This window comes from Ipomoea nil, unplaced genomic scaffold (genome assembly GCF_001879475.1).
Source record: "Ipomoea nil cultivar Tokyo-kokei standard unplaced genomic scaffold, Asagao_1.1 scaffold2480, whole genome shotgun sequence".
Taxonomy (NCBI): Eukaryota; Viridiplantae; Streptophyta; class Magnoliopsida; order Solanales; family Convolvulaceae; genus Ipomoea; species Ipomoea nil.
Window position 1 is genome coordinate 698,587 of NW_017618908.1, and position 68,611 is coordinate 767,197.

The following is a 68,611-nucleotide window of genomic DNA, read 5'->3' on the forward strand; positions in this document are numbered from 1 at the left end:
TTTTTCTTAAACTGTTTGGAAGAAGGTTTCTTTAGTTTTCTTCCCTTAGATATCTGGGATGACCGACATGTTAGCTTCGAACTCACAACCTTCCATGTGAAAATGCAATCGGGTGCCATTAGATTGTAAGGTTCTTGGTTTGTATATATATTTTATGATGTATTTAATTAACCCGGGGTGATCCGAATTATTAAACCCGGATACGAACATAAATAGTAAATGAATAAATAGACGAAACGATGTCGTAAAGGTCGTGAAGACCGTATATTGTATTAGATACCGTAAATAGGCTATTATAGTGATTCGCTAGGACAAAATGTGTAAGAAAGATAGAATGTGTCTTAACCGGACAGAGGGAGGGCCTTTTATACAAGTCGTGGGCCTCCCAACTGCCCCCCTGAATTGGGGGTGGCGGTTATCCCCGCTTTGACGGTGCCCAGCCTGGAGACCAGGCAACGCGGTCGAGGTCGGTTGCCGGGGTCGGCTGCCGACCTCGTACCGAGACGGCTAGTTCGGGCACGTAGCACCGCCCCAGAGCCCTGTTCTTGCTCCGTGCTCTTGGATCAGTTTGAGTCAACTTAGAATATATCCATCATTTTAATTTATAGAAAGTTCCAGTCATTACCTAGAGGCGTGTTTTAAATAATGTGTCTGGTGATTTTAGTCAACAAAAAACTATAATGAACAAAATAAACTAGCTAAGTTATCTATAATTTACCAAATCAAACCCAAAAAAAGCTAATAAACATATACTAATATCAGTATTCAAGTGTAAGTTTTTCTCACGTTATTATTTGAAACTCTGAATAGTATGGATTTTTAACTTACATCAGTTACATGCAATCCCAGTTTAGAAGCCCATAGGCCCACCTTCTACTTGACCTGTAAAAGGCCTAAAATCCAATAAACGCCCTACGAGGCCCAACAACTATATTCATAAACTTTTTTTGGATTTAAAAATGATAATAAAATTTGCAAGTTAAACCGTAAGGGGGTGTTTGGTTCAAGTTATATAAGATAACCAAGATTATATTTGCTTGGTAATATAAGATTCCTATGTTTGGTTCAAATTATGTAACTTTTCCAGCGAATGTCAGATAACCTCCGCCCTAAGTTTTTAGCTATTGGAAGAGAATGTGAGATACCCTCCAATTTCTTAGGTAATATCACATTCCCTTGTCTTATTACTAATATTGGACTTTGTATTTTTTTAATCAATTTATCTTATTACTGTTGTCTTATTTACATATCTTAGTTTTAAACCAAACACAGAAATCTAACATTCTCAGTAATCTAACATTCCCAGCAATCTAACATTGCCTAAGGTAATCTAACATTCCGGAAACCAAACGCCCCTAAGAGTTTAAACAGTTGATTACTTAGTAAATATTAATTCTACACTAATAGCTATCAATTATCCACAAAGTCACAAACACAATCAACTCTATTAATATACATTTTGTAAAGAATATACATTTTGTAACGAAAGGCAATAATGATAAACATAAATCTATGACCATTATGACCGTTACATAATCTATGTCCATAATGTCAGAAAAATTCAATGGAAAAAAACTTATATAAGGGAAAAAGAATACAACCATAAGTGATAAGCCTTAGGGCATAATCTTTAAGATTTTAGAGTTTGCCTATTTAAATATTTATTTGTTACTTTCTCCTTTTGACATTACTATATCATACTCAAGCCTCGTTAAAACCTACACTAGAAAAATTCAATATGACACATGTTTTGAAATATATCATGTACTATTTTCTCTCTACTCAAGCCTCGTTAAAAACTCCATTAGAAAAATTCAATATAACACATGTTTTGAAATATATCATGTACTATTTTCTCTCTACTCAAGCCTCGTTAAAAACCCCATTAGAAAAATTCAATATAACACATGTTTTGAAATATATCATGTACTCTTTTCTCTCGACTGGGTTTTTGTGCACGGAGTAGGGTTTCTCCTAACAAGATTTTAATGAGGCATGAATATAATATAGTAAGATAATGTCCAAGAGAAGTGTTATAAAGATAAATTTATTGTAGACATTATGAACATTAATTATGTAACGGTAATAGATTTATGTTTATTATTATTGCTTTCCGTTACAAATGTATATTATATTTATTGTTATCATATGTACATTTGAGATGATGAATATATAAGAATCTCTCCCCTCTCTCCATCTTCTCTTATTATTGTCTCTCTTATTTTATAACACTAAACACCCCAATATGGTCATTTTTAAGTAAAGTTTCATTGTTTCTAGTAGTCATCTCATTCAAATCCAAAAGACAATACAGTCTACGCTTTATTGTCGCATGCAGAAACTAAGCATTGTGCTTTACTTTTTTTATTCAACCTTTTGAAATATATGAGGATTTTTGGATAATGGCAAGATTTAAATTATATTTAAATTTTTTAAAGCAATTATATTTAATTTTCATTTAATTAGTTATATCTAATTTTTTATATTTAGCTGCATTTTTTTTGTAGAAATAGCTGGTCAATAACTATTATGTTCATATATTACTTAAAAAAAAAAAAAAGATATATAAAAATTGTTGTTTTAACGAAATTATTATAATTAAGCTGAACAATTGAATGTCTTTTGTATTATACACATGACATGTTACTAACTAATTTGTTTAGTTTAATTTTTTAAGTGATAAAGGAAATTCATAATTACTATCTGAGGGTCCGTATTTACTAGGTAAATTCTTTAATGTAATTAGTCACAAATCACACAAATCAGAAATAAATCATGCTAAAAAAACTACATTACAACGGGTTCAACTAGAACCTAGACCAAATGTCTTGTCCCAAATCTCTCTCTCTTCCTTTCTCTCTCTTTCTTGCCATGAGATATTTGCTATGGTTGGTCTACCTTGAATATAGCTTCCCCACATATGATGATGAGTTGTGGTTTGGATAGGCATCACATGGGACTAAGGATAAAACTAAGCCATCCTCGATGACATGTCCAATTCATGGGTTTCACCAAACAAACTCATACAGTAATTATACACCCCCCACCCCCCTTTCCATTTTTCTTTTTTCCCCACTCAAGTTCCCAAATTTTGGACTGCCCCCATTGTATATGGACAAAGGGCACACCTCTTTTTGGCCATTGTTTCCCCCTTCTAGGCCCACCCACAATGTTCCCCATCACACTTGTTCACATCACTACACCTTAATGCTTGTAGTACATACATACAAAAAGAGTGAAACATGGAAAGAAATGAAATAGCAATGTTGTCATTGGCATGCATGCAGTCAAATGTTGTTTTTAATGTGGTCTTTCACTCTTTTGTATAGTTGAGAAAAGAAAGATTGTGATCCATGCGTGGATTAGTAAACCTATTTATATATGTATGTTTAGCCCTTAAAACATGTAAGAGGGCCATTTCTATTGTGGTGTTTGTTTTTTTATTTGACTTCAATTCCATGCCTTCTAGAAAGGGTTATGATTAATATCCCTTTTTTATCTTTAATTTAAGCGTAAAGTGTTTACTATTCCGTAATTTAATATTGAATAAGGCCATTATTCAGGTGAGTCTATTCCTTCTCATGAGTCCGTGTGGACAGATCTTGATCATTGAATGGTTGAAATCAATGACTTAGATTTCGCCAACTGTGCAACTGTGCACTTCACTTGCACAGTTCGCGATACACAATTGGTGAGATAAGGTTATGATGAAGATTAATGGAGGATGGTTGGTTCATTATATAGAGTTGATTTTTAATGTAAGAGTTATATTGATTGCTTAGGTTAAGTCTGTGAATTTTAAAGATTAAAGCTTTTTTTCATGAATCAAATATAGTATGAAGGTTTTATTTCCTTCAAGGTGAGATTTGCATTAACTGCGTCTGAACACCGGACTAACACCACGACACATTTCCTTGCATGGGAGATTTGCATTAATTGTGTTTGAACTCTTTACAATAACCCCCCGACTAACACCACAAGCTATGTCCAAACTCTTTACAATAATGAAGCGAGACAACAAGAAGTTTCTTGTCGGACTAACACCACGAGCTATGTCCAAACTCTTTAAAATAATGAAGCAGACAACAAGAAGTTGCCTGGTCACCACCAATATCCACCGTACATGCTCTAATACCACCGATCTACCGTAAATGCTCTGATACCACCGAACATGCACTGAACATGCTCTGATACCATGTTACAATCCGCAAATATTGTTGTGCAACCGTGTGCACCATGTATGGTGCACACGGTTGCAAAAACAACGTCGATATGACTAAAAATGCGTGTCCCACTTTTAAAAAAAAAATAGGTTCGATTCCCAACAATAGCAATTTTTTTTTTTTTTGCATAATTTGAATTATATATCCACAAATTCATAACTATATATCCACAAGTTCATAACTATATATCCACAAATTCATAACTATATATCCACAGTGAATGAATAACACAAAATCCAGAATGAATGAACTAAATATCCATAATGAATGAACTAAATATCCATAAATTCATAATTATATATCCACAAATTCATAACTATATATCCACAAATTCATAACTATATATCCACAATAATTCATAACTATATATCCACAATAATGTTGTTGAGGAGAATCGAAACTGATTTTTTTTTTTAAATGGGAAGCGCGTTTTTAGTCAAAACGACGTCGTTTTGCAATCGTGTGCACCATGCATGGTGCACACGGTTGCACAACATAACTATTGGTTACAATCTTAGATGGGCTATAATGCACATTGGTCAAACCACACTAAAAAGATTAAATCCAACCAATTAACTAGTCTGACCCATGCATACCCTCAAATAGTGGTTGCGTGTTCTTCATCATCCCAAAAAAAAAAACAAAAAAAAAAAAAAAAAAAAAAAAAACAAATTTTTAGATTTGATGAAATATATACCTGGTTTAATCACGTTTTATGTCTGTGATTCTTTTGCACCTAACTTTTCGATTGATGCAGGCCTATATGGTGGAATTGTATCAAGATACACTTATTGTCCTCCTACCAAAGTTGAGAAAGGGGCCAAAATTGGATATAAAAAAGGATTCAATGGTGATTGGTCATTGACAATAGATACTTGTGATTATAAATGTGTGTAATGTATATGTTGATAATGTATGTTGGTGCAATAGGGCATGGTTGTCGTTGAGAACGCAACAATTGTTTCTATTTCTATCTATGAAGAAGTAAGAACAATCATTGAGAAAGGATCAGAGCAACGACATACAACTGGAACTCTTATGAACGAGCAGAGCTTGTGGTCCCATTTGATACTTTATGTTATTATCGATAGTACAAATCCTCAAACGCATGTTGATTTGAGGGGAAAGGTATTAAGATCAATCTTATTGGCACTTGCAACATTCTTAGCTTCACTTGCTAAACATTATTGATTCATCATCCCTACTGTGCATCTAAGTTTAATTTTGTGCATCTTGTTAGTTCTGAGAGAGTGAAAAAAGTTTGGCGTTTCAGGCAATCAGTTCAAAGAAGCTCAAGGTATCAACAAGTCTCTTTCTACACTCACGTGATCAGTGCACTGTCCACGGGGAACCAACATGTGCCTTATAGAAACCACAAGCTAACGATGTTAATGAGTGATTCATTGGGTGGAAACGCCAAAACAATGTTCATAAAATCTTTTGAACATTCATTTTTCAATCACTAAACTGTGTAACAAAATGTGGACAAAAATATATAATGTGGAAAGGATGGGAGACTATGTATGAACGAAGTGAAAAAATGGGACAAAATGTATATTTTTTATTATTAATTTATCACGTTTGTTTATTAGTATTTATCGAAATTAATAATAAGAATATTTTTTTTGGTGTACGTAGAATTTTTATTGTCGGACACAGTGACTAATTTTCTCGTTGAATTGTAAATATTTCATTTGAATAGGACAGATAACTAATAAGATTATGAACATAAACAATTGGACCATTTAAATAATTGAGACGTTATATACTAAGGGAAAATTTGTCAAATTGACCCTAAGTCTAGTAGATAGTGCAATTGGGTCCCCTAAGTGAAAAAAACTTCATTCAGATCCCCTAACCTGTAAAATTGTTCAATTAAGTCCAAGTTGACTTATTTATCAGGTTAAATGCATACGGTGTTGACACGTGTCCTTATTTTATTAAAAATATTATTTATTATAAATTAATTAAAATAATAATAATAATAATAATAATAATAATTAAAAATAAAAAAACAACCACCGGCTATCCACGCCGAACAGCCGGTGGCTGTCTTCCTTCTTCAAGAACAGCGGCCATGGCGGTTTAAGGAAGACGGCCATGGAAGTCTTCTAGATCTGGACGAGGGATACGGACTTCGCCGCTGCCCTCATTCCAGACGGAGGGGACTGAACGTTCCAGTCCCCTTCGTCTGGAACGAGGGCGGCGGCGAAGTCCGTATCCCTCGTCCAGATCTAGAAGACTTCCATGGCCGTCTTCCTTCGTTGGCCATGGTCGTCTTCCTTAGATGGCCACGGCTGTTTTTTTTTTTAATTCTTTTTAATAATATTATTATTATTTTAATTAATTTATAATAAATAATATTTTTAATAAAATAAGGACACGTGTCAACACCATATGCATTTAACCTGATAAACAAGTCAATTTGGACTTTATTAAACAATTTTATAGGTTTAGGAACCTGGAGCTTTTTTCACTTAGGGAATCCAATTGCACTATCCACTCGAATTAGGGGACCAATTTGACACTTTTTCCTATACTAAGTATTTGTGTAAATTAACTTGGAGAGCCTAGCATAAACTTACATAGTATAATCAATAACTTAAGCAAATGAATAAGAACTAGAGCTCTTAGTTACTCGGGATGACTTGAACGTAATTACATAAATATTGGTTGAGTTACAGTGAGCCTGGTAATAACGATCTTTCTATGGTAATAAAGTCAATCAAGATAGCAGATCTAAATTTCGATATATGCTATCGGACGCAAAGTCGCCAATTTATATCCTACACCACGGCGCGTGTTGCACTATGCGTCCAGATGCAAAACAACGTCGTTTTAATTATTTTTTAAAAAAAAATTTCCCGCCCCAGTGAATGACAGTAGTTTTTTCTTTAAAAAAAACCCGCTGTTCAAGAATGTACATAATGTTATACTAGAATACACATAATGTTATACATGAATGTACATAATTATATAACAAAATATACATACTCTTTTTAAAAGATAATACACATAATCTAACATAATACATAATAAACATAAACTTTTAACATAATACACATCAACTCTTAACATAATACACACAAATTTTCTAATTCGGATGTACATAATTGTATAAAAAGAATGTACATAATTGTATAAAAAATACACATAACTGTATGAACCAATACACATAACGTTGTGAACAAATACACATAACGTTGTGAACAAATACACATAATCTCAGCAACTTCCTACCGCGCCTCCCAACACTACCCCAAAACGACGTCGTTTTGGGAGGCGCGCGGCGCACAGTGCTATGTGCGCCGTGGTGTAGGATATAACGATTGCGCAAAGTCGATCAGGGCCTAAGCGACCAATTCTCCGCAATACTAATGGCCTTGCTTTTCTTTCATTGACAAATTAATACCATGAACCAAGGTACACATAACATTATAGATCCTGGATCAAAATGACGAGATACAAAATCTATATCTGTAAACTACAGAATTTCATAACACAAAGACACTAAAAATCACAATACATAACACAAACACATACACATGTTATTTATATATATATATATATATATATATATATATATATATATATATATATATATATATATATATATATATATATATATATATATATATATACTTAACTTATTTTTTAAATCTGATTTAAGTACATAATTTGTGTTTATAGGCACAGAATTTCAAAACACAAAACACAAAAATTCATAACATAAACACAATTATTAATTTGTTTCATATAGAAAATTCATAACCACAATATAAGACATATACACATGTACTAGGGTTCACAGTGTACTATAAACCATGGTCAATGGTATAAGAGCATCCTCATCGTACTAGATCGAGGATCAGTGATGTAACCCAAGGTAATAATCCTATCCCAACACGTAATTAGATAATTAAAAAATCAAAATCAAACAAATTAATGGCCAAAAGGGGGCAAAAAACTCAAAACAACACCCTAATCATGTGACTTGTTAAATGTAGTTATCACAAATTAATTCAAGAAGCAGTTTGATATTGGCGTGCTGCATGGCTTGATTGATGATGACTTTCTTTCCATTTCTATGTCACATTTTTTTACTTGTAATATTACGTGTCATCAATTGCGTGTCCATTACTTCTAAAATGATGGATTAGTTGAAAGGTAGGGCATGAGGAATTATAATTTCAAACCTCTTATCATTCTTTTAAATCAATACAAAATTTGTCACAAAAATAGTTGGATAGTTAAAATATTATTCTTAATTATATAAGAATATCACGAACTTAATTTTTGTCAATATTCTCAGATTATTACATAAGAGTAAGAGCGAAATTTACTTAGTAAAAATATTCTCAAACATTTTTTGTTTAAACCAAAAATGTGTTTAACAAACATGGATCGTTGATGGAATATATGGGCAATCTAATTGGCTCAATAACTTAAACAAAAAGGTCTAATAGAGCACGCCCATATAATCAATATTTCGAAGTGTTTGATTGATTAAGAGTTATCGCAAAGTCTAAATACCATGTCCACTTGTATTGATCAAGTAGCCCATGACACCACAAGCTATTGTGCTAGCACGTCATAGGCTTGCAACGTCGTTTGGTTAGTTTGTTTTACCGACTGACCAACCATCCATTTCTATCAACTAGAGTGTGTTACTATAGACTTATTTGTCATGGATTATTACTACACTAGTATATTTTTACGAATTCAATATTATATAAGTATTACCAATCAACAACTAATTAATCAAAATATCACTAATAAATAAAATCAGGTAATATTATGAAAAATTTTAAGATATTAGTTAGTACACACCAATTTGTATCAAGTACAATCAAATTAGAAAAATAGTTTAGATTACATCAGAAACCGTAAGAATTTCAAACATATCTTTATAGTAACTAATATAAGTAAAAGTATATTTTAAATGTTAATCGATACAATTTGACACGGTGTTAATCTGAATTTTCATAGGTTTTTTTTTTTTTTTGAAAGGGAATTTTCATAGGTTATTATTATTATTATTATTATTTCTTGTGGCGGAGGATTCAACCTTTTGGGAAGAAATATTTACTTTTTAAAATTTATTTCTGAATGTAGTAGGCTCTAAGTTATTCTTTTTATGTGAGTTTCAGTACAAGTATTTATATCAAAATTTTATGTGAGAAGATATAAAAATTAGGAATACATATAGTATTTTCTGTGGTGTATTTATCCATCGTGGAGTTTGCGGACCTCGATAAAATTGAATCCTAGTAAAAGCAGGAGACAGCGGTCAGACAAAGTAAAATGTTCTTTAACTCAAACGTCTGACGCATTGAAAAGCTGCTCATAATGGTAAATACACAACCCCTGTGGGCATTCTAGTCAATTACTGCCTTATTTTTATTTATTTTTTTTTTTTGAGAAAAAAATTACTGACTTATTTTGTTTGGAAGAACATTTTAGAGTTAATATTGGATTTGGGCTTTCGATTATTAAGATTTCACCATTTTTATTATTCACTTTTAAATGTACTCAATTTCGTCTCTAATTATGTATTTTTTTATCTAAAATAATTCTTTGTTCAAACCAAAGTAGTTCTGATTATGATCATATTGATTAACAATTGCATAGTTGAAATGAAATTAAGCAAGCTTAGAAATCAAAGACTAATGTGGTGAAATCCTAATAGTCAAGGGACCAAATCATGAATTAAGTCAACAATCTATTATTATTTGTTTTTGTGATTATTAACAAAAATTAAACAATTCAAGAAATCTGATCGCCATTGTTCAAAATGTATATTATGCTAATACCAAAACGTCATAAGTTTGATTTTTGTCAATACCATTTTAGTTGAGTGTGTTACACGGGACCTTCATAATGTAATTTACTCTTTTTTTTGTATAATTTACAAATTATTATGGAATATATAAAAGTGAATAATTTTGAATAATAACTGCAGATTTTTTTCGTTATCCGAATAAAAAAAAAAAAAAACACAATACTCTACATATACTTCAACCCAAACAAATTTTGCCCTCAATAGTAGTTATGGTGTGGATTTAATTTGTAAATTATTTGTTGTGGAAATATAGTTTATAAGTTATTAGTAGATTGGAAAATTTACTATTTAGGTTTTAATGAAACCTTAATTTTAGTGACTAGATTTGGATTTTCATTACAAATTTAATGACAAAATTTACACCACAAATAATTTATGGATTAATACCATATTAATACCACAACAACGAGACTAAATGTGTTGTTATTTATAAGTAATCTTTGTCTCGTCAAAATATTTTATGTTATTAATATAGAAATTTTACGTATAATATTAAAATGTGAGGTGTGATGAAAGAAGATGTGTGAACAATCACCCAAATCTTTAAGTGAGTATAGACAACAATATTTCGGTTTGTTGTAGTTGAGTAACTCAGGTTTAATTGTTAAACGGTTAAATGGATGCGACATATCTCAACATCTCATAATAAACTTGATAGAAATGTGTAAACGAGACTTAGACCAGTAATGATATGATTAAAACTGTAGAAACGATTTCGATTTTAGTTTCGATCCATCGGTTCACAGTGCTGGGTTGAACCACTAATTCGAACTTAAATAAATAAATAAATAAATATAAATATATATATATACACACACACACACATATATATATATATATATATATATACATACATACATATATATATATATATATATATATATATATATATATATATATATATATATATATATATATATATATATATATATATATATATATATATATGCGAGTTCAGGTGCGGCAGTGTCTTACGGTACGGCAACACCAATAGTTCAACAAATATGCACCATCAACGTTAGAAAAATACATCACAAAAAACAGAGTAAACAAAGCCCACACCATAAAAAACAGAGTAAACAGAGCCCTGCATCACCAAACACACACCATTAGGTGTGAGTAAAAACACCCTACACTGTCAGAAATACACCATTGGGGGTGGTGAGTTATATGGTGTATTTTTTTAAGTTTGTTGTGTATTTTGTGATGTTTTATTGCATTTCATTAAGGTGTGTTTTTGTTACACTGTTGGTGCATATTGTTAACATTGTTGGTGTATTCTGGAATTCCACCGCACCGCCGCACGGGAAGACCCCGCCGCATTTGAACTTTATTTTATATATATATATATATATATATATATATATATATATATATATATATATATATATATATATATATATATATATATATATTCTTTGTGTCGGAATCTATTCCAACTAAGTCCATCCTTTTCCTTTAAAAAAAAATCATCGATTCAGAATCCGGTACCAGCAATTTTGATTCTTGATTTTAATAAAACATAACCGAAACATTTTGGGTTTCGAATTTGAATCGTAACTTTTTGAGTTTCATTTATGAACCGGAATCGGAACCAAAATTGCCCTTACAGTCCTGATTTTAGTTTACTTACTATAGTGTTTGGTTCGATTCGGACCAAATTATGGTCATCCTAAATGCGTATTTTGTTTTGTTTTCTCCCCTCAAGCGGCTAAATAGTGCAATAAAATGAAGATTAGGGGGTGGAGTTTGAAATTAATTGTAAATGAATTTTATATGTTAGGCCCTTGCACTCTATCATAATTTATACACGTGAGGACCACAAGAATGCAGGATTGCAGCTTTAGCTGGGGGTGTGTGATCTCTTTTGGACAAAAGAGCCCCTGGATAACAAAAACCCAAAGGATAATAATAAAAATTAATAATAAATAATATTGAAAACATTGCAGCTTTTTTTCAAAATGACAAAACAGTCCTACTGTGCTATCACAGTATCACTACAGTACTTTTTACCATCCTCGCCTTTCCAAACGCAGCTTTGAGCCTTTGACAAAAAGTGAAAAACATAAACATGATTTTGTTATTTAAATAATATAATTTCATTTTTATCAACTTTTTAATCGCAAGATTTACATAATCGTCAAATTATGAGTTAGTATACAAGAACGGGATTTATGCAACTGTTGAATAGGGTCTATTGCATTTATCTCTGAAATTTTTTTGTGTGAGACCGTCTCATGTGTTTCAATTCGTGAGACGGGTCTGATCGTTGATTAATAAATTCAAAAATTCGACCCATTAATCAAAGATTTGACTCATTAATCAAAGATCCAACCCGTCTCACGGATAGAGACCCGTGAGACAGTCTACCACAAGTGTTATCATTATCTTTGCTATGTGATTTGTAAGCTATAGAGTATTAACAGAAACATAATTTACGCTGTAACACCATTAAATCATAACTACGAATTTTTTTATTATTAAAAAATATTTTTTAAAAAAAGAAGAAAAATAAAGCGCGGTAATATTTATATTTAATTAACGGTAACCACTAGCCAGGACCCAGCCGCCAATTTTAGCTTTAAGTAGGCAAAATTACATCATTGGCCCTCTTTTTAACGTATCATGTGGTCTTCTCACTTTTTTTTTTTCCTTTTAAAAAAACGATTTCAAAATTCGTGGTGTAACTCAAAATATTTAAATTGACATAAACAATTTTCAAGATAAGAAGTTTACAATTTTGCCCTATTGCATATCAAAAAGTAAAATATCTTTTTTTTTTTTTTTTTTTAATCTCATGATAATATTTGGATATTGGATAAAAATAAAAATTAAAATTAAAATTAAAATTCAAGTATATTGTTACTTAGATTCCTAGGTGCTTGCTGCCCATACCATTTGCAACTAACAAAAAGAGGTATTGGTTTTAGCCATTCTAAACCAAAAGCCAAATGCAACACCATAGGTCATAAACCCACAAACCACACGTTACAAGTTAGACTAAGAGAATATTGACAAAAATTAAACTCATAATTTTTTTTATATGAGAATATCATTCACTTTTGTAACCACCTTTTTGGGGATATTGAAGCATGAATTCTTCACAGTACAAATAAGTATTTTCCTTTTATTTTAACAAGAGAAGAAGTAGGAGTACACAAATAGTTAATTTGATTTACCAAAGTTTTAAATATTTTATCCATTAGCTGAATATGTAATTTACACATTAACTTAACCAAAAGATTGTCAAACACCTTGTGCTCAGATGACATGTAGTGACCTTTGCGTTTTTAAAGATTGTGAGACCATCATTCTTGAAAACGCACCAGAGGACATGAAGGATCTGCTCTGGGCAGACGACCATAGCACCTGCTCTCAGCTCGTTGGAGGGCATACACACATACATAGATCGTTGGGGTATTTATCGTGATCTATATATGATTTGGACCACGAGACATAAAGATGTAGTATTAAAGAGCAATTATCAAGTGGTTATTGAAAAATTGTGCAAAGGAACAAGAAAGACATATTTTACCATCTTCTAGCAATTGTTTGATAACTAATTTACCCTCTAACCAACAAAAATACACGTTTTTACGCACTTTGCCAATTGATATTAAGTCTATTTTAATTATAGATTATCTTAGGGTGATTGCTTCCGCGTTATTTAAAAAAAAAAAAAAAAAAACTTGATTCATCTATTAATAACAAAACTTTCTTGATGGTATTCATTAATTCAATTTTGACAAAAATTTACATGTCCCTAAATTAAAGGCAACACTTTAGATGAATTTGTCCCATTTGAGACCCAAATATGGGAGTAGTTTTTACAGTCCCGGAACGGTAAATATAGCGAAATTTAAGGCGAGAGAAGTGGAGGGTAAAACTTTTGTTGCCTTTTTATGATGTCCGCAGCCAGCAGAGAACTGAGAAGAAGGGTACACACTACACAGCACAGAACAGTAACACAAAAAGTGGTGTAGCCTAGCGACTAGCGAGCTAGGCAACCCAGAACTGTATAAAAACCAAGAAAATCAAAGAAAAGAAAGCCTAGCCCAGCGACCTTGCCTAGGGAGTTGTGATATAGACTCAGGAAAGACCCAAAAAAAGAGTGAAAGATTACAATTTGCAGGGTGAAATTGTGAAAAAGGTGCAAGGGGGGTGAGGTATGGTGTAGAGACTAGAGAATGGAGCTTCTGCAATGGTGGTATGGCTAAGTTACTGGGAAAGAAAGATGCCCGGAGTGTAAAGTTCATAGCTTTGAAGCCTTTGAGTCTTCTCTGCCATTGAAGAAGCTCTATTTTGTGGTTTTGTTTCTCCTGGATCTCTATTGAACTTGAGATTTGGTATTGGGTTCTGGGGATTTTTTTGTGTTTTTTCTCAGGTTTCTTGCATTTGCAGATGATAGGAATGCAGTATAATAGCAATAGCTTGCAGGGGAAAAGTGTCGTTGAAGTTTCACGGTTTGGGTCTGCAATTTCTTCCTCCTTGGTGCCCCCAGATGCGGCCAAGTTCAAGAAAAATGGCGGCTTTGCGAGCAGTGAACCGGTTTCCGTTCTGGATACAAGGAGTCCTAGCCCCTCCACTTCCACCTCCGCTTCCTCCTCCTCCCACGGCGGCGGCGGTGGGTATAAAACGGCAAGCCTAGTGGCTCCGCCCATCGCCACTACCACTCAAACTATGGAGGCTAAAGAAAAGTGCGTGGGAGAGCTTCACCCTGCGCCGGAGTGGAGCGAGGGGCCGGAAAAATTTGATCTTGGAATGGAAGATTGGGAGTGTTTGTTGGCTGAATCCGGCGGGTCGGACCAGTATCTTCTCCGGTGGATTTCCGGCGACGTGGAGGACCCATCTTTAAGCTTGAAGCAGCTCCTTCAAGGAGGAAACAACCCAAGTGAGATCGGGTTTGGGGCTTCTGATCAAACCACTAGTTCTGGTAATTTTTCTTGTTTCCCCCATTTATTTATGCCTTTTCGTTTAATCAAGAAATTGATTTAATTTAATTTAATTTAATTTAATTTAACTTTAAACTCCCCATTGTCTCAGATAACTACAATGGTAACTCTCAAGGCCCAAATGTTAATTTCCCACATAGTAATTTGGCAATTTTAGGTTCTGGTCTGAGTGTTCAAGAACTGCAATATGAACAAAAGCCTCAAACTTTCAATTCCCCAGTATTGACTGAGCTTCAGAATGTTGTGATGAGCCCTAATGTGTTTAGCTCTCCACTCTATGGCATTCATCAAGAACAGCAGCCCCCATCGAAGCGCCAGAATTCGGGTTCTCGGGTTTCAGAAGGTGTGTTTCTGAATCCAAGTAATGGGTTTTTGGATCGACCACCGGATATACTGTCTGTTCAGCCCAAGAAAGAGGCGGGTTTTGGCACCGAAAACCTGCAAGAACAGCAGGCTGTGTATGACTATGTTTATAAGGCGGCGGAGTTGATTCTGAACTTGCAATTCTCGAACGCTGAAATGATATTGGCGCGGCTCAATCACCGGCTCTCTCCCATGGCTAAGCCCTTGGAGAGGGCTGCTTTTTACTTCAAAGAGGCTCTCCATTTGCCTCTTACTTCTGTGCCCTCTTTGCCACCGAGAATTCCTAGTCCCGTTGATGGGGTGTTCAAGATGGGCGCTTATAAGGTCTTCTCCGAGGTCTCACCGCTTATCCAATTCATGAATTTCACCTCCAATCAGGCAATTCTCGAGGCGGTTGATGGGGCAGAGTGTATCCACATCTTCGACTTCGATATTGCCTTTGGTGCCCAATGGTCGTCTTTTATGCAAGAGCTTCCTAGGAGGAATAGAAGAGCCCCGCCTTGGTTGAAAATAACTGCCTTCGCTTCTCCTTCGACCCACCATCCCATCGAGATCAACCTTATGCACGAGAATTTGACCCAATTTGCTAATGAAGTTGGTGTTAAGTTCGAACTTGAAGTGGTGAACTTCGATTCTTTCGATCCGAGTTCTTATCCGGTGTCTTCTTTCCGATCCTCCGAGAGTGAGGCGATTGCTGTGAATTTCCCGGTATGGTCCGTTTCAAGCCACCGAGCCACACTCCCTTTGCTGCTGCATTATATAAAGCAGCTTTCGCCCAAAGTTGTGGTTTCTCTGGCCCGTGGATATGAACGAACCGAGCTCCCGTTCCCACACCACCTCCTCAACGCCCTTCAATACTTCGAGGCTCTTTTCGAGAGCATCGATGCGGGTAACGTGACACCAGACGCATCAAACAAGATCGAACGGTTCCTCTTCCAGCCTAGCATCGAGAGCATCGTGTTTGGGCACCTCCGTTTCCCCGACCAAATGCCTCCCTGGAGAAACCTCTTCGCATCCGCCGGGTTCCAACCACACCCGTTTAGCAACTTCGCTGAAACCCAAGCTGAATGTGTCGTGAAAAGAACCGAAACCCGGGGATTCCACGTGCAGAAGCACCACGCATCGCTCGCCCTTTGCTGGCAAAACCGGGAGCTACTCTCAGCTACGGCTTGGAGGTGCTGAAGAACTTAACGGATATTCGATATCTTATATGGAGTGAGTTTTCTTCCTTCTTGCAAGCCTATTTTGGTATTGTCTATTCTATTATGTAGTGTTAACTGCAGACAAAAAATTGTCGATTAACTGATTATTTACGTGTAGGGTTATCTGTTTGGACATCTTTCATGCACTGCCTATGAGTTAACTGTGATGTCTGTTAACTATATTTCTGGAAGTTAAAAGCAGTTGGGAAGTAGAAAGATTTGGTTTCAATGTATTGCTGTTTCTATCTGGTCTTCCTAGGATGTTTGATAACTGTTGTTGGTTGGTTTAGAGTGGTAGACTTCTAGTTTGTTGTGATTATTGTGTGTTTAATAGTACTATGTTACATTTGGGGTCTAATTGAGACTTTGTGCGATTCACATTCCGATTCCAATTCTATATCCAGTATTTGAATCACATTTCGATTCTGATTCCCAAACGCACCACTAGAGTTTGAACAATTTAAGGTTATTTCGTTCGGAACGATGTCATTTTGAGTAACAATAGCTAATCGGCTGATTAGGCGACCTAGTCGGTTGCCTAGCCAGCCAGCCGCCTAGACCACTGATTATGGTAATACGTTAGGCATTAGACAGTCGGCTAGCGCCTAGACGCTGATTAATCGGTGTCTAGGCGGGATTTTTGCAACACTGGTTGGATTAATATAATCTGCATAGCTATTTGCCTCTTGGTGTATATATATATATATATATAAAAGTATATATTGCAACTTTAAGGTGGGGTCTTTGGATTATATTTCAAGGGAGGGAACTAGGAAGTGATTATGCTAATGTTCATTGAACTTGTGATCATTATTCTTGTGATTAGTTATAATACATCCATTTAATCAAACCACATGGTTCATGTTTGATTGAGCAATTTGTTTAATAATGTAGTATCTGAAGTCAATTGTCTTGTTCCAACCTTTTTACGTATAATCAACTGTCTTTATTCTTTGTTAAACATCTTTAATAATTCCCAATTTTTAAAACTATTTAATATTAGCTACTCTCTACCAACAAATAATTGTCTTTCAATAATCCCACTTATAATTAAAAGAAACTTGTAACCACTATCCGAACTATTTTGGAGAAAATATGAATTACAATCATAGTATAGCATACCACACAATAACATATGACAACATAAGCTATAGTATAATGTTTGTTACAACAATCCTCTTTTCAAATCTTCCATGTGTTCTGTAAGTGTTTGCAAAACCTGAGAGAGAGAGAGATAGTTAGTTGCTAGCAAAAGCAAGAGCTTAGGTTGCAAGATCTTTAAAGATGCTAACCAATTTGGTATCCTTAAGTGCATCTTCCAACTTTTGGATTTTCTGCAGGCACACAACGTAACGATGTTTAAACAGACAGTGAGACTGATTGTCCGCGTTTATTATTTTATATATACATTATATGCTCAACAAACACAAACGAGATGCAAAAGCTTACCGCATTCGTGTCATTAACGACAGCTTCAATTCTCGAAACCTTTTGCATGAAATGTGGATCAAACACTTGCGCTTTATTCGATTGCCCAATACTCGGCTCTCTTTCTGGCGTCACATCATAAACATCTTTAATCTGTACATTCTCCTATGTTATGAGAAATTATTAGCATTTATTCTTCTCGAGCTATTCTAAAGATCGACGAATTTTCCTTACTGTATCACCGTCAAAGATGTCTCTTGTAGCTGGTGGATTATTGTCACACTGCTCATCTGCCTCAAGCATGGCCTAGATGAAGATCAGATTTGTTATATAATATCAAGATTATATAAAGATAATATGACATTTATCTCAAAAAAACATTCAATTCAAACATGTTTTTTTAGGAATAAAACCTGAAGGATGTCTGTAACTTCTGGATCATTCCATGGTCCTTTGTCACTTGAGAGGCAACCACCATGTTCAGAACATGTGCAGTTACCACCCAAGAATGTTGGAAGGTTGCTGCAAAAACCAGCCAAATATCTCATAAGAGTAAACAAAAACCACCATTATAACGAGCACAAGAACTTGATAATTGAAGGACGTGTTCTGTCTTTATAAAGTTAAACAGATAGGAAATATCAATACCCAAGGTGATGATAATTATAGTTATACCATGGACCGACGAAGCCCGTATTTTCGCAGGCAAAAAATTCTAGGCCCTAACCCGCCTCACCGCAGGGTGTTTCAGGGCTGGCCCACAGGCTTCGGCCCACCTTGACACCCCACAAGACTGTTCTTCCTTAACTCTAATATCAAATTAAACGATGCAAGCCATCTCAACTAAAAATTTAAATCGATATTGAGACTACACACGCGTATATGCCCAACACCTATTCATCCAAGCTAGTAACATTCTTAAGGAACCTTAGTCATTACCTTGGATCAATAACTTCAACAAGGTTTTTAAGGTAGTTGTTCCCCAGCACCTGTAATGGTAACCTTGTGTTTTATGTCTCATTTCTCTCCAGGTAAAAATATGAAATTGAATGATGTGTTCTGTTCTGTTTCAACTAAAAAGTCTAAGCTGATAGTTGGACTACACATTTATATTTTATATATTATATGCTCAACACCTGGATCTTCGCCAGCGTGCGTTGATCGAGAAAAGCCCTGATTGCTTTCCATAGAACCTTAAATCCAGATCCAGCATTGATAATGAACAGCCTATGTAGTGTCTGCAAATAAGTAGATGACAGAATATGAAGAACTCTCTTACTTTGTTTCAGAGAAATTAAAACTTCACATTATATCCTTTCAAAAGGCCTTGCATCATACCTCAGGATAATAATTGCTGTCTATCTTTTGAATTTCCAGAAAGAGATATCTTGCAGGTTTTGAAAAGTTAGACATCCCCTGTGCACAAAGTTGAGGCAATTAAGACTATGATTCTGCAATTGTTATAACTTACAAGCTAATAGAAAGAAAGTCGAGTAATTATGAACAGATACTGCATTGTAACAGAGCCAATAGTACTCCAAAAAAAAGTCGATTGCCAATGACCTTGCGGTCTAATGGCACGAAATGACTCGCCCAATAGAAGGTCATGGGTTCGATCCCTAGTGGGGGCAATATTAACTCTTTGTACTTCAGCAAGTTGAAAAGTAATTATGAATAGATACTATATAAAACGACAAAGGGTTTAGAATAATTGAGAAGTTGAATTTTTAAAATTTAACGAAGGACGAAAGGGCTAAAGTTGCACAACGGGCAACAACTCAGCTGACCAGAAGTGCGACTTTCCCTTTTAGTAATATAGAATGAAAAGAAGAGAAATGGGACAAAGTGAAGATTCTCACCACATCCTTAACATCTAAGATGCTTGTTGTGGAAGCAATATGCTTCTTGGCAGCAAGTGAACATGCAGGATACCTCAAATTAAGAGTCTTTTCTTGTTCAGAAACATGGTACTTTACAAATCTCTCAATTGTTGTCACTTCAAGAAGCTTATTGATATCCACCATGCCAACCCTATCAATGTAAATTGGTCTGCCATATCTATCTACTCCATGAAAACCATGTGGATAAAGCCCTTTAACCTCTCTATATTCTTCGTACTTAAACTCCTGCAAAGTTCAAAGATTTCCGCATCACCTAAAAGTTTAACTGATCGTAGGACTGCACATTTACGAAAATTGAAACTAACTTTGCAAATAGCATCAACACGAAACTCCTCGCGCCACTTGAGGTAATTGAGAAACATTTCTTTTGCTTTTACCATATCATAGTCCCTCATTCTAAGAAACCTGCAACCATAACACCAGAATGAAGCAGAACGTTCTGCAAACTAAAAGTCTAAGCTGATAGTGTAAAAGAATACCGTAGAAGGGTATGGTAGTCAAATTGCTTCCCTGAAAGGGGGATGTCGGGGAAGATAAAATCGCGAAACGAATCGACTTTTTCTTCGTCTTTAGGATCATGGCTGCCCTGCAGAATCATCTGCAAACTCTTGCTCTTTCGCAATCGCCTCTTGAACGAGAATGATAGCCGCCTGCTCCTCTGCTGTTTTGGTGCCTTGTTGCTCTCTTCTTGTGGAGGTAAATACCAGTAAGTTTCGATGGGAGGATGCAGAATTTTATCTGTCTCTTTAGCTGACTGACCTTCTTCTCTGCTGAGGTTTGAGGATTGTTTGCTCCCTCCTATGAATATGTCCTTTAAGAATGCCTTTGGCTTATTCATGTATGCCTGCTCCAATCTGACTCTCCAGAAAAAAACATCAAAACAACTTAGGATGAAACATTGAAGCATAAACACACTGCTGATTTGGTAAATAGTTGTTAGCTGATTGGATTAGTGAGTTTGACTAGTTGATAACAATTATACTCCTACACAATTATAACAACAACAATAATAATTGTAATTAAGAAAAGTTGGTGAGGGCATAATTGTCCTGCTTGTTTTCGATGGAAAACAGAATACCAAGGGGGCCATGGGAAATGGTTTCCACGAATCAAACAAAGAAAAACCAGTTTTCCTCAAATTTAAGGAAAACATTTTCCTTTTTCTAGCGAACCAAACATGCCATAAAAGTTGTTGGAAATTCTGACCACTTTTTTCTGATGGTTGGAAAATTTAGTAGGCTAACTATATAGTGTATTTCCTTAATTTTCAATCATTGATGGTCCAATGAAAAATTATTTAGTAACCATGGCAATCAGACAAAAATGGCTAATTTGTAACGCCAAGAATTTTTATAAAGAACAAACTTACATAGTAATTGAGGCAAAGATGAAACCCAAATCTCCCAGCACATGCAAGCTGTGATCTGACAGGAAATTTTATATGAAGATTATGAAGGAAGAATGGGGCATTGTTGTTTGAGGTTTGGGTATGAAATGTCAGGCTTTTGTTGTTGAAAAGATGACTACTATCCAAGATTAATGAGACACCAATGTTGTTTGGAATCGAATATTTGGAATGTTTGGCTGTCAAGCAACCTCATGAAACCTCCTTGCAGCTAACTGCAGCTCAACTGTTAGTCTATAAACATGGTTACCAAACTAATAATTAACATGGAGTTCGAAGCTATGTGTATGCAGTAACGAATTTACTGACCCAATCGAGATTAAATTCGTTGTATATAGAATTGTTTTAAATAAAACTGGTCCAATCTTGACTGGATTAGTTTTATCTTGGGAGAACTATTTCTATTGGAACTGACACAATCTTAAATCATAGTTGAAATGTGAAAATACTCGCCCTAAAGAACATCCGTAGATTATGGGGTATTTGGTAAATAGTTGTTGGGTACTTGGCTGATTGGATTAGTGGGTTTGATTAGTTAATAGTATTGTTTGATCATAGAAAGACGTTTGGTAAATTAGCTGTTAGCTGATTACATGAAAAATGACTCTCAAAAAGCTAGTCAAAAAAGCTGCTTTGAGCAGCTTTTAACATTTTGGAACAATAAGCTATTACATAAAGTTAATTAACCATACACTTATATTGGTTGTTTAACCAAGTCAAAACAACTAATCGTGGTCAAATAAGCCAAAATTGGCTAATATGCTAACTATTATAAATACCAACAAAATTGTTCTTAATGATCTATTCCACAATTGGCAGAATACATATCTCAGCATCACAGCATTGATAAATTATTGTTTCTTTGGATACAAAGCAAAACTTTGAATATCAGATGGAAGTCAAATTCTGTGTGCTTCCTGGGGTATAATCAATTGCTCATAATCATCAACAGTCACCTGTACATTTAAGCATTCATTATTCATCAGTTCACATAGTACCCAAAATGGTAATTTGGTTATCGACTATCAATTCAATCAAAACGATCTTTCGAGTACGCAAAATTTACCCGATTTAGTTCTCTAGCGTAAGTAGCAGAGGACTAAATTAGGTAAGTTTTGTAAAAGTCAAGGGGTCGTTTTGAGTGTATTGGTAGCCGAGGGCCCGAGGACTAGTTTGAGATTCTGGCATAGTTTAGGGACCATTTTGGGTATTAACTCATGCACATACTATGAAGTCGAGAAAACCGGTGAAGATAAAAGCAATGTTACCTCAAATTTATTGCCTCCAAATGTATATTCCACATATAACTGCTTAGGTTCTCCAGGACAAGGATCACAAAATCCCATTATTCCCGATTTCTTAACGCCCTCGTGTAGCTGCATAGTTTGGTTAGGAAGGGTCTATAAGAATCTATATATTTACTGATTTTATCGAAAAGATGAGCAGAAGAGGAATATTCACCTTTAGTTGTCCAGAATCGTTCACCAGAAAATTCAAAGGTAGAGTGACATCCACGATTTGTGACAAGACCCCATCATCGGTTTCTGCAGTGTTTTTAGTTCGATCCTTGAGAGCTTTATGGCTTCCATATATTGCTTTTGTTACAACAAGTCCGCCAGTTTCTAGCTGTCGAGTTCTTTTCCGGTTCGCAACGTTCTCTAATAGTTGCTGGGCTTTCTCAGCAGCAGCTCTTGCCTCTCGAACCTACACAGTTTTTTAACGGGGAATTAGGATCGACGTGTAGAGCATCTTGATGATCTTTCATCAAACTACAGGGAAGAAACAAAGAAATAGACCGTTTATCATTTACCTGAGCACGAGTTTTTTCAGCACTCTCCAACTCCCGCTGATTTTCCCATTTGAGAAAATACGGTTTCAGAATATATGTCTGCAAACATAAATGCAAGAGTTAATGAAGTCATAACTCGACAGAGCATAAAACAAGAAACGTCATTGCCTAAAATACAGATACCAAATCGAATCTTGGATTTGGAAGAATGTGTATGCATCAATACGTGTTACTATAACCCCACCCGACATAAAATTGACCCGCGGGAGTTCGAAACCCATCTCGTATGAAAAAATCAATCTGGCCAGCACTTTGCCCCTTTATTGGGCTGGGCCAGTGCGAACGGGAATTAGTCTGACTGAGTATGGTACGGGCTTAAAGATGCCTCTTACAGTTAGGGCCTGCTCAGGACACCTCGTGGTCTGACCAAAAAAATAAAATTGACCCGCGAAATATAACTATTTGAAGGACTACAAACCTTGAGTAGAAGGTATAATGACGTAGGAACGAAGAAGGCGCCAGCCGCAAACAAAGGGTTCAAGTGTCTGGAAATTAATATCTGCACTCAATAACATATCAGAAACTCAGAACTCAACCCAAAAAGCATTATTTATAGAAGACACGAGACTTGTTAAAATAAAAGAAAAGGGGAAGAGGAAAACTTCATTTAGACTCATAATACTACATAAACTTACAGGAACTATCAACCTTTGGCCTCCACGATGCAATTCAAGTTTCCAAAAGATACCCTAAAAATAGTAAAGATAAAACTAAAGTAAAAGAAATGAATACAGGTAACTTCTGAATTCTGGAGAAAACATGTGAAACAACTTTAGTGTTTGGAGTTTGAATTATAAATTCATAACCCTTTTCCTTCATCTTGGTGGCAATGATTTCCCAAAGGGGCTTGTTATAGTCCACATCAATGTTGAAAAACTCGTTAGGCGCCCTCTAGGCGCCTGTGGACCGCCTAGGGTGCCTAGACCGCCTAGGCGGGCACCTAGAACGCCTAGGCGGGCACCTAGAGCGGCTAGGAGGCCGACCGCCTAGCGGCTAGGTGCCGATTGTGCGATTTTTGCAACACTGGTCCACATACTTCTGAATACCTGAATTCCTATTGTATACAGCATTCGAACAGTGCTAAATTCCGATACTTTTCTTCCCCCACCCACTTCAAATTCAAGTGCATTGCTACAAAACGACAAAAAGAGTCATAAGTTGCATTTCATAAAGAAGTCGAGCAGTCATAACTTACATTGCTTAAGTTTGAACCTTCATCCTCAAGAAGAGGGAGCAAAGCTTTAAAACGAGAGAGAGAGAGAGAGAGAGAGAGAGAGAGAGAGAGAGAGAGAGAGAGAGAGAGAATACCTTCCAACCCTGCCAGCAATGCGCCCATGAGATTTTGAGGAAAAGAGGCGAGTGTAATGAGCTGTTGCCCCAAAGGAACCCACGCCAATCTACAGTAAAATAAAATTAGATAGGAATTAAACAGTTAATAATTGAAAAAGGTTCAATGCAATAGTAAACATAACCAATAATTTCAAATTAGTAACTTTAAATCTGTTATTCAGTTAAGTGAAAAGGACATAACGATATTTCCCGAGATGAGGAAGGAAAGAACTAGAACCTTGATTTCTCCAGCAGCAGACATTTTCTGCTCTTTTTGCTGCCATCCAACAGCTACATGTGAATCTGGACCTAATGCGAGCTGAATCTGGCAGGTAGACAAAAAACATGAAAACATTTTAATGTATAAATTAGCAACAGAAACCGACAAGGCATACTTAGGCAGTTAAGAACATCCGAGATTTTCATGGTCCAAGAAAGTGTGTCTTCGCATTTAATATTACTAAGTGGTAATATCAAGATAAAATTGGTTGTTTGTCATCAAAACAAAGGCCCTGTTTGGTAATATTGTTAGCTTATCAGCCAATTTTGACTTATTTGACCACTATTAGCTGTTTGACTTGGTTAAACATTCAATATAAATGTTTGATTAATTAGCTTTTTGTAACAACTTATTGCTACAAAATGCTAAAATTCAAAAAGATGCTTAAAGTAGCTTTCTCGATAAACTTTTTGAGAAAGTCATTTTGAATGTAATCAGCTATCAGCTATCAGCTTATCAGCCAATTTTGACTTATTTGACCACTATTAGCTGTTTGACTTGGTTAAACATTCAATATAAATGTTTGATTAATTAGCTTTTTGTAACAACTTATTGCTCCAAAATGCTAAAATTCAAAAAGCTGCTCAAAGTAGCTTTCTCGATAAGCTTTTTGAGAAAGTAATTTTGCATGTAATCAGCTATCAGCTAATAGCAAATTTACCAAACATCTTTCTACAATAAGCTAATGCTATTAACTAATCAATCAAATTCACTAACTCAATCAGAACTCAATCAGCTAACAACTATTTACCAAACACCCCCAAAATCTAAGACAAAAGCTTCAGTATTTCCGAATGGAATTAAAGAACACTAAGCATCGCGGGACTGATAGATGATTAGAACCTTACAGCCACAGAGAAAAGCTTACATTCCCATTCGCTGTATTCGAGAGTTGACGAGTCCAACTGTTGGAAAGATTAATGGAACCATCTCTTAAAGACATAGTAAGGCCCATTGCCGCGGTAGAGTGAGGAGTTAAGTGGCTGATGAGACAAAAGAGGGTAGTCTATCTCGTTTAGTAAAGTATAATTCCAACATAGCATCATCAAACTAAAAGAAATCCATCTCACCGAGATGTTTGTACCCCTATTACTGCCCGTAAACCAGCAGAGGCCATGAACTCTATGGAAGACACTGAAGACATCTGATGCTGAAAGAGAAAAGACGCTGCACCACCACCAGCATTCCCGTTAACCGCTAAATTCCCGCCAATAGCAATTGCATTGCTTTTGGATATCTGGGATTGAATTTCACTAGCCATAGCCATTCTGACAACCATATAAAAGAAACAGAACGGGTAAGAAGAGAGATAGCGGACTTTATACAGTTAAATGCTTTTAGAATGACCTCACGAAATCCTAATACTTAAAGGCTGTTAAGAGTCCACATATGGGTTTATAAGACCATGAGTTAAACTAGCTAATCAGTTGGAGTCAACTCGACCCACACAGCAAAGTAAATGATGAAAACGGACAAAAGCTGATATGTACCCTTTCATAATGCCATCGCCCTCTAAAAATTGAGGCAATGACAAATTTGCTAGAATTGAACCAGAAGGTCGGGCATGGACAGCAACCTTTTCTAGCTCCTTCTGGCGTCTTAGCCTCTCGAGCTCCTCCTTTATTTCTTCAGCTTTGTTCAGTTGCGGACCAAGTTCCAGACCAGAGGTCAGTCCTTCCATGCCATAAATGTCGTATATCTGCCTCTTCGTTTCATCAGTCAAAATCTCATATGCTTCACATATCCGTTGAAAATTCTCCGTCGCAATATCCTTCATCTGTAACACAAGTTAATGCATTTACAAAGTCTGACTTTTACTATTCAGAAATTTCGATAATACCTTAAATGAGGAAATTAATGAATAAAGACAAGCTCTTTTTCTTTCTTTCTTTCTTGCAGAAAACAAAATCTCATGAAATGAGAGGGAAAAAAGGGATGGTCTTTCAACAATGTATCTCTTGCACCTAGGTGTTTTAATATCATGCATAATGTTGAGATAAACAAAAATAAGAATCCATAACAACAATTTCGTGATTCACAATGTGCCTACTTTCACAGGACCGAAGCTTTCACAGAAAAACAACTCAGATCAAATAGAAAACAATGATAAAATTCTACTTATATAAATAGGCAGCAGGGGAACCTGAGGAGCTTGATATTTATCAGGGTGATAAACTTGTGCCCATTGGCGATAAGCTTTACGGATTTCTTCAGTGGAGGCTTGAGGGGCAATGTTAAGCAGAGCGTATAGCTCCCTGTTGGGCGGCGCATCCGCAGGCTCCTTCATTGCTGCAATCGAGATTCGATTTGGGGAATTTACAGTGAAATCTGAGATAGGGTTTAGCTAGGGTTTTTCCAATTGAGGAAGAAGACTACTGTAAGTCAGCTGGTACAGTTAGGTACGAGGATACTATGTTGATGTTTGCTGACGGGAAGAAGCACACACTGTAACGCTTGACCGCCAACGCCGCAACTGAATGCCTGATGACTTGCAACTTGCAAGGTACGGATAGCAATCAAAAGAGAACAATACTATACAATTTACTATAAAATTGTGCACCTTGAATAAAATTTAGGAATAAGGGTCAAATAGGACACCCAACTATACACCAAATTACAATTATGCTATGGAATTCAAAAAAGATATAATTATCTCATTGAACAATACAAAATCATACAATTAGATTCAAAATGACTTGTTGACAGTTACTGATTTTAAAAATAATTTTTTTAAATAATTTTAAACAAAATAATTAATTAAAAAAAAAATTATAAAAAAACTAGAACTGCGGGGGACAAATGGTCTCCGGCAATTCTAGGTTTTTTTAATTAATTATTTTATTTTTAAAAATTATTTTTTAATCGGTAACCCGTCAGCACAATTTTAGGTAAACAGGTCATTTCAGACCTAATTGCATGATTTTGTGTTGTTCAGGGGCCCAATTACATTTTTTTTAACTCGATGGCCTAATTGCAGTTTGGTGTGCAGTTTGGTGGCCTATTTGACCCTTATTTCTAAAATTTATCTTTTGATTCTAATTAATAAAAGACAATCTATGTTTAGTAACATAGTTAATTTATTAGTTAATTTTGATTTATTTGACCACTATTAGTTGTTTGACTTGGTTAAACAATCAATATGAGTGTTTGATTAATTAGCTGTTTGTAACAGTTTATTGCTTCAAAATGCTAAAATTCAAAAAGTTTCTCAAAATAGCTTTTTCGATAAGTTTTTTGATAAAGTCATTTTGAATGTAATCAGCTAATAGCTAATTTGTCAAAAGATTTTTCTACAATTTGTTAATGCTATCTAATCAAACTCACTAACATAATCAGCTAATAGATATCAACAAACATATATTTATCAAACACCCCAGTAATAAGGTAAATCAATTTAGATTATGTATAACTGATTGACTCTTTGTTTTTATTATTTTATTGATTTTTATTTTAACCAAAAGATCATTAACTTTCATTATCAAACTCCAAAGCACTTACAAGAAAATTTGGCAGAACATCACACCAAACAATACGATACACAGAACCAGATTCCCTAGCTAGAGCGTGAGCGACCTGATTCGCTGAACATTTAACAAATTAAGAGAAAAATGCACATCATCTATGGAGTCAGCATTAGCTTGAATATCTTCAATGATTAAATCGAAATAGGATCCCCTTGCCTCCCCTCTCAAGGCATCCACCACCAGCGTCCATCTCGACATCCACCTCAGCCACCCGCATCTCCTTTAACCAACTCAATGCCTCCTGAACCAATTAACCCCCAATGCCTCCGCTGAACGGGCATCCTCCGCCGTAGCCCCCGGGACCACCACCGCCACTTTGACTGCCCCGGCAGAGTCTTGCTACACCCAACCGTAACCTGCTTTGCCGCTACCCCTATCGTAAGCCGCATCTACATTAAGTTTACATCTCCCCACATTCGGTTTCTGCCACCTCGATTTCATCAAAATTCATCGATGGAGTTCAATTTTGATTAGTGAATTTGCTAGTTTTGACAAGTTTTACATTAACCATTATTGCTAATGTAAATTTGAATGTATGAGAACAATGATTAAAAAGTGAACATAAATTTTTGTTCACCTAAAAGGTGTACGAAATTGGTAAATGCTAAATTGAATTTCTCAATACTAAAAATTGCATGTTAATTACGTTACGTACACAACACAACACATAACTTTGAAGTATCAAACTCCAAATTTAACTTATAATAATACATAACACCATTATTAATTATTAATTACATAAAAAGAAAACTAAATTGACACTTAAAATGCAAAGTAATCATACGTCTACATCATGCAAAGCAACCATCTTTCATGAAAAATGCAAAGCAATCATACCTCTACATCATGCAAAGCAATCATCTTTTTCATGTATATATGTATGTAGTTTCACTTCACTCTTTCCATTACGTGGAGCCTTTGACAACATACCCTTTTTATATGCATTTTAATCATTATATTTATTTATTTTTTTCTTATAGACTCTTTCATTGGGAGAGCGGGATGAAATATCCAACTAAATAATTTATAAATAATTCATCTTTTTTTTCAAATTATTTAGTTGAGTATTATATCCGGCCTGTCCTTCCAATAAAATATTTTGTATTTGTTATTATTGATGAAATTAAGATTCTTGAGGTATAATTAAATAATTAAGAATTAAGATTCTTGAGGTATAAATAATTAAGGAATTAGTCTCAAGATTAAGGACTAGCCAACAATAAACTGCAAACAAGATATGTAATGACACAATATTATCGCCACATAATTTTCTCAACTCAGATCAGTACTTAATTATGCCTTGGACTGGCCTATATCTTGGGGTCGGACAGAACCATGTCCCAACAATTATTGACATGTTTTGAGGAGTTTTATAATGTAAAGTGTGGTACATACTCATCAATATAATGAACATATATGAAAAGAAATCATACATTTGAAAACATAAATGAAAAGAATATTTTTTGAAAGCAATCATTTAAGGCATATATTAGAGATAAGCTGTAATACTGTCAGGTACATAGCAGAGGGTTGAGTAAAAGTCATGCATAGAAGCTAAAGTATGAGCTATTAAATTAGACGATCTAGGTATAAAACTGACTAAACAACGGTCTAAAAAAGAAATAGAATGTTTGCAACTGTCGATGGCATAGCCGACGTAGGATCGAACTGACTCCGCAGACAAAGATAAGCAGTGCTGAAGACTCGAGCAATCCGTAAGCAACTCAAATGAGCGCTCCCCACGATCTCTTAACCAGGATAGAACCTCTTTACGTGCAAAGGCCTCGGCCATTAGTGGTGAAAAACAAGGCGGTAGCAAAGCATTGAATGCCGCAACAAAAGCCCCATTCTCATCGAACAAGACCGCCCCCACCGAGACTTTGTTTGACGAAGAGCGAAAGCCGGCGTCGAAACGGCATGATCGTAGCCCGACCGTACTCCCGGTGGCAGCAGGTTGCGGCACGGCAGTATGGTCCGAAGCAGCGATGTGCACGGGTGCAGCAGCGAGGTCCGAGGCAGCTCGTGGCACGACAGTGACGGCAGCTCCAATGGCCGGTGTTCTCGCGTCGGCGGTATGGGCACAACGCCAAGCTTGCATAGCGGCCGTAGCAGATGCCACGACCTTCTTCGGGACTGGGAGGCACGCATCCCAAACTGCACCATTCCTTGCTTTCCAAATAAAATATGAGTTAATACTCAAAATCGTCCTCGATTATAGTGGTTTTTCTCAATTTCGTCCTAAACGACTTTGGTGACCTAATATCATCCCAGACTTTTGTGTTTCACGCAATTTAGTCTCAGATTTTTGTGTTTTTGCTCAATTTAGTCCCTCATTTGTTATTCTGTCCATTTGATGTTAAATAAATACACAATTAAGTAATTTTAATACTGGCATCTCTTTACTCATAGACATGTGAACTGCGAAATCCCTTTTTTTTTTACGAATTACTCCCAGAATTACTCATAAAACTGCGAATATAAAATTTGATTTGCAATTCCGGCAGTAATTCTGGGTGTAATTCGTACAAGAAAGAGGAATTTCGCACTTCACAAGTTGAAAATAAAGAGAGATCAATATTGACATTACTGAATTGTCCCTTTATTTAACACCAATTTGACAGAATAACAAATGGAGGACTAAATTGAGCGAAACACAAAAGTCTGGGACGATATTAGGTCACCAAAGTCGTTTAAGACGAAATTGAGAAAAACCACTATAGTCGAGGACAATTTTGAGTATTAACTCAATAAAATATAGAATAGCAGTAGTGAGGAATATTTCGTTAGAGTCTAGATACTCAAAACTTCTTCAAACCAAGAATGAAAAATATTTGTCACACTAGTAAGAATTGGAAGGTGGGATTCTCTCCAAAGAAATGAAAAGAATATAATTATAGTAAAAAGAAATATGTGGACCATGTTATATTATCCAAAATTTAAAAAATAGAATAAAATCCTCTCTAAGGATGGAGTCTCCAAATAATCTTTGTTTATATATACTGCCATGGTGAGATGCATGTGAGTAGACATGAAGAAGTTTCACGGAAATTTCCGTTGGCCCCATAATTTGTCCTAAAATATGATGTGACCCATTTGTCAACACCATGCAGCACAAAGATGCCCAACAAAGACAAGTCAGTATAATTCTCATCAAATGTAGTTATATATATATATATATATATATATATATATATATATATATATATATATATATATATATATATGGTTGTACATGATATATTGTATATTTGTCTTTTTGTTGTTAAAAAAAAATTATTTTGGTATGTATTTGTATATGATTATTGCTTTTGTTTTTTTTTTTTTTTTTTTTGTTTTTTTTTTAAAATTTAAACTAAGGGGCAAAGGCCGTGGTCGTCATTCAAAAATTAACTTCTTACAAATAGTTAATTTGTTGATAAAGTTTAATTAAAGTGTTTTGTTACGGCCCTCACTACTTACATGATTTATCTTTTCTACCGAGATTCTCGTGAAAGTGTCGAGATTAGGTGAAATCTTTATACTTTGTTGAAATTACATGCAACAAGTATTATTTACGTACTCTATGTTTGTATACATACATACACACACACACACACATATATATATATATATATATATAAGTGTTTTGTTGCTAAGCTCTCACTAACCACTTTAACTTACATGATTTATCTTTTTTACTGAGATTTCGGTGGAACGGTCAAAAAAAGGTGATTTTTTTTTTTTTTTTGAAATTATATGCAACACTATTTATATTACTCTATGTTTAATTTGTCTGCATGCAATAATATATATATGATGATTTGTTTCACTATTTGTGATCACCCTAGATAGCTCTTTCATTTTCCATTGGAGTTTGCTAACCAAAAAGCTGGCAAATTAAACCACAACCTCACCTCCATTGCTATCTTCAACTGCAAATTTGTAGTCTTCTGCGGCGGCGGCGCGGCGGGCTCGATCTAATAATCCGGCCGGCCACCTTCAAAGCTGCCGCCATTAATGGGGTTACAGCTATTACTCCTGGGAAAGCTGCATCTCTTCAAAGCTACCTCTCACAGTTTAACTTCTGTGAGTTTCTTGTTATTGGGGCCTTTCGTTCTCAAAATGGTTTCTGGGTTGAAGCCCATTCGCCAGGTTTGCCTTGAGATTGTCTACTCATTGCGCCTTTTCTTCTTCCAAATGGGGGAGATAACCTTCAATGCCGAGCCCACGGCGGCGGAGCGCGGCGGCGGCGGCGGAGCGCGGTGGCAGCGGGCTCTCCGTTTGGTCTCCGAGAGGTTGACACGTGCGAGGCATCCGCAGTTTCTTGAGTCGGATGAGGAGAGTTTGCTTAACCTCACCATGGTTGCACTATGAGGGCTTTCAATTTGCTTATATATAATTGCATGTATTATTAATTACTTCATCTTTATATATATATATTCTCTTCTTTTTTTTTTTTTTTGGTATAATTTTTCCATAATTAATTCCTCCCTCTTTATAGTTTATACTAAATCTTATTCAAACCATGATTATTCTTTTCATATTTACCTTTCAATTCAGATTCTAATCAAGTAAAATAAAATTTTTTCCAGATAAACCACCGAACAAATGTTTTCTAAGTCTTAGTTTGATACTCATGTGACGTGTATTGATTGGTTTGAAAAAAAAAAATTGCTAATGTTTTCTTAGTAATAATAAGTTATGTTATCAATAAATCAACAAGATTCTTACTAATGAGTGTGTTAATAATCATTGGTTTTCTTTTCATATCAATCAAATTGCTATTTTTTTTTTTCATTTTCTTTGCTTCCTCTGATGAAACCAAGATCAAGATATGTGAGTACACACTATTGAGTATTGACACATTGATCATACGGAGGCGACACCGTACCTGCATATGCATTTAATCCAACATCTTGGTGGTTGATATATTTAATCTCACATCTCATCTGGGTGGTTAATCCAACATCTTGGTGGTTGATATATTTAATCCCACATTAATCTCATATCTCATCTGGTTGGTTAATCCAACATCTATCTTGGTGGAGGAAAGACGGCAAAAATCTCTTTCTTTTTCTTGCAAGATTTGGGGGCCTATTTTATTGGAAAAGTCTGGTCGATGCGGGATGTCCATTTTAACTACCCAAGCTACTCAAATCTCGGTAATGGGAGGACATGTGTATGATCAAGATTGAAGGCTAGCCGATGTCTTACATTTGTCAACCATCTGGAAGGTGCTCCACACTATAAATAGACACCCTTATTTCCCTTTAGACATAACTCCTTGTTCGTTCAACCTCCTTCCTAGCAGTAACATTATTATTTTTAGTCCATTCCTTAGGGCTATAGTATTTATTTTTAGTCCATTCCTTAGGGCTATAGTATTTATTATTTATGTATTCTCTGGATTGTCATTTTAGCTCAATGTCTCGGACTTTGTACATATTTCTTTGGGCCTAGTGCCTCAAGCAATAATACTACTATTTTCCTAACTACCCACATTTTATACTTTCATACCCGATTTATGATGAATCTCGACAAAACCATCACACAGCAACAAAATTCTTACTAAATGATGTGTCAAACAATTAAGGCGTTTTTCTTTCCACATCAATCAAATCATGACACATCAGCCAGCATGAATCACACTAATCAAGCCTTGCACATTGACAAGCAAGAATCTCATTGTGCTCTATAGAGTGTTCTATATGCCCAATAATATTCCCAAATGGGCAGATACATCATACATTCATACATACAATCATTTGCAAATTTTGGCACTCATATCTGACGTGGATTGGTGCCACCAATCCTATCTTGCCACGTCAGGAATGATAGAATGAGTGTAAAAATAGTACAAAACTAAGTGCACATATAATATAACTTCTTCCATACTTCAATAATTCATGATTTCATATATCATTCAACTATAGTTTCAGAAAATATTTCAGCCCTGCAACTGTAGTGTTCTTCAAAGAAACTAAACTGTATAATAATTCACCAATTATCACCAGTTTCAGAGGATTGAGGATGATGATAAAAACATAATGATTTAAACCAATTCTTCAAATAAATTGTATGATTCACCAATTCTTCAAGATTTAACCGCATTCGAAGCAAACCCAGTTTCTTGCGTACATCGCCATGGACTTCGAATCAAGGAAGGCGGGCCCCACCAAACAGACAGTATCTCTCACATAATGCGGCAATTTTGCTGAGACTGGAGATTCTCCGGGGACCTGCAACATAACGGGAAAATTTGCTAAATTCCATGTTGCATCACAGATGACAAGACACGAGAAATTAATTGCGTATGGTATAACACAGTATACTAAGCAAGGTGGCGTTTTGATTTTTCTGAATCTTTAAGGGTGTGTAAGAGTCCCATTGATAAAATAAGAGAGAACATATGGGTTTATAAGACCATGAGTTAGACTAGCTAATTGGTTGGATTCAATCTTTAGTATGGTTTGACCCATGTAGGGATGTCAATTGTACCCGCACCCGACGGGGAACCCGATTCCCCGCCCCTATGGGGACGGGGATGGGGATAGAAATAGGGGATCGGGGATGGGGATGGGGTAATTTTGAATTCCCCGCCGGGGACGGGGACGGGGATGGGGAGTACTCTCCCTGCCCCGCCCCGTCCCCGATGTATGTATGTATGTATGGGGAGTACACACATATGTATTACTTTGTATACAATATATATAATTTTAGAAGCATTGTTGTCATTGTTTGTCATGCTTATGAAATGCATATTTAAATAACATGTTTAATTGTAAAATATTGAATACTATTTTAAATTGGAGATGAATATATATACGTTATTTATTTAAATGTTTATGAATGATTAATTTTTAATTTTTTTTATAACTTATTAATGGGGTGGGGATTCCCCGTCCCCAAATAATCCCCGTGGGGATGGGGATGGGGGGAGTTTTCCATTCCCCGGCGGGGATGGGGACGGGAACGGGGAATGGGAAAAAAGTCGGGGGCGGGGATGGGGGGTATGTCTCCCGCCCCCACCCCGCCCCGTTGACATCCCTAACCCATGACTATTATAGCCCAGTTGAGTGACCCTGGCCTAATCTTAGTTTCTAAGAAAGGGAGAAGCATATAAAACTGATGGAATATGAAAAATACGGGAGTTCAATTAAGTAGAAATACGTACAGCTGTGCAATACTCGACAAATCGAAATCCGGGGCGAGCTCGTGAACGATATCATTGGGCGGCTGGCCACACTCTTGCATTTTCTGCATAAGCTCAACAACCTTGTTGAAATTATCTGGCTCGGCTTCATAAACTCCAATTAGCTCTTTTATAAGTTCGTACTGGTGCCTGTAACGATCATACTCTTCATTGGTTAATTTAGCTTTGTTTTCTTCTAACCATTTCGGATATCTTTCTTCAATTTCTTTCATGGGTTCGTGAAGAACTTCTTTAGATAAAAGCTGCTGCATCATGGTCTCCACAATAGATTCCATATCCTGCCAAATGAAACAAAAATACGAGAACTCTAAATAAGTTGGCCAAATCGTCAAATGCTAGTCTTCGGCTTAAAGGCTTTCTTAAGAGGTCACGCCCCATTTTTGCTTGGCAACCTAGTTTTTGTTTTGGGATTGCCGTCTACATTGATCAACACAAACATTTGAGCTTAGATTTTAAGGTTTACTAGATTGTTACTTATGCACAATCCCGAACAAGAAGTGCCTTACACGACTCCAAAATGATCAAGTTAGTCATATTCTATTTTGTTAGACTCTATAGATCCTAGCATTGATTATCTAACATTCCAAACCAATATTCCCAGCAAGCGTCAAGGAAAAAAATCTATTCCATCCCACGAGTACCGAAGAAAATATACTAATCAGTACCAAACAAAAGAATATGGAGCTAAAGAGCTAATTCTTATTCACATATTGGGGGTGTTTGGTAAATAGTTGTTAGCTGATTGGGTTAGTGAGTTTGACTAGTTGATAGCATTAGCTGATTGTAGAAAGATATTTGGTAAATTACCTGTTAGCTGATAGCTAATTACATAGAATTTTAGTGTTTTGGAGCAATAAGCTGTTACAAAAAGCTAATTAATCAAACACTCATATTGGTTGTTTAACCAAGTCAAACAGCTAATAGTGGTCAAACAAGCCAAAATTGGCTGATAGGCTAACTATTTAACCAAATAGGGCCATTGTATATCCTAATAGATGCAGATGCAATGACAAGAAACAAAGGAAAATTCTTTCTCAAACTACACCACTCAACGTCAAAGCTACTCCTAGAATAAGAAACAGTCGAGACTCCTTCAACTTTCTAGAAAAGAGACATCGGTTCTCATAACAACACTATGAAACACTGTTAGTAAAAATCACGAGAGTTCAAACATGTAAGGTTCGTTCAATGCCACTCTGGAGCTAAACCGGATAATTGCAGAAGGCCGAGAAATTTACCTGAGACCCAGCAAGCTCCTCAAACTGTTTGACCCAATCCTCCACCATTGCATCAGGCCCAAAATTCTCACCACCGGGCTTTAAACCAGTCGTCGATTCTAACCCCTTCACAGCCTCCCTCGTCTGTTCTCTAAGCTTATCAAGAGCCTCGTTAACATGCGAATCCTTCAACTCCTTGGAATGCTTTTGCTTCCCCTTTTTCTTAGCTCTCAAATCTGGCAACCCCATCCCTAAACCTTGAACCCCCCCAGGCATACGAGCATCGTCTTTCTTCCCCTCTCCATCTTTACTCCTGCAACCCAAAACACAAACACTTACCCATTTTTATCCCATAACTTAATACCAAACTTGCAAAATCCTAATAGTCCCAAAAGCATATATTGGAAACACACAAATCCAAAACTAAAATTCAGCAGAATCCTAACAGTTCCAGAACAATATAAACATAAATGTGCAGTCCAGTCCAACTATTTCAATTTGGTATCGGGCTTTTAGTTGAAACAAATTACATCAATTGTGAAAACACAGAAAACCAAAAACAAAAAAAGTTCACACCTTTGAGCAGAAGAGGTGAGATTGAGGCTCTGAAAATCATCCAAAGCACCTGAAATCATACAATATGATGACTTAAATACTTCACCATAACCTCACAATACATTCAAGATCATGTTTACACGCACACAAAGACGCTAAAGAATCACATAATAAAAGAAGAAAAGCGAAAAGGGGTTGAGGGTTTTACTATCAAGGAGCTGGTCTAAATCATCGCATTGGTCGGTAGCCATGGATTTTTCCCCAAATTTTCTTCTCCGTTCAGCAAAATTGATGAAAAAAATCCAACCCTTTTATCTGAATGGCGATGGGGGCTGGAAAAAAAAAATCTTGGGCAATCAAAAGAGATTTACGGAGGAGGTGTCAGCTGCGGTGTGCGTCATTAGTAGTGACGTCGTTTCTGGCGGAATAACCGATAACCACAACCGTCAATCCAAATTCTAAACAGAAAATTTTGGAAAATATAATGGTAGAAATTAGGAAGTAACAAATTTTTCCTTTTACACTACCTTTACATGTGATTTGGAAACATTGACTTCTGTTCATATTAAAAAACGTTTCTTTATTACGGAGTATTAAATTAAGGAAAAATGATCCTTTTTTGTTTTATTTTTTAAGGAAGGGGATACCCTAGATACACACTATTTGCCTCAAGTGAGGTTCAAACCTTACATCTCCCACTCAGAAGAGCAACCAGATACCAGTGGACTACAAACCACTTGGTCAAAAAAATGATCCTTTAAAAGGGTAAATGCTGCACCTATTATAGAGTAAATACTCGAAATGGTCCTTCGACTATAGCTAAATTCACAAATTAGTCCTCGACTTTTAATTTCAACCAATTAAGTCTTTAACTTTGTAATTTTGACACGATTTGGTCCTCCATCTATTTGACCGTTTGTTGACCGTGATCGACGATCTCCAGAAGAACCTTCAGCTCTCGTCGGAGCACGTGGAGGACTCCAGGATGACGTTGCACTAGTTCAAAAACACGTCGTCTTCTTCGCTCTGGTACAAACTCAACTACATTGAATCCAAAGGGATGATGAAGAAAGGGAACCGGATTTGGTAGATTGCTTTCGACGGTGCATTAAAATGTAACAGTGCGGTTTGGAAATGCAACTAAAACCTTAAAAAATCGACGATGGACCATGAAATTACATATATATCTTCAAAAATCACAGTCAACAAATTGTCAAATAGACAGAAGACCAAATTGTGTTAAAATTACAAAGTTAAGGACTTAATTGGTTGAAATTGAATGTCGATGATCAATTTGTGAATTTAGCTATAGTCGAGGGACCATTTTGGGTATTTACTCCCTATTATATGAAGATGTATTCAGGTATTCTGTGTCACAATGAAAAAAAAAAAAAAAAGATTATAATAATTTATTAATTAATTGAGCTTATAAATAAAAAAAATTTAAATATTAGAGATAAATATGAAAATTTTATTTTTCTTCCTCCTACATTAATTACAGAATGGTGACCCTCTTTATAAGAAAAACATAATCGAGTACCCTTACACCCAAATAATATAAGATTGAAGGAAGGTCACTGGATCGAACTCGGTAGAGGAGTATTAACTCTTTAAATTATAACAGAGATACTCGGCTACGCTACTCTAACCTCATAACACTCTCACTCCAGTTATATAAGATTCAACATCATTCAAATAAGGAAAGTCATGCCTACTCCAACTCATCATGTTCTTGACATTTTTTTGAGGGTGTAATCTAACGTTTCTATCGTCTAACTGACATAGTGACTACTCTTCACTGAGTTGCAGACACTTTTAAGGGTGGGACAACTAGCCTGAGACCAGCTAGAGATCATGTTCTTAACATATTATTCCAATGCCTCTCATGCATCACTTGAGCCAGTCCATATTGCATCCCTAGCCCGGCTTCCTTATCCCGAGCCAGTCCATACTGCCCGGCTTCCTTATCCCGAGCCAGTCCATACTGCGTCCCTAGCCCGGCTTCCTTATCCCGACTATGCTGCTCCAATCTCATAACACTCGCTCAAGACCAACCTTCAGCCTATAATGATATCTGATCATATCTCAGTAGATCCAATACTAAGCAATTTTATTGGTACTATCTTCCAACAATAGTTTAAGGTTCTACAAGTATATAGGATGTTCTCTTCCTCAATAAATGAACAAATGAAATGTACATTTGTATCTGTTGACCATATTCCTTCATAAATTATGACATTACTCTCAAATATCTATCACTAGAAGTAAACAATGGCTGTCAACACAACATAAGTAATGCAGAAAAACAAGGGATTGATTGAGGATTGGTCGTGGGGAATGAGATGAGAGCTTCTTCTTGGGCAACAGTGTTGAGGTTTCTTTCAGAAACACCTCTCGCTGTCTAAGAACTCAGTGCAGAGCTCATGCCCACACTGAACTGTGACAAGAAGCAAAACTTAATATATATATATACATTCTTTCACTATCAGAGTTCGACTTCATGAAGATCCTCGCCAAAACTGCCACTTCTTGAGGAGTGCATTAAAGAAGCGTCGGGGGGCATAAATGATGACGGCGGAGGCATGCCCGGGACCTCACCGAGTGGTTTGGCGTTGGATTTAGGTTCAGGAGATGTAGACTCGTTTAAAGCTCCACTCCAGGATGCTGTTCGCCGTGCGAGAGCTGGAAAGGAACCGGGGACTGTTGGTGCCAACTTATTTGAGAGGTTTCCTGTGCTTCCGAATCTTTGAATAGTCATGTCTGATGGCGGGGGAGGAGACTGGAATGCACCATTGACATGGGAGAAAGAAGGGTGTTCATTATTAGTGGCGATATCCTGTGTGCTGTCAATGGTACTATCAACTGGCTGTTCAGGAGAGGCGACTGGTGCAGGAACAAAAAACTTTTGGGTGGCGGGGTTTGCAGGTTTGGTTGAGGGAACAGAAGGGGACTGGAACAAATTTGTGGCGTTACCACCGCCTTTGTTGAAGGTATCCACATACCTGAAAATGGTGAGGGTATCGTCAATTTCACTAGAGTTAAAATAACCCAAAACATTAACATTACCCACTATTAGCTCCTTAGTTTTATTTTTCAAAATCAGTTGTATGACAATTAACCACCAAGAAAAAGAAAAATCACAAATAGCAAATCCATAATCTGATTTTACCTTGACCGTACACCCGTTCTGCTACGTGCTGAAAACTGATTAGAAGTAGGTGGAAGTGGTGGCATTCCTGAACCACTGTCCATCGGGGCTGGACTCTTCAATTCTGGAGTTCCATTGCTAGAACCTTCATTCTTTAGAGCACTCCGCAAGTTATACTCTGACGGTGCATTCCGCAAGTTATGATCTGATGCTCCATTCTGGAAAGAGGCAGTTGTTGGTGGGGGTGCAATTGCTGGCTCCTCAGCTGGTGGTTCAGCACCTTCCTCGACCCATCTTTTGAGTTTTTCGTCGTAATAGAATTTATTTTGATCACCCAATTTTGCCTACAAAAGCAATGCAAAAGAGAGTAGAGATTAAAGTTAGTGAATTGTGATCACATAATATAGAAGATGCAAAGGAGAATGTTGCAGCAATAAATATCTTGCAGAATCACCTGGCGGCCTTGGCGAGATTTAAGGACTAATCCCATTGTTTTCTGAATAATCTGGGATCCAAAACTGAAGCGACTAAATCGTGATGTACCTCCTCCTGATGCATTTTCTTGCGTTGTACTTGGGGTTGCATCTTTCGGAGGAGACTCAGCCTTGCCCTATAAAGATTTACAAATCCATAATTTCTCTACCCAGGAACAGTTATAATTGACCAAAATCCACCATAAAATACTCAGAAAGCAAACCTGTAGGGAACTTTTTCCAAAGTCAGGTTCTGAAGCGCTTCTATTGTGAAATGTCTTTCTACTGCCATTAGCGGCATAATCACTTATGGGCTCCATAGATGTAGAAGGTACTAATGATGACATTGCCATAGTTGATTGGCTGTTTGAGACTCTAGGTCCCACAGACTGATGAATTTGTTCATTCGCTTGTGTATTGGTACTTGAAGGTACAGGTGGTGGTAGACCCCCAACAACACGGTGAGCAGTACTATCAAAAAGGTTAAGTAATTTACCCACCAATTTTGCTGGGGCTAAATTTGCAGAGAATCCACCCTGTAAAACAAAAAGCTCCACAAGAGTTACCTCCACAGAGTTGATAAAGGACATTCCAATTAAGCAATGGAAACAACAAGGTACCTGCTGGTGAGTTCTTATCCTTTCTTCCAGTGAGGACGATAGTTGTCTCAATGTTTCAACTTCAGGAGCTCGACCAGTTTTGAGTGATTTCAGTAATGCTTGACTGTACCTGAATCAAATTAAATAACAGTAAGCAACCAGAAGTAACAAATTTTAATACTCTGTACAAAACTGAGAAATAATAAAAGGTTTGCATAATATAACACTTAAGACTTGCTCACATACTTTAGTGCATCCGATATCTTCCCAACCTCGGCCAACATGTGAGCATATACAAGCTTGTACGGTTGGAAGGGAAGAAGAATAAACTGAGAGTTCCCAAGAAGCTTTGAATATTCAAATAATTCGGTCCTCTATCCAAATATGCAATCAAATCGGTACATAGTTATTGAGTTATGCAATACCACAGCAACAACAAAATAAAAACCTTACCATTTCTTTTGTGTATAAAGTAAGCACAATTTTTTTTAAAAAAAATGTCAAGTCAGTAGCACCTGAATAGCTTCTGGACTAGCATAAGTTCGGGGGAATTTCCAGTGATCTGCACCAACAAGACACAACCTAGCAGTGTCCGAATATGGTTCAAAATTTGCCTCTGCCACCAGATAGCAAATGTGTGCAGCAACGATCTGAATTGCATTTTATAAAGAGTAAAGAACCAAGTTAGGTTGGAAATTATCATCAAGAACAAGCGGACAATTTAGAGAGTTCCAAGGGTGAAGCATACATCATTTCTCTCTTTCCACAAACAATCTCCAAGGTGAATTAGCACCAGTTCATCATCCTTGGTTCTATTAGCAGTTATCACAGCCAAATTCTCTTCCCAATCATCTAACATGCCATTTGCACCAAACTAGAAGAAAAGTGAAAAGAGAAGGAAGAAATCCAATCATTCCAACCAAAGGTATCCACACTTCAAGTGTCTATAACGAAGTCCCACAGGAACATCAGCTCATAAAAATTAATAACAATAATACCTGTGCAGGTTGCTGAGGGATATTTAGAGCACCAGGCATGACACCATGAGCCATAGTATCCACAGAAAAGACAGCAGCTGGTTGACCAGCAATTAGAAGGCACAATGTCCTCAAAGGTGTCCCGGGGACTAGTTGTCGTAGTGCCATTTGTTTCACTGTTTCAACATAGAACTACAATGAAAAGGAACAAAAGTCAGGAGAAAGAGAGGAAGATAGAGATAAAAGAATATACCTGAAAGAGAGCTTTTGCTATTCCCATTCCGTTTTTTGGTTTTAGGTTTATATTTTTCTGGCTGGGTGGGTGGGGTGGGTCATGCGTGTGGTTATAACTTACCTGCTCACCAAGTTGTGCCGCAAGAATAAGAGCAGGTCCCCATAACTGACCCTCTTGTGCACATTGTAATGCTTCTTTCTTTCTACCAGAAACCAGAAGACTTTGAACCTCAGTAGCAGTAGCCTAAGCATATATTGGAAGAGAGAATTAATGGGGAAGGTGCTAATTAAGACAATAATATATAAAAACAACAGCAAACTATTAAATAATTTTTATAAAAGACAAACCTGCATCTGTCCTTCAGACGGCAATTGTTGCACACAACGAGTAGCGGCACCATATTGATTGAGTAGCACACTGCTTTTGGCAGATGCAAAAAGTTTCGCTACAGCGGTTTCCGGAGAATCACTTCCCTGTTAAATGAAAAACTCACCTTAACCCCAAATGGCTAAAATAGACTACATTAATCCAATTAAAAAGTTTTCAATTAGAGTAACCAGAGATTCAATCACAGAAAGAATTCTGTAAACATGTACCAACACAACTCACACAAGCTATCAGAAGCAAGTGACATCAGAAATTTCGTCTAAGCATCAGAACCTTAGTGGTGCAAACCTTGTTACTATATGATTCACTTACTCTAGTGACAAAGTTGCAAGTATGAAAAAGTAAAAAACAAACAGACATACAACTATGATGTTATATATATATATATATATATATATATATATATATATATATATATATATATATATATATATATATATATATAAGCATCAGAACCTTAGTGGTGCAAACCTTGTTACTATATGATTCACTTACTCTAGTGACAAAGTTGCAAGTATGAAAAAGTAAAAAACAAACAGACATACAACTATGATGTTATATATATATATATATATATATATATATATATATATATATATATATATATATATATATATATATATATTAAAATTCCTCAGCCACTTGTTTTCAGATGTAATGCAATTTCTTTTTCATGTGTTAGACACATGTTGTGTGTGTCAGTTTTGAATGCATATTTATGTCTATGATGTTAAATACTTCCAAATGAATGGAAAATGGTAAGCATACTATAAGGGAGTTTTCAACACATCCTGATTCTATAGGAAGAAGAACAGATAAAGTAAAAAATATTGCCCTTTTTATGGATCAATCAAAGCATGCCACTCCAGCAAGGAGTAAAAAAGAAATAAAAAGTGGGAGTACATGAAGTATTAATCCAAATGAATCAAGTGCAATATGAATGGAGAATTATGGGGTGTTACCTTAATTGCAGCATCAGTACCAAATGGGGAACGGAGTTTTCCATAATACTGACAACCTATTTTTAACAGAGATAGTAGCAACTTCAAAACTTCAACTTTCCTGTAATCCAAATCGGGAGATCCTGAATGCGCAATCCTGTCATCAATCCATTTGTTCAATTCCTTACTACCAACGCTTCCACCTACTAGTGGTCCAGGGAAGGATTGTCTGAACAGAGTTCGCAAATAACTGCACGTGCCAGTCCCAACACTCGAATCCACCCTCTCAGTCACAATGTCAATCAAGTCAAGCACAGATATAGAACCTCCTACAGGATTCTTCACATAATATACACAAATTCTTTCAGTATTCAGCATGAGTCATTCAAGAAAATTAAAATGAAAACAAAAGCACACTAATAAAAATAATTAAATAGAAAAAATAAAAACAATTAGAGGACTAACCTCATTTCCAAAAGAGGAGTTTCCTAAAGAACTATTATGTTTCATCAAAATAAGCTTTCCACCAAAACCAAAAGTAACCAAGGCGTGTGGGGGGCGCCCTGCAGATGACCTCTCCGCACCGGGAGCATAAGTGAACTGCTGAGTGCTTTGAAATGGTTGTGAGAAATTAAATGAAGTATGATTCCCTAAATATTCACTTGAGGAATGCTTGTGATCATTTTGCTCAATACTTGGTTGATGGAATTGTTGATTGAAGCTTCCCGTAGAAGCAAGGCCTTGTGACCTCGCTAATAATGGAAACTCACTTTGAGTTTGATTTGCATTCCCATGATATATACCTGTTTCCTCATAATTGTTTGCCGTCGGCTGAGAAAACTGGTTGGTAGCAGAATAATCGTGCCCATAGTTGTTCTCCACTTGTTGGTTTCCCTTGTATTCTTGCATAGGCTCGCTATTAACAACGCACTGAGTTTGCCATGTACTAGGTGTCTGTTGATTATAATGACCAAAAGATCCAGACCAGTTGTTGCCTAGAGCTTTACTACTAAACTGTTGACCGCTACTGGAATCAGCTTGTCCAAATGCACCATGAATCATTTGTTCATCATTTTGTGAAAAAGTCATGGATGAAGCATAACCATTCTGATTTGGCTGATTCTCAGCTTCAATGGCTAATTGAGAAGACCTAGCATACGTGTCGAGAGAACGCCATTCTTGAGCAATTGTATCATAATACCAGCCAGGGTAGTTAGGATCAAATATCATATGTGATGGGTAACCGTTGTTTACTAATGAAGTCTGATTCCAATCAGTCACCATTTCATTGGCCTGTGAAACCTGATTCCAATTAGTGACATTTTCGGTTGTCCCGCTCTCAGTTTGAGTCCCTGCAGCAGACTGAGCAGTTTGCTGCAGATATGAAATCTCCGTCTTCCCATTCTCCCAATTAGCAGATAAACTAGGGTCATAGCTCCCCTGTACATTAGCTCCTGCCTCATAGTTATCCACATGATACCACTGCCCAGTATTTGGATCATACTTCCATCCTGGATAAAGACTTTCCCAATACTGAGTGCTATTCAGATTCTGGCCATCCACAGCTGGATCGGTAGCTGCACCGTAGTCATAGTCTTGTTGATATTGTGCATAAGAATTTGAAGTATTTAAATATGCAGAATCATGCCCTTGGTCAGCTGAAACATTCTTAGACTCTATATTCGCATTTATCTCAGCACTACCACCAACTTCACTAAAGAAGTCTGAGAAAGATCCAAAACCACCAGAATCAGCATTAGAACCAGAACCAGCATTAAAAGCACTCCATCCCACCTCCTTCACACTTGAATGCCCATGCCCAGATCCACTGCTCTTATCAACTGCTGCATCAGAAGCAACTTCATCTGCTAAATTTCCATTACTACACTCACCCAAACTATTAAGACCAGCCGAATTCAGTGGGTCTAAGGAAGCACTTCTCTCAACTACATTTTCCTCCACCAATGTCCCCGGTTTAACATCATCAGGAATAAGTGCCCCTTCATCCCCACCATCTCCAATCCCAGTTTCCCAACCATCTGTTTCATTATTCCCATTATCATTGATATCACTTAAACTCAGATTGGCAAAAGCCTTGGCCTCATCAGATTCATCCCCATCAAAACTCACCTGACCCGTCACCGGCGCCACAGCCTTGAAATCGCCATCATCCTCATCATCCACCAGCTTGTCAAAGAAATCCTCATCCGTCTGATCCTCCACCTGAAATGGAGGATTCGAAGCCATCTGTTCAATTCACTCAAGCTCCAATCTTAACAAATCGCTACAGATTCCACCACACACTCTAATTTCGAGCTTTCCCCAATCAGATCCGAGCTCAAAATCCAACGTCGCACACAGACCTCGCAAACCGACATCTAGGGTTCTTCATCTTCGAACAAACCAAACCAAACCAAAACCAAACGAAAATTTTCAGAACAAAAACGCTTGCTCATATCAACAAAGCGCCATAGAAAACGAAGAATCTAAAATTCAAACGCAGCACGTGAACTGATTAACTTACAGATCGAGATGCATGTACCTCTGCAAATCCGGCGGCACGTATATATAAATCCGTTCGTCTATGTCTCTATATACAAATTAACACACATATATGTATATGTCGCATCTACAGACACAGGCAAAGTAAGACGAAAGACAACTCTATTTCACACAAGGATCTCAATTCTCAGAACACACGACCTCCTCAACCCAAAAACACCATTTTTTTCATTATTACAGTAATTCTGTATTATTAATTACACCGCATTAAAGTATTTAATAATAACTTCATTTTTATGTTTTTTTTTTTTTTTTTTTGGAAGAAACTTTGACTTTTTGTCAAATTTTTGCATAAAATCTTATATGATAGGATTCACAAGTTCGATTCTTACTAACTTCAAATACTTTTTGAGTTGAGTATATCCCATAGAACTTTTTAACACAATACATACTATCAGAAATTGACAATAAATTTTTTCGTCACCAAAAAATAAGAATTAATAAAATTAAATCTAATTGTATATTTTTTTTTAAGAATGGTCAAATAAGTTATTAATTCAATATGTCATCTAACTACAAAAAACAAAAAAAAAAAAAAAAAACAAAAAAAGGGTAATTGATCCCCAAACAAGCCAAACTCAATATTCAATTGCTCCCAATAAAAAGGCTAATATGACATTTGAGATTTTAAAAAATAATTTTTCTCCCTTTTTTATTTGGGATGACATGGATGAGTTTTAAATCTAAAAAATTAAATAATAAATAAATATTAAATCGAAGACAACCACATCAACTACCTTTATCTAGCCATTCCCTTTATTGTCTTCAACGCGAGATGAAGGTCTATTTACCTCATTTGTTTCTTACCTTAGGTTGGGATTATCCCAGTCAATATATCCATTTGCTAGATGATGTGACATTCGCCACATCATTTAACTATATTTTTTTATTAACAGGATTTGCAAATCTTGTAGCTGCGACAACTTTTGTACTTTTTTTTTTAAATTTCTTTGACCTTTTAATATTTTAATGTGATTAATATAAATTAATAATGTTATTTTAACATATTGGAGCCCACTTTTAAAAATTGATTGGATTTGCAGTGATTAGTGTAAATAATAAATGATTTGTAAATTGAGTGACGTGAGAGTGGAACCCATTTTTTAAAGTGGGAGAGATTTGCAGAGATAAGGATAACTTTAAATAAACAAATATCTCTATTTGATTGTCTTCAACAAAGGCAACAATAGAGAATGACTAGATTGATGGAGGCCATCGATATGGTTACCTTCAATATAAGATATTTGATTTGATCACACAAAATTAGGAGTCATTGCAATTTTGTTAAGTGGTCAAATTACAATTTTGTTTATAGTTCAATAATACCTTCAGTTACTCATAAGATGTAACACAACTAAAATGTAACACACATGAAGTTGTTCAACAAGTATACATTGACTAATGCAAGAACCATGTTGGATCTAAAAGATTATTTGCTATTTTATTGAAAATATGACCTTTCCAAGGATTGTTCAAACTTCTTATCCCATATAGGATGTGTTATCCTCAATAAATGAACAAATGAAATGTACATTTGTATCTGTTCACCATATTGCTTCATAAATTATGACAAAACTCTGAAATAACAGGAGCTAAGCTTTTCAAGGGACGAACAAAAACCTATCACTAGAAGTGAACAATGGCTTTCAACACTGAAAGGTCGGCCGTGTGGGGGGGATTGGGCAACAGTGTTGTTGGTTTCTTTCAGAGCTCGATGCCCACCATATTGAACTGTGACAAGAAGCAAAACTTAGTATATACATTCTTTCAGTATCAGAGTGCAACTTGATGGAGACCGTCGCCAAAACTGCCACATCTTCTTGAAGGGGCGAAAGAAGTGTCGGTGGGAATGAATGATGGTACGTCGCCAAGTAGTTTAATGTCGGATTTACATTCAGGAGATGAATCGTCACTGAAACTTCCACTCCACGATGCTGTTCGCCGAGCATGAACTGCAAAGGAGGTGGGGGCTGCGGCTGCTGCTGCTGCTGCCGCAGCATTATTTGAGAGGCTTCCTGTGCTTCCAAATCTTTGTTTAGTCATGTCTGATGGTACACGAGGAGGCTGGAATGAATCATTGACGAGGGAGGGAGAAGCAGAAGGATTGTCATTATTAGGTGAAGTATCGTGTATGCTGCTGTCGGGGGAACTATCAACTGGCTGTTCAGAAGAGACAACTGGTGCAGGAACAAAAAACTTTTGGGTGTGGGTGGCAGGTTTTGTTGAGGGAGCAGAAGGCGAGTGGAACAAATTCGTTGCGTTACCACCACCCTTGTTGAAGGTATCCACATACCTGAAAAAGGTGAGAGTGTTGTCATTTCACTACTTTGTTTGAGTTTCAATAAGCCAATAGCAATAACATTACACATTTTAGCAGCTTAATGTCATTTTTCAAAATCAGTTGTATGAAAATAATCCCCAAGAAAAAAACAAAAATTACCAAATGCAAGTCTATAATCTGAGCTTTACCTTGACCGTACACCCGTTCTGCTACGTGCTGAAAACTGATTAGAAGAAGTAGGTGGAAGTGGTGGCATTCCTGAACTGTCCCCCAAAGCTGGACTCTTCAATTCTGGAGTTCCATTACTAGAAGGACTTTCATTCTTTAGTGCATTCCGCAAATTATAATCTGAAGCTCCATTTTGGAAAGAGGCAGTTGTTGGAGGGGGTGCAACTGCTGCTTCCTCAGCTGGTGGTTCAGCACCTTCCTCAACCCATCTTTTGAGTTTTTCGTCATAATAGAATTTATTTTGTTCACCCAATTTTGCCTACAAGAGGTATGCAAACGGAAAGAGAAAATTAATGCGGAAGATTAAGGTTTGTGAATTGTGATCGCATAATATAGAAGATGCAAAGCAGAATGTTGCAGCAATAAATATCTTGCAGAATCACCTGGCGACCTTGGCGAGATTTAAGGACTAATCCCATTGTTTTCTGAATGAGCTGGGATCCAAAACTGAAGCGACTAAATCGCGACGTTCCTCCTCCTGATGCATTTTCTTGCGTTGTACTTGGGGTTGCATCTTTCGGAGGAGACTCAGCCTTGCCCTATAAAGATTTACAAATCCATAATCTCTCTACCCAGGCACAGTTATAATTGACCAAAATCCACTATAAAGTACTCAGAAAGCAAACCTGTAGGGAACTTTTTCCAAAGTCAGGTTCTGAAATGCTTCTATTGTGAAATGTCTTTCTACTGCCATTATCGGCCAAATCACTTATTGGTTCCATAGATGTAGAAGGCACTAATGATGACATTGCCATTGTTGATTGGCTGTTTGAGACTCTAGGTCCCACAGACTGATGAATTTGTTCATTCGCTTGTGTATTGATACTTGAAGGTGCAGGTGGTGGTAGACCCCCAACAACACGGTGAGCAGTACTATCAAAAAGGTTAAGTAATTTACCCACCAATTTTGCTGGGGCTAAATTTGCAGAGAATCCGCCCTGTAAACAGAAGCTCCACAAGAGTTACCTCCACAGAGTTGATAAAGGACGTTCCAATTAAGCAATGGTAATAACAAGGTACCTGCTGGTGAGTTCTTATCCTTTCTTCCAGTGAGGAAGATAGTTGTCTCAATGTTTCAACTTCAGGAGCTCGACCAGTTTTGAGTGATTTCAGCAATGCTTGACTGTACCTGAATCAAATTAAATAACGGTAAGCAACCAGAACTAATCAATTCTAATACTCGGTGCCAAACTAAGAAATAATAAAAGGTTTATATAGTATTGAAATACTAAATGCCTGCAAACATACTTTAGTGCATCTGATATCTTCCCAACCTCGGCCAACATATGAGCATATACAAGCTTGTAAGGTTGGAAGGGAAGAAGAATAAACTGAGAGTTCCCAAGCATCTTTGAATATTCAAATAATTCGGTCCTCTATCCAAATATGCAATCAAATCAGTATATAGTTATTGAGTTATGCAATACCACAGCAACAACAAACTGAAAACCTTACAATTTCTTATTTGTCAAGTAAGCACAATTTTTTTAAAAAAATGTCAAGTCAGTAGCACCTGAATGGCTTCTGGACTAGCATAAGTTCGGGGGAATTTCCAGTGATTTGCACCAACAAGACACAACCTAGCAGTGTCCGAATATGGTTCAAAATTTGCCTCTGCCACCAGATAGCAAATATGTGCAGCTACAATCTGAATTTCAATTTTAAAAGAGTAAATAACCAAGTTAGGTTTGAAATAATCATCAAGAACAAGCGGACAGCATAGAGAAGTCCAAGGGTGAAGCATACATCATTTCTCTCTTTCCATAAACAATCTCCAAGATGAATAAGCACCAGTTCATCATCCTTTGTTCTATTAGCAGTTATCATAGCCAAATTCTCTTCCCAATCATCTAACATGCCATTTGCACCAAACTAGAAGAAAAGTGAAAAGAGAAGGAACAAATCCAATCATTTCAACCAAAGATATCCACACTTCAAGTGTCTATAACAAAGTCCCCATAGGAACATCAGCTCATAAAAAATAATAACAATAATACCTGTGAAGGTTGCTGAGGGATATTTAGAGCACCAGGCATGTAACCATCAGCCAAAGTACCCGCAGAAAAGACAGCAGCTGGTTGACCAGCAATTAGTAGGCACAATGTCCTCAAAGGTGACCCTGGTACAAGTTGTCGAAGTGCCATTTGCTTCACAGTGTCAACATAGAACTGCAATGATGAATAACCAAAAGTCAAGGGAGAGAGGAAGAGAGAGATACAAGACTACACCTGAAAGAGAGTTTTTATTCTTCTCATTCCCTTTTTTTGCTTTTAGGTTTCTCATAATTCAAGTGGGTGGGTGGGGTGGGTGTCATGATAACTTACCTGCTCACCAAGTTGTGCAGCAAGAACAAGAGCAGGTCCCCATAACTGACCATCTTGTGCACATTGTAATGCTTCATTCTTTCTACCAGAAACCAAATGTCTTTGAACCTCTGCAGCAGTGGCCTAATGCAGATATTGGGAAAAAGAATTGATGAGAAAAGTGCTAATTGAGAGAATAATATATAAAAATAACGGAAATCTGTTAAATAATTTATATAAAAGACAAACCTGCATCTGCCCTTCAGAAGGCAATCGTTGCACACATTGAGTAGCGGCACCATATTGATTGAGTAGCACACTGCTTTTGGTAGATGCAAACAGTCTAGCAACTGCAGTTTCTGGAGCATCACTTTCCTGTTAAATGAAAAACTCACCTTAACCTCAAATGGCTTAAATAGACTACATTAATCCTATTACAAAAATTTCAATTAAAGTAACCAGAGACTCAATCAGCAGAAAGAATCATGTAAATAAGTACTTAAACAAGTGGCATTGGATATTTTTTATAAATATCAAAATCTTAGTGATGCACAAACCTTGTTACTTTAAACAACCAAAAATACTGAAAAAGGGAATATATTAAAAAATCTTCAGCTAGTCGTCTCCAGAGTTCAGATGTAATGCTATTTCTTTTTCATGTGTCAGACAAAGCGTGTGACAGTTCTGAATACATATTTATGTCTATGATTTTAAATACTTCCAAATGAATCACGTGCACTATAAATGGACAATTATGCAGTGTTACCTTAATTGCAGTATCAGTACCAAATGGGGAACGGAGTTTTCCATAATACTGACAACCTATTTTTAACAAAGATAGTAGCAACCTCAAAACTTCAGCTTTCCTGTAATCCAAAACAGGAGATCCTGAATGTGCAATCCTGTCATCAATCCATTTGTTCAATTCCTTACTACCAACACTTCCACCTACTAGTGGGCCAGGGAAGGATTGTTGGCACAAAGTTCGCAAATAACTGCTTGTGCCAGTCCCAACACTCGAATCCACTTTCTCAGTCACAATGTCCACCAAGTCCAGCACAGAAATAGAACCTCCTCCAGAATTCTTCAGATAATATACACAAATGCTTTCAGCATTCAATGTGAGTCATTCAAGAAAATTAAAATGAAAACAAAAGCACACTAATAAAAATAATTAAATTGAAAAAAATAAAAACAATTAGAGGACTAACCTCATTTCCAAATGAGGAGTTTCCTAAAGAACTATTATGTTTCATCAAAATAAGCTTTCCACCAAAACCAAAAGTAACCAAGGTGTGTGGGGGACGCCCCGCAGATGACCTCTCTGCACTGGGAGCATAAGTGAACTGCTGAGAGCTTTGGAATGATGGTTGTGAGAAATTAAATGAATTTTGATTCCTCAAATATTCACTTGAGGAATGCCTGAGTTCATTTTGCTCAATGGTTGGTTGAAGGAATTGTTGACTGAAGCTTCCAGTAGAAGCAAGGCCTTGTGACCTTGCTAATAATGAAAACTCACTTTGACTTTGATTTGCACTCCCATGATATATACTTGTTTCGTCATAATTATTTGTCATCGGCTGAGAAAATTGGTTGGTTGCAGAATAATCATGCCCATAGCTGTTCTCCGCTCGTTGGTTTCCCTTGAATTCTTGCATAGGCTCACTAGTAGCAACACATTTAGTTTGCCATGTATTAGGTGTTTGTTGATTATAATGACCAAAAGACCCAGACAAGTTGTTGCCTAGCCCTTTGCTACTGAACTGTTGACCAATAGTGGTATCAGCTTGTGCAAATGCACCATGAATCATTTGTTCATTGTTTTGTGAAAAAGTCATGGATGAAGCATAACCATTCTGATTTAGCTTATTCTCACCTTCAATGGTTGATTGAGAAGAATTAATATACGTGTCGAGAGAACGCCATTCTTGAGCAATTGTATCATAATACCAGCCAGGGTAGTTAGGATCAAATATCATATGTGATGGGTAGCCATTGTTTACTTGTGAAGCATGATTCCAATCAGCCACCATGTTGTTGGCCTGTGCAACCTGATTCCAATTAGTGACATTCTCAGTTGTCCCACTCTCAGCTTCAGCCCCTGCAACAGACTGAGCAGCAGTTTGCTGCAGATATGAAACCTGTGTCTTCCCATTCTCCCAATTAGCAGATAAATTAGCGCCATAGCCCCCTTGTACATTAGCCCCTGCAGCATAATCCACTTGATACCACTGCCCAGTAATTGGATCGTACTTCCATCCCGGATAAAGATTTTCCCAATACTGACTGCTATTCAGATTCTGGCCATCCACAGATGAATCGGCACCTGCACCATAGCTGTAGTTCTGTTGATATTGTGCATAAGAATTTGAAGTATTGTTTTGGGTCGAGGGGAGGGTGGCAACCCCAAAAGAAACCATTCCAGAATTTGAAGTATTTAAATATGCAGAATCAGGCACTTGGTCAGCTGAAACAATCTTAGGCTCAATATTCACATTTTCGTCAGCATCTCCAGAACCATCCCCCAATTCAGTAAAAAAGTCTGAATAAGATCCAAAACCAGAATCACCATTAGAACCAGGAACAGCATTAAAAGCACTCCACCCCACCTCCTTCACACCTGAATGCCCAGATACACTGCTCTTATCAACTGCTACATCTGAGGTAATGTCATCCGCTAAATTTCCATTACTACACTCACCCGAACTATTAAGACCGGCTGAGTACAGTGGGTCTAAGGAAGCACTTCTCTTAACTACATTTTCCTCAACCGACGATCCCGGTATAACATCATCAGGAATAAGCATCCCTTCATCCCCAACATCTCCAATCCCAGTTTCCCAACCATCTGTTTCATTATTCCCATTGTCATTGCTATCACTTAAACTCAGATTGGCAAAAGCCTTGACCTCATCGAATTCATTCCCATCCACACTCGCCTGGCCCGACGTCGGTGCCACAAGCTTCAATTCCCCATTGTCGCCGTCGTCATTCACCAGCTTGTCGAAGAAATCCTCGTCCGTCTGATCCTCCACATGGAATGGAGGATTCGAAGCCATCTGTTCAATTCACTAAATATCTAACCTTACCAAATCGCTGCAGATTCCGAAACACACTCAAAATTCGAGCTAGCCCGAATCCGATCAGAGCTCAAAATCCAACGACACACGCAGACAAAATCCTCGCAATCCGACATATAGGGTTCTTCAACTTCGAACAAACCAAAACAAAACGAAAATTCTCAGATAACAAAAAAACAAAAAACGCTTGATCAAAGTGCCATAGAAAACGAAGAATCAAAAATTCATACGTAGCACATGGACTAATTAACTTACAGATCGAGATGCATGTTATCTCTGCAAATCCGGCGCCATGAACACACGTATACACATTAGTTCGCCGTTCTATACATATATCAACGTAATGTATCTATAGACGCAGGCATAGTAAGACGAAAGACAACTCTATTTCCCACAATGATCTCAATTCTCAACTCATACGATTATTCTTTTTTGTTTATTACCGAGTACTATTTCCTGTATTATTAATTATTTAAGTAAAGTAATTTCTTTTTGTGAAATAAAGTAATTTCCATTTTTAATTTATCCCATTTTTGTGCAAAAATTTATATCATATGATTGGCACTATTATATAACTAAATCAATAATACAATGTTAAATCAAATAGTATATAACGAATAATGTCTAAATAAACAAGAGTATGTTACAATCTGTTGCATTTCTTTGTATTTGTATAATAATTAGTGACAAGTCTCAAATACACATTGATAACAAATGATTGACGCTTTTACAAAATATTTTATTAATTGCTTATCAGTACAATAAAAAGGTATATCATCTAATAGAGACACAATTATATTTGCGTAATCTTAACATTCAACATCACATCTCAATTGCACACTAGTGGTAGAGTGTTATACTTTGCCTTCCAAGTTTTTATCCACCAGTGTAATTATTACTCTATCATAATTTAATTTTATGTCCTCACGAGTTTGATAAACAAAGGACAATAATCTACCTATGTCTTTCAACTTCCGAAAACTTTTCAATGTTAAATACTAATAATGCTATATACTAAAATAGTAAGACATTTAATACATCTATAATTTGACAAAATTAAAGGTTTCATACCATCTTATTTCACATTACATAATGTATTCTATATATTGCGATTGATAATGTTCATTATCAAATACTGTTGTGTTAAGTCCAATTGTTTTATTGTTGATTAAATATAACAATTTATAGACTTCGTCCTTGATACACAAAATTTATTTGGAGTTCAAGAAGTCGAAATGTGTTCGTAGATCGGGAAATATTAAGGATCGTTTTTAAGTTAAAATTCGTATTGCTTTGTAGAGCAAGTTGACTTTTATAATGTGGGGAATGAACAAATAGTGAAGTGCTTGTTCAAAAGAAAGGCATGGTACTTGCTCATATGCTATTTATGCCAATTACACCACGTGTTGGTATTGAATTGAGAGGGCGCTTCATGTACAACTTGCCCATCCAGTCACGTCCACTTTCCAACCTAAAAGGTCAAAAAGCGCACTACAAAGGTAAAAATGATTGGTAACTGTCATATACACTTTTTATAATTCTCATCAAGGCTATTAGTAACAAATCAACATGAAACTCAAATCACTTAAAATATTTAATATATTTTTTTTAAAAAAAAAAACTTAAAATATTTAATATAATCTTTGTGACACTCAAACATCTTGACCTCAACCCCAACAATTTTAAAAAATTGGTAAACAAAAGTTTGTCTTAGACAAAATTTCAAATTTGTTATAATGTAGGGAAAAAAAACTAATATAGTAATTTTGAAGTATTTTTTGCTTACCGTCCCAACATAATATTAGTGGTTAACATCAATATTACTATTTCAAACATAATGTATCGATCATATGGAATAAATATTATTCGTATGTATAAGTTAAATTGTAATATAAAAAAAAAAAAGGTGAAATACATTGGGATGCAGAATAAATAAGACAAAATTTTATTGTTGGAAAAAAAGTGGTCATCCTCCGATAGATTTGTTAGATTTGCCGCCAATAAATAGAAAGTTGTTGAGAGTTAGTACAGTTGCAAATCAAGGCAAACTTTTTAGCTTTACTAGTGACGTGTCAGTGCCATGTGGAGTACCATGAAGCGATTCTAACATTATTTAAAAACGGAATTCTAATTAAAATTCTTCCAAAAGGCTGAACTCCACACCTCTACCCGACAGAGCATTTGGGAGGATGTAAATCATGGTAACTCAACTGAACAACTGAACATGAATCACAGAGGTTAGACCGTACTCACTGCGCACAAGGAACCCCCTCACTTTGAGAGGTGAGACTCAACCCCTGGTCATTCTTCCAAAGTTTCATCTCTGTGACCAGTTGAGCTATCCATGCGGGTGGAATTTTAATTAAAATTATTTATATATATATATATATATATATATATATATATATATATATATATACACACACGGGAGATCAAATGTGAAGGGAGTTCCCAGGTAAAAAATTGATGAAATCTCAGTCATAAATCTAGTCAAAATCAACTGTCCAAAATTAAAAATAATTTTAAAAAAATTTGTGGCATTATAGTAATTTTGCGTAAGTTCAGGCCTTAAGGTGCGTAAGTTTAAAGAGTAAGGTACGCAAGTTTATAGTTTAATGTGCGTAAGTTTATAGTTTTAGGTGCCTATGTTTAAAGCTTAAGGTGCGTAAGTTTATAGTTTAAGGTACGTAAGTTTATAGCTTAAGGTGCATACGTTTATAGTTTAAGGTGTTTAAGTTTATAACTTAAAATGCATAATGTCAGAGCTTAAGGTGAGTAACTTTATAGTTTAATGTGCGTAAGTTAATAATTTAAAGTGTATCAATTCATAGCTTAAGATGTATCGGTTCAGAACCATGTTACCTTGAAGCGCGTTTTTTAAAAATATTTCTTTATTTTGAATCGTTAATTTATATTAGATCAACAATTCAGATCTCAACTCATCTCCTTTAATTTCAGAAACGATTATGACGATTTGTGGGCAATAACCCAATTAGCAAATATACAAATAAAATAAAATAAAATAAAAAGAATGATAAACTAGATCAAGTACGTGCTAAACTCATTGTGTGATTAGCTAGCTCATATTTGGCTGTCATACAAATACACCAAATTTATTTTGTCCAATTTGGCTTAATCCCAACCATTAATCCTCCCATGCTGCATCCATGTGGCTTCCATCTAAGCAATCCAAATCTTTGTTTATTTATTTCTACTAGTTAAAGGTCAACGTAAATTTGAACGTGTTGTAATGATGATTAAAAGTAGACAGACACAAATTTCGATTATTAATTTTTCAAAAATATTAGTAATTTTTTATAAAGTTGGAGATAGACTTAATCCTTAGTTGCACTACTAACAAAAGCGGCTACAGATAATGTAAAATTTTGTAGCCACGTTATCATCTTATTGGAGCTACAAATGCTCATTGTAATAAAATGCATGTAATTACTTTTGTATCATCAGACAAGTACAAACATGTTGATCAAATTCAACATCATTTATGGAAAACAAATGTACACAACTGTCAACCTGCATAAGTTGTTGGTTGTGCCAAACACAAAGTTGACATAATATAATGACATTGATGGTGAAACCTTAGAAGTAGTACGATGTTACAACTATCACAAATAGAAATGAAAAGAGTAACATGCACTGATGCACGAGCAGCTCAGTTATTTTTGGATAATAAATTGTAAGTAAGAGTAAAAAAAAAAGATATAATAAATAGTCGGAATTAAAGTTATCTTGAGTAAATTATTCCGCTTAGGGGAAAAGAATTGACAGTCCACTACACTAAAGTGCAAAAAAAAAAAAAAAAAAAAAAAAAACCAAACTTTGGTTCCAAAAATTCCAAAAGAAAAATGATAGATGTAATTTTACCGTTTTACCCTTAACGCAATACGACTCCAGTAAAATTTGCAGTTGCTCTAAAAATACAGCTCAACTGGTTTCTGAGTTTTTCACCCCAAGATTTCTGAGTTTTTCGCCGGCGCCGGCGCCGGCGTTCACCGTCTTGTTTCTATGAGCGGTTCTGTGACTACCCAATGCCTGTGAGCATTTGAACACTCCGTTGCAAATCTCACACCGGAAATTCTCTTTATCCTTGGACTTTTTTCTCCGTTTCATCGTCCCGGAATCTCCCCGGACATCGTCGGAAAGCATCAGAAGACACATAGCTATGTTCTCTTCAAGTTTCGCCGTTTTCCCCATTTCCTCCTCGTTCTTAGCTCCTTGATCCGCTGATTCTTCGTTTTCCTCTGATACAAACAACCTGCGAGCTCGCTTGGATCTTCCCTGAGCTGGTTTCCCGGTCGGGTCAACGCCGCCGGAATCTTGCTTTTGCGGCGGAGTCATCGGTAACGGCGCAAAATGGGACCTCATGTGCCCTCCCAAAGCTTTACCATTTGCAAACTCCTTCCAACATAGCTTACACTTTTGCTTCTCCATAGCCATTATCCTTAATTGCCAAATTACAGACCCAACGATATGATCGAAGAAGAGTGTATATATACATATATAATACTCCGTATGTGTTTAGAACAAATTGCACTTTTGGTCCTGTGAGTATTAGAGTACTGACAATTTGAGTACGTGACTTTCAAAACTCTCAATTTAAACCTTTAACTATGCAATTTTTGGTAGATTTGGTCCTCCGGGCCAAATTGCCGACCAATTTTGGCCGGAAAAATTAAAATTATTTTTAATTATTTAATTATGAGGGCAAATTGGTCATTTTAGAGTCTTCTTCTTCATTCACCCCTTCTTCTTCGTTCTTCTTCTTCTTCATCCTTGCACTGGGAGCCCGGTGGTGGATAGAGAGAATTGTGCCCCTTCGATTTGGCCCCCGTCACCTCCACCGCTATCCAGATGGTGTTCGGAGACATGGTGGCGATTGCGTTGATGGCCCCCGAAAAATTTGAGCCGCGACGAGTACGCCTCTAACCACTCCTCTGGCAGGATTGGCAAGAGCTTGATCTTCAAGGTGAGGCAATTTTTCTCAAACCTTCATCGCTTATGAAATGTGAACATAAGATTTGATCGGAATTCGCTTATCTATTGATTTGCCTGTTTGGATTTGGTTTCTTTGATAGAATCCTGTTCATATTTGTGCTTAGAAATTCTGATTATTTGATATAGGGTTAAGTTTTGCAATAAACCTTAGAAATGAAATCTTTTCAATCCAGTTCATTAAATTATATGGAAGAAAGTTAACAGGGAAGTTTAATCACATGAAGAGTTAGTTTATGATCCTATAGATTTGATTGCTATTGGAATACATTTAGAATTTTGTTCTGTTGAATACTTGAATTGATGAATAAACGAACACAGATTGAAGAATTCTGTGTATCTATAGGAAGGAAAAACTAGACTTGACAGAAGATACTCTTTTGCAGGTGAAAGATGTAATGAAGAAGAAAGAAGAACTTCCAATTTGCAATGAAGGAGATCTCATTATGGACCAGTTAGTAGAATTAACGAGCAAAGGATGTGGATGCCTCCTCGTTATTGATCATGATTATCATCTGCTGGGCACATTTACTGATGGTGACTTGCGTCGCACATTGAAATCTAGCGGCGAAAGGATCTTCACGCTCACAGTCGGAGAGATGTGTAACAGGTAATCTCACCGGTTATTGGATTTGATGCTTTTTACACTTTGATTTCATAATCCCCGAAAAATGGATGATATTATGGTGTCTGGTTGTTCTAATGAGTCCAAGAGGAGGATCGGATCGGAGATTAATTTGGCTCCCAGTGCAAGGATGAAGAAGAAGAAGAAGAACGAAGAAGAAGGGGTGAATGAAGAAGAAGACTCTAAAATGACCAATTTGCCCTCATAATTAAATAATTAAAAATAGTTTTAATTTTTCCGGCCAAAATTGGCCGGCAATTTGGCCCGGAGGACCAAATCTGTCAAAAATTGCATAGTTAAAGGTTTAAATTGAGAGTTTTGAAAGTCACGTACTCAAATTGTCAGTACCCTAACACTCACAGGACCAAAAGTGCAATTTGCTCTATGTGTTTATACCTTTCTCTCTTGGGACTGCTTTGATTTTCTCACTCTTAATACGATGGAAAAGGTTATGTGATGATAGCAATATGATTCATTATATTATGTTGTGGGCCTTTATTCCCGGTACCGTCATAGTGTGCGAGTTTGAATCTTATACGAGACCTTTTTACTGGTCTTGGTTTGAACTGGTTAGCTATAAACAACATATGTTAATTTATCTTTTTATAGTTTTTGTCAACTAAGGTCACAATGCGAACTTTACCTATAAAGCATATTCAGATTTGAGTTGGTGAGCAATCAAGTTGGTTTACGGTTTACCTCCCTTCGATCCCGATGTAGAATATATAGGCGATAGGGTCAGTTTTGGTTACGGATCCTTTGCCCAGTCTGTTTGTTGGTTTAACTTGTAGAGCTCACCAGCTCGGAATAATACTTACAGTGGGTCAAAAGTTTCTGAGCTAATAGCTAGCCTGTAGAAATAACCAAAAGTCCCCCTCACAACAATAAATGTGGTATTTATAGAGAAGAAGATGGAACAGGTTCCCGCTGTCTCGCAGTATGTACGACACGTGGAACCTCAGGGCCCAAAGGAGGTTGGCCCTGTGCTCTGATATTCCTGAAGGTACCGCATCCTACTGGGATTAGGTCGGTAGGTCGGGGTGCAAATACCTTAAAGGCACCTGCGTACGCGGCCTTTAACGGAACTCGGCAAGCGAGACGGTCGGGAGAGTATGAGTATGAGGTCGGTGTGGATCAGACTAGTTCAGCTCGCGCAGAAAGTCCGCTACCGACCACCGTATAAGTACGGTTATCGGGAAATAATCCCCATCAAATTTATTATAAGCTAAGATCACGAAACGTGCTTTACCTAGAACACATCTTCGAATAGTAGATATAAGCTTCCCCGTAACTCTAAGATTCTTCATTCACATGACATTTATAATTGTGTTAAACATAAGAGTTTGTTAGAAAAATTCAACCCCATAGTTAGTATTCTATAATCTATAATCTATATGCACGATTGGATTAACTAATTAACTAATCTTTATTGCATTATCTGTCCGAAGGATTTCACTGTTTGGAGATATACACATTACATTATAGTATTACACATCTGCTAATCATGAGTTTCCCATTCATATATACAACATTCTATCTTACCTTAACACTAATTAACTTTTTTTTTTTGAAAGGAACACTAATTAACCTATTAGATATGTTAATCATAATCAAGACAAGAGAGGTTTCTCCAAATCATACTCACTCTGATAATCAAACTCCTCATTCCCCTTAGCCCACAGCACGAAATAGAGCCCGGTGAACATTGTAAACATGCCCGCAAGGCTGCAGGTCAGAACGAACCCCGTGAGACAGTCTCACACAAGACTAACCAAACGCAAGCAGTACTATATATACGTATTGATGTAAGCCCGTACCTTCCTGTAGTGACCGAGTCTCCTAAGATGATGACGGAGAGCATGATGGAAATGACAGTTCCAACCGGGCCGAAAACAGCCACCATAACCGGCCCCCTTTTCTTCATTGCCCATGCATTGAAGCTTGTCGAGGCTCCACTTATGCACCCCGCCTGTATGTATACGTTAGAATCCAAGATTAGGCCGAGGTCACGAGTATACTGCACACAATAAACTCGTTTCTTTCTCTCTCTCGAGACTCGAGAGTCTGAATATGAACAAGGAAGAAGCAAGGAAATACCAGAAGAGAATAGGCAACGAGGGCGTGGACGCTTATTTTGGAAAAACCAATCTCTAATCTGTGGTTTTGGATCAGCTCAACTATTACGGTTAAAACTGTACCCATCAATGATGTTATTGCAGATATGGAGATTGGTGATGGGAAATCACCCAATGTAGCAGCCTGCAATTCGTTTACTCGATTCATGCCACATTGCCACTGCAAAAGATGAGAAATCCACACAAAAAAAGCATACCTGCAAGACGATAACGCTTGATAAGGTGAAGACGGCTATGACTAGATAAAAGGAACCTATGATCTTATCGAAGTCGAATGTGCCATTGTCGTGATAAGATGGTGGAGCTTGCAATGTTTGCAATGGCTGCAATGGCACATGAATCTGTTTCGACGAGTGATTGTGGGAGCTATCTTGCAAGACGCTCATTAGTATAGCCCCAATGACACAAAACAATGTTCCCACAATTTTGGCCTTGCTGTACTTGCAACTCAGCTCCACCTTCTCCAGCCTGCTCAACCACAACGTGCAATTAGATCTTGGGCTAGGGTCACTCAACTGGGCTATAATGCACACAGATCAAACCAACAAAAAGATTGAATCCAACCAATTAGCTAGTCTAACCCATGGCCTTATAAACTCATATGTTCTCTCTTATTTTATCAGACTCTTAACACTAAGAAAGCGAAGGATTGTTTGGATACCTGAAAGCCCAGGCGATGAAAAAGATGAGCCCGGGCGCGAGATTTGGCATGGCTGTGGCAATTGCAGGCGATGTGAGACGGATTCCCTTCATAAGCAATGACTGGAACAGTGTTACCCTGGGAAACAGGAAGATCAAAATCTTGAATTTTCTTGATTTCATTGTCTGACATGATAAATAAATAGATAGCACACAACATTAGTACATTACCCTCCAAAAGAGATTAACAGAAGTTGAATCCATAGTTTCATACACAGTCTTTTAGGCCATTGGTGCCTGCAAAAGATGAAGGGAAACGAACGATTTAGATCCGCCATTGATGCAGAGAATGAAGATGAAACCAGAGAATAGAATAATTGCCTTTCTAAAATGAAGGAGAGAGGAGCAAGAACCACAAAAGTGGCAAAAGTGGAGAGGATGATGAGAGATGAAGGCTGGAAGCCTAAGAACATGAGATAACTCAGAACCACCGAGTTCCCTGCATACAGAAACTGCACCCCTATCAATCCCCCGATCAGCACGGTTTCTTCAAGCGCTTCTCTCCTTAGAATTCCCATCTTTTTAACCCTTTGATCTTCTTCTTCCTGCTCCCTATCTCTTTTTTTGTTTGTTTGTTTTTGTTTTTTTTGTTTCCCTAAATGTCTGTTCTAAGCTTATGATTCTTGGTTGTATTTCTCCAGGTGTTTCTTGAAAGGTCTGACAATGATTATAGCAGCCTGGGGAATCTACTTATCTATCCTGTACTGCTATTCAGCTACCTAACATTCAATATAACATCATAACTTTTTGCCAGTTTTTCCAATCTCTCACTAAGTTGCTGATTTCTCAGCAACCAAGATGAGGTGATGGATTGCTATGATGGGGATATGGTTTGGGAGTGAAATTCCCAAAAGTTTGCCAATTTCTTGATTGTGTCTCTCTGTTTTCACCTCCCATTTTTGGATGGTAATCCTTTGTGTTCTAGTTTTAGCGGTGTATATATTTGTGACTTCCCAAAGTAGTGGCTATATGTTTTTTGTGGAATGAAGGGTTCATGAGTTTTCTTACTTGTTTGAAAAATTATCATGTTTATTATATACTTTAAAATTCGATTGGTCATTATACATTTATTACCTTATTTAGTCATCCAGACAATTTTTTCACTATTTCTTTCTTGGCTATTGTTAAAAATGCACAAATCTTAACTTTTCAAAGCAAAATTGTAAAAATTATTTGTAGACAAGGCAAGAGAAGTTTAAATGTTTGAATTGCTCTTGTATTTGGCTATAAAATTGGCTAGACTAATTACAGTCTAGTATTAATTTGGTCCAATTGAAAGTCTGAGAATCAATTATGCTCTTTTGAAATAGTTGAAGAATAATTTATTGTACGGGAAAGGTGTTCTTTAAATGAAGAACACCTTGTAACCCTAATCAATTAATAAGGTAAACCAACTTAGATTGTTCATAGCTGACCAGTCAAACCAAGAAGGCCAATGCAGCTCCCATGGGGTGTTGAACTTGATAGGAGGATGAGCGAATATGTGATTCTAAGTCCTCAAAGAAAAACAATACCCACAAATAGAATCACTAAAGTGAGTGAAACAACTATTTTTTAGAACCATGTTGATCAAATGGTAGTTCAAGAATTCAATGCTGTGATATATGATAAACATTGTCCCTGTAGGGCACTAGTATATCTTGTCTTGAATATCAATATGATTGAGGATGTTCCAATATCCAATGAAACCAACTACCTAGCAAAGGGTACAAGGATAAAAAGGTTGTTTTTTACTACTGTTTTGAAGTTCAAGAAGTTATTGATGCAGAATGTTGCTGCAGTGATGGCAAAAGCTTGATTTTCCATTCACAGGAAGTGTCACCTTGGTACTGAAAGACCCAACTCTAGTTCAACAACAAAAAAACTCAGCATCAGCAAACCATTCAATAGAAAGTCGAAACGGGGAAAGATGAGTTTTGGGTACTAAAAACATGAATCAATCTTTATAGAAATTTTTAACAAATATGATTTCTTGTACAAAAAAATCTCTTCCAAGAATGGTGGAAAACTACTCTTATAATTCCTTGAGGTTAAGATACATTCAAGCAGATGATCCACCAGAAACAGCAAAAACGAGTTCACGTTCCATCAATTTCATCTGGGAAAAGGAGAACTTTCGTCACCAAATTATGGTTGCAAGCTAAATCAAAATCACTTAACATACAGGTTGTGAAATTAGTTGCTTCGTTTATGAAACTGGCACATTTTGGAGAACCCTAATAACAGTGTCAATCTGCTCTATGCTGATATAATAAAGAATTACATAGTTGCACCACAAACAATGTATACAAACAGGATTCAATGCAGAATGATAATGAAATCTTATTTAATATTCATGTGTTTTACATCCAAAAAAGGAGACAAACTTCAGGCAGAAAAAGTATGACCAAAGTACAATTAGCATGTAGAATAAAATCTAAACTTGAATTCCCTACTAACAATAAATATATTTTCTTTTAGGATGCTAACAAGCTTTCAAACTTCAGAATAACACACTGAAGCATAATTGGATGATCTCTAATGTGCCAGTATATTCTTTCATTCTTTTGGAAACTCATGTCCCTGCAGGAATCAAATATTCCAGTCAGATAGGCAGATAGCTCATCAGTCCTTCCACCCCAAAATATGGTGCAATTTTTTCACTTTAGTGATTGTTGGATATATTTAATTACAACAATTTCAGGGACATGAGAACATGTAAAGCAGTTCTATCTTATGGTAATGCTTTCAAAGATGGAAACATTTTAGCGAGAGGTCTAAGGTTAGGGACAATTATTTTAGAACATGAAGTTAAATAAGTTGCAATTAGTTTTAAGCAAAATAAATGGTTTCTCAAATAGATATTGGAGAAGAAAATCTAAAGTATTTTCATATAAATCATGTGATCCAAAACCGGTAAACAACCTTGATGTTGGTAATCATGACAAGACCCCCACCCACCCCAAAAAAACAGAGGTTGTTTTGGACCCTGCAAATTTTCTATTATGGATATTCACACAAGAAATAAAGAAACAACTATGTTCATGCATTATCCACACAGCACACTTTAAATCAAATAGCAGACTGAAGTAATCCCTCTCTTTTCGGCAAATTAATTTCACTATTGAGCAGCAAATAAGTTAATGATTTTTCATTGCAAATATAATGGCACAATTTTCATTTAAGTAGAGAAAGGACTACATCCCCAGTAGTTCTAGTTTGAAACTATTACTTAGTTGTTGTTTTTTTTTATTCATACATTGGGTTTCTCAGCTAAGCCCCCATAACCCTTGCCTGTATTACTTAGTTACTCGTGCATCTTTACACTTTGTAAGTCACTAAAGCATAACTATCCATGGTCTAGAAGATAAAATTAAGAGGCCTGGAAACAGAAACAATGCACAGACAAAGAAAGGCAACAAATTTATCTAGTCCATGATAAAAAGAACATACTTTTTTTTGTTATTTGGGACTAATAAAAGAACATGCTAGAGGCCTGGAGAGGTGCAGCAGAGAGTACCCTGTGTAAGAGCTCTACAGTTCCTAGATGTTGAGCTCAAGCACGACGTCATCCTCGCCGTAGCTACGGCGCTGTGCAGCGGCAACATTGATGCCGCGCATCCCAACTCCGACGGACACCTATTATTATTCATCATTATTCACTGATCCTTAATGCAAAAAAAAAAAAAAAAAAAAGATATTTGTACAGATACACTGGCATATACGGAGAAGCAACCTGGAGAAGGAGAATTGACGAAGAGGAGAAGAAGTTGATCTGGACGGGAGAGAGGATTTGGGAAACGACGACGTAGTGGATTCTAATTTGGGCTTAATTGCAGATCTGATAGAGGAAATGGAAGCTCGATTGATGATTCTGCTGCATCTGGAAGCCATCTTCGAAGGAATAGTAGAAGCTGAAGCTGAAGCTGAAGCAGAGCCGCAAAGACGGGAAGATTTACGGCTTGTCGAGCTGACAGTGGAGATTCGTGGCGAGGCTTTTGGACTAGGGTTTAGGGTTTTACGAACAGGTCCTCTCAGAAATGAAAATTATACATACTACCCTTTTAACTTTTAGAAACTTTGCACACTACCTAATTTGGGCCTGAACGTTTGAAACTTCATTATTGGATTTATTGCGCCATATTGGATCGTACAATTGGGCCACATAGGCCCAAAAGTGGAGGAATGCAGAAGTTAGATCTCATCTCATATCTACTTGCACTCAAAATCTTTTGGTGTTGACCCTAATTGGTAAACGATCATAATGAGATAACTAGCTTTAGATTGCTTAAATTAAAAAAAATTAATAGACTATTTTCACAATGAGTTAAACTTGGGACCTTGTGCCCTTGTGGTTACAACGAGTTGAACTTCGATTTTTGTGATTACTAAGTCAACTGTCCAACCAATTTAGTTGAGATTGTCTCCAAATGGACTATTATGTTAACGCAATTGCAAAATTGGAGAATAGACTCGTGTATATTTGCGTTATGTGTGACTAGGTGTGTAAATGAGCCGAGCAGTTTGCGAGCCGCTTGGTCAAAGCTTGGCTCGAGCTTGATCAACTTCAAACTCGAGCCGACACATTTCGTAATCGAGCTCGAACTCGAGCTCAAATGTTTTAAGTTCATAGGTCACTTAGCCGCTCACGAGCCATATACATACATACGTGTGTGTGTGTGTATATATATATATATATATATATATATATATATATATATATATATATATATATATATATATATATATATAACCGAGCGGCTCGCGAACCGCTCAGTCAAAGCTCGACTCAAGCTCGAACCAAACTCGGTCCTACTTATTATTTATCGAGCTTGAGCTAATCCAAACTCAAGTCTAGCTCAGCTCTTTTACATCTTTATGTGTAACTAAATTTAAATCAATCATACAACAAAAGGCATCTAAATCGACCCTTCTTGTATTCTAATCAACTTTACATGTTATGTTAGTTACAAACACCAAACAAGCTTTAATATATAGTAGAACATGGAAAGGTGAGTTCTATGTATGGCATATATATTCTCTAAAGAAGCTACTCATCATCATTGTCATCACATATCTTTAATTACTTTGGGCCCAAATTAAATATTACTCCGTACTACTTTAATCTTTTTCTTTTCCGGTCAATAAAAAGCTTATTGTTACTCTGACCAAATTAAAGGATCATTATTAGTCCACTAGCTTTAAATTTTTACCAATCTTAGATAGTATGATGAGGTTTTTCATCACATGAATTAATAATTTTCAAGAAAATTTTCGGTAGTGTTTGACTGTTTGGTTAGAAAGTACAAAACTCACTGCAGGAACTAAAAATTTGGTAAGAAATTCATATTTGAGTGACTTATAGTGGATAAAATTGATAGTCATGAAAGACTATATGTGAAAATATCACAAAATTTTAAGGACTAAAAGTAGAAGTAAAAAAAAAAAAAAGGCAAAAACAAAATGTATTTTTTTTAATTAAAATATGACATTTTTACATATAATATTGTAAATTTTATACTATTTTAATCCCTTGTCTAGATACTTTGAATAACTAGGGATCTGGATGACCTAAAACTCTTGAAATGAAGGCACGAATATCTGCATGCATGGCCGCTGAAAACGACGAAACTATACGGTCCATGATAAATATATATATATATATATATATATATATATATTATTAC

General features: G+C 36.4%; 9 protein-coding genes across 16 annotated transcripts; 1 reads left to right on the forward strand and 8 right to left on the reverse strand.

Annotated features, from left to right (window-relative positions):
* Window positions 1-13,982: 13,982 nt before the first annotated feature.
* LOC109153298 (scarecrow-like protein 6) lies at window positions 13,983-16,966 on the forward strand. 3 transcript variants are annotated; one of them, XM_019301187.1, is made up of 3 exons: window positions 13,983-14,998; window positions 15,109-16,595; window positions 16,701-16,966. In XM_019301187.1, the coding sequence occupies exons 1-2, from the start codon at window positions 14,467-14,469 to the stop codon at window positions 16,560-16,562; spliced, it is 1,986 nt and encodes a 661-aa protein (XP_019156732.1). In that variant the 5' UTR covers window positions 13,983-14,466; the 3' UTR covers window positions 16,563-16,595; window positions 16,701-16,966. The 3 variants fall into 3 exon arrangements, with proteins under 3 accessions (XP_019156732.1, XP_019156731.1, XP_019156733.1); XM_019301186.1 differs by having other exon boundaries at window positions 15,109-16,966; XM_019301188.1 differs by having other exon boundaries at window positions 13,983-14,982; window positions 15,105-16,966.
* A 433-nt stretch (window positions 16,967-17,399) lies between these two features.
* On the reverse strand, window positions 17,400-21,519 carry LOC109152696 (phosphatidylinositol/phosphatidylcholine transfer protein SFH11). Of its 4 annotated transcripts, none has more exons than XM_019300348.1 (13): window positions 21,281-21,519; window positions 20,671-20,765; window positions 20,391-20,598; window positions 20,217-20,316; window positions 19,870-20,136; window positions 19,349-19,426; window positions 19,147-19,248; window positions 18,950-18,999; window positions 18,424-18,532; window positions 18,245-18,316; window positions 18,032-18,175; window positions 17,875-17,916; window positions 17,401-17,801 (listed from the first exon to the last, which is right to left on the reverse strand). In XM_019300348.1, exons 2-13 carry the CDS (start codon window positions 20,747-20,749, stop codon window positions 17,748-17,750), a joined length of 1,305 nt encoding a protein of 434 aa, XP_019155893.1. In that variant the 5' UTR covers window positions 20,750-20,765; window positions 21,281-21,519; the 3' UTR covers window positions 17,401-17,747. The 4 variants fall into 4 exon arrangements, with proteins under 4 accessions (XP_019155892.1, XP_019155893.1, XP_019155894.1 ...); XM_019300349.1 differs by having other exon boundaries at window positions 20,391-20,595; window positions 21,281-21,518; XM_019300346.1 differs by having other exon boundaries at window positions 20,391-20,765.
* Window positions 21,520-22,048: 529 nt separating this feature from the next.
* On the reverse strand, window positions 22,049-27,289 carry LOC109152808 (chaperone protein dnaJ 13-like). Its single transcript, XM_019300460.1, has 13 exons — window positions 26,918-27,289; window positions 26,265-26,551; window positions 25,845-26,042; window positions 25,643-25,757; window positions 24,733-24,819; window positions 24,474-24,562; window positions 24,212-24,296; window positions 23,801-23,854; window positions 23,584-23,664; window positions 23,127-23,204; window positions 22,778-23,020; window positions 22,585-22,692; window positions 22,049-22,272 (listed from the first exon to the last, which is right to left on the reverse strand). The coding sequence occupies exons 1-13, from the start codon at window positions 27,059-27,061 to the stop codon at window positions 22,216-22,218; spliced, it is 1,626 nt and encodes a 541-aa protein (XP_019156005.1). The 5' UTR covers window positions 27,062-27,289; the 3' UTR covers window positions 22,049-22,215.
* Window positions 27,290-34,144: 6,855 nt separating this feature from the next.
* On the reverse strand, window positions 34,145-37,718 carry LOC109152810 (peroxisome biogenesis protein 19-2-like). Its single transcript, XM_019300462.1, has 6 exons — window positions 37,616-37,718; window positions 37,471-37,584; window positions 37,284-37,332; window positions 36,729-37,020; window positions 35,452-35,768; window positions 34,145-34,516 (listed from the first exon to the last, which is right to left on the reverse strand). The coding sequence occupies exons 2-6, from the start codon at window positions 37,511-37,513 to the stop codon at window positions 34,471-34,473; spliced, it is 747 nt and encodes a 248-aa protein (XP_019156007.1). The 5' UTR covers window positions 37,514-37,584; window positions 37,616-37,718; the 3' UTR covers window positions 34,145-34,470.
* A 1,635-nt stretch (window positions 37,719-39,353) lies between these two features.
* On the reverse strand, window positions 39,354-46,765 carry LOC109152806 (protein transport protein SEC16B homolog). The gene is made up of 13 exons (XM_019300458.1): window positions 44,488-46,765; window positions 44,044-44,361; window positions 43,042-43,167; window positions 42,815-42,937; window positions 42,481-42,651; window positions 42,231-42,356; window positions 41,998-42,132; window positions 41,729-41,856; window positions 41,504-41,612; window positions 41,108-41,419; window positions 40,865-41,020; window positions 40,432-40,754; window positions 39,354-40,264 (listed from the first exon to the last, which is right to left on the reverse strand). The coding sequence occupies exons 1-13, from the start codon at window positions 46,267-46,269 to the stop codon at window positions 39,748-39,750; spliced, it is 4,326 nt and encodes a 1,441-aa protein (XP_019156003.1). The 5' UTR covers window positions 46,270-46,765; the 3' UTR covers window positions 39,354-39,747.
* Window positions 46,766-47,999: 1,234 nt separating this feature from the next.
* Window positions 48,000-54,863, reverse strand: LOC109152814 (protein transport protein SEC16B homolog). The gene is made up of 14 exons (XM_019300467.1): window positions 54,732-54,863; window positions 52,608-54,606; window positions 52,163-52,480; window positions 51,646-51,771; window positions 51,418-51,540; window positions 51,091-51,261; window positions 50,840-50,965; window positions 50,607-50,741; window positions 50,342-50,469; window positions 50,114-50,222; window positions 49,720-50,031; window positions 49,477-49,632; window positions 49,054-49,352; window positions 48,000-48,877 (listed from the first exon to the last, which is right to left on the reverse strand). Exons 2-14 carry the CDS (start codon window positions 54,453-54,455, stop codon window positions 48,358-48,360), a joined length of 4,371 nt encoding a protein of 1,456 aa, XP_019156012.1. The 5' UTR covers window positions 54,456-54,606; window positions 54,732-54,863; the 3' UTR covers window positions 48,000-48,357.
* Window positions 54,864-58,365: 3,502 nt separating this feature from the next.
* Window positions 58,366-58,970, reverse strand: LOC109152811 (zinc finger protein ZAT1-like). The gene has a single exon (XM_019300463.1). It carries the CDS (start codon window positions 58,929-58,931, stop codon window positions 58,419-58,421), a length of 513 nt encoding a protein of 170 aa, XP_019156008.1. The 5' UTR covers window positions 58,932-58,970; the 3' UTR covers window positions 58,366-58,418.
* Window positions 58,971-61,518: 2,548 nt separating this feature from the next.
* LOC109152809 (WAT1-related protein At5g47470-like) lies at window positions 61,519-64,021 on the reverse strand. The gene is made up of 7 exons (XM_019300461.1): window positions 63,267-64,021; window positions 63,117-63,182; window positions 62,908-63,024; window positions 62,444-62,714; window positions 62,209-62,370; window positions 61,929-62,080; window positions 61,519-61,836 (listed from the first exon to the last, which is right to left on the reverse strand). Exons 1-7 carry the CDS (start codon window positions 63,461-63,463, stop codon window positions 61,722-61,724), a joined length of 1,080 nt encoding a protein of 359 aa, XP_019156006.1. The 5' UTR covers window positions 63,464-64,021; the 3' UTR covers window positions 61,519-61,721.
* Window positions 64,022-64,510: 489 nt separating this feature from the next.
* Window positions 64,511-66,954, reverse strand: LOC109152812. Of its 3 annotated transcripts, none has more exons than XM_019300464.1 (3): window positions 66,661-66,954; window positions 66,445-66,563; window positions 64,511-64,789 (listed from the first exon to the last, which is right to left on the reverse strand). In XM_019300464.1, the coding sequence occupies exons 1-3, from the start codon at window positions 66,816-66,818 to the stop codon at window positions 64,764-64,766; spliced, it is 303 nt and encodes a 100-aa protein (XP_019156009.1). In that variant the 5' UTR covers window positions 66,819-66,954; the 3' UTR covers window positions 64,511-64,763. The 3 variants fall into 3 exon arrangements, with proteins under 3 accessions (XP_019156009.1, XP_019156010.1, XP_019156011.1); XM_019300465.1 differs by lacking the exon at window positions 64,511-64,789 and adding an exon at window positions 64,811-65,043; XM_019300466.1 differs by lacking the exon at window positions 64,511-64,789 and adding an exon at window positions 65,243-65,507.
* Between the last annotated feature and the right edge of the window lie 1,657 nt (window positions 66,955-68,611).

What these genes read in the sequence shown, in the direction of transcription:
- LOC109153298 (XM_019301186.1), top strand. Translation starts at nt 14,467, where the DNA reads ATGATAGGAATGCAGTATAATAGCAATAGCTTGCAGGGGAAAAGTGTC. An exon ending in TGATCAAACCACTAGTTCTG is followed by an intron (nt 14,999 to 15,108) that starts GTAATTTTTCTT and finishes CCATTGTCTCAG; the next exon opens with ATAACTACAATGGTAACTCT.
- LOC109152696 (XM_019300346.1), bottom strand. Translation starts at nt 20,749, where the DNA reads ATGAATAAGCCAAAGGCATTCTTAAAGGACATATTCATAGGAGGGAGC. An exon ending in GTTGAAGTTATTGATCCAAG is followed by an intron (nt 18,533 to 18,949) that starts GTAATGACTAAG and finishes TGGTTTTTGCAG; the next exon opens with CAACCTTCCAACATTCTTGG. An exon ending in TCGTTAATGACACGAATGCG is followed by an intron (nt 17,917 to 18,031) that starts GTAAGCTTTTGC and finishes GTGTGCCTGCAG; the next exon opens with AAAATCCAAAAGTTGGAAGA.
- LOC109152808 (XM_019300460.1), bottom strand. Translation starts at nt 27,061, where the DNA reads ATGAAGGAGCCTGCGGATGCGCCGCCCAACAGGGAGCTATACGCTCTG. An exon ending in GGCGATGGCATTATGAAAGG is followed by an intron (nt 26,043 to 26,264) that starts GTACATATCAGC and finishes TATGGTTGTCAG; the next exon opens with AATGGCTATGGCTAGTGAAA. An exon ending in ACGATTCTGGACAACTAAAG is followed by an intron (nt 22,693 to 22,777) that starts GTGAATATTCCT and finishes CAAACTATGCAG; the next exon opens with CTACACGAGGGCGTTAAGAA.
- LOC109152810 (XM_019300462.1), bottom strand. Translation starts at nt 37,513, where the DNA reads ATGGCTACCGACCAATGCGATGATTTAGACCAGCTCCTTGATA. An exon ending in TTTAGACCAGCTCCTTGATA is followed by an intron (nt 37,333 to 37,470) that starts GTAAAACCCTCA and finishes GTATGATTTCAG; the next exon opens with GTGCTTTGGATGATTTTCAG. An exon ending in AGGAGCTTGCTGGGTCTCAG is followed by an intron (nt 35,769 to 36,728) that starts GTAAATTTCTCG and finishes TTCATTTGGCAG; the next exon opens with GATATGGAATCTATTGTGGA.
- LOC109152806 (XM_019300458.1), bottom strand. Translation starts at nt 46,269, where the DNA reads ATGGCTTCGAATCCTCCATTTCAGGTGGAGGATCAGACGGATGAGGAT. An exon ending in CTAGTCCAGAAGCTATTCAG is followed by an intron (nt 41,857 to 41,997) that starts GTGCTACTGACT and finishes ATATTTGGATAG; the next exon opens with AGGACCGAATTATTTGAATA. An exon ending in TTGGAAAAAGTTCCCTACAG is followed by an intron (nt 41,021 to 41,107) that starts GTTTGCTTTCTG and finishes AAATCTTTATAG; the next exon opens with GGCAAGGCTGAGTCTCCTCC.
- LOC109152814 (XM_019300467.1), bottom strand. Translation starts at nt 54,455, where the DNA reads ATGGCTTCGAATCCTCCATTCCATGTGGAGGATCAGACGGACGAGGAT. An exon ending in CTTCTGAAGGGCAGATGCAG is followed by an intron (nt 51,541 to 51,645) that starts GTTTGTCTTTTA and finishes TATCTGCATTAG; the next exon opens with GCCACTGCTGCAGAGGTTCA. An exon ending in TCCCTCAGCAACCTTCACAG is followed by an intron (nt 50,966 to 51,090) that starts GTATTATTGTTA and finishes CTTTTCTTCTAG; the next exon opens with TTTGGTGCAAATGGCATGTT.
- LOC109152811 (XM_019300463.1), bottom strand. Translation starts at nt 58,931, where the DNA reads ATGGCTATGGAGAAGCAAAAGTGTAAGCTATGTTGGAAGGAGTTTGCA.
- LOC109152809 (XM_019300461.1), bottom strand. Translation starts at nt 63,463, where the DNA reads ATGGGAATTCTAAGGAGAGAAGCGCTTGAAGAAACCGTGCTGATCGGG. An exon ending in CTCTCCTTCATTTTAGAAAG is followed by an intron (nt 63,183 to 63,266) that starts GCAATTATTCTA and finishes CATCTTTTGCAG; the next exon opens with GCACCAATGGCCTAAAAGAC. An exon ending in CAAGCGTTATCGTCTTGCAG is followed by an intron (nt 62,371 to 62,443) that starts GTATGCTTTTTT and finishes AACGAATTGCAG; the next exon opens with GCTGCTACATTGGGTGATTT.
- LOC109152812 (XM_019300464.1), bottom strand. Translation starts at nt 66,818, where the DNA reads ATGGCTTCCAGATGCAGCAGAATCATCAATCGAGCTTCCATTTCCTCT. An exon ending in CGTCAATTCTCCTTCTCCAG is followed by an intron (nt 66,564 to 66,660) that starts GTTGCTTCTCCG and finishes GAATAATAATAG; the next exon opens with GTGTCCGTCGGAGTTGGGAT. An exon ending in CTGTAGAGCTCTTACACAGG is followed by an intron (nt 64,790 to 66,444) that starts GTACTCTCTGCT and finishes TTGTTGAACTAG; the next exon opens with AGTTGGGTCTTTCAGTACCA.